We start from the raw sequence: 72,089 nt of genomic DNA, 5'->3' as shown, positions 1-72,089 counted from the left end.
GGCCTCCCTGGGAGCAAATGTTATTAATAGCCTAAAGATTATTTCGTCACTACCAGACCTCATCTGAGGACATGTGGTAATCCATGCTGACTCCTGTTTCCTGTTCTGGCATCTCACAAAAGGAGTTTGCTTATAACCATGACATTTTCAAAGTTTTTTGTTTCCAAAATAAGACTAAAGGGTACCCATATTTCCATTGCTTTCTAAAATGACTGCCAATTTTTTTGTCTGTTCCATGTTCAATGATGCACATATTACCTTTTTTTTAATTTTTAGAGTTTAGGACAAAAATGTCAGTAAAAAATATTTGGCATTGATTTGACTATAATATTCTTTTTCATAAAATAGCAACAATCAAAACCTCCAATTACACAAAGTAAAGCATGTGGATTTTTTTTTTACAATCCTTAGAACTATAAAGAATCAGTATAGACACTGGAAACTCGATCACATACTAAGCCCAAATATTTTGCTAAAAGGAGTGAACATCAACCTCATCGCTGGCTTGTCAACATGCCATTTTAATTTCAGTATTATCTATTTACCAAGAGATGGTTTAGGCACCATGTCTAGTTAACAAAGGGAGAGGAGGAATTCATTTATTATAACCAGCCTTCAAGTTTCAATACAAATTCTAAGACTCCCGAGTACTTAAATATAATTCATTCAAAAACCTCTGCTTACCAATAATTTGGGGCACCAGCTCTCAAACAGGCTTGCCAAGTAGCCTGATTGACTCAGTTGACATGAGAGAGAACAATTTGGTAAACAAAAACCAAGTTAATAAGAAAATCAGTATTACCACCATGTGCCATGTACATGCGAGTAATGGTCGGAAGCATAGAAATGAACAAGTATGCGAACCTGTCTTCAAAGTGTGGCATTTCCAGAAGCATCAGATAAGAACACTGATGTCCATAAATAGTATAACAGATAGAAATATATCAGTACTCTTGGGAAAGATAAGCCTGAAGGCCAAGGATAGGTAGAGGAAGGAGAGCTCCTGTCAAGACAGAGAAATCAAGGGAATATCATGGATTTTTGTATGTGTTTGTATGCATGTATTTGTGTATGTGCTTTTACGTGTGTGAACACACAAACATATATGTATGTATATATGTATACATCCATACAAATATATGTGCATATATATGTATATATGCGCATATATAAGTATATATGCGCATATATACACATATTTATACATATGTTGGGTAATAAAGAGAATGAAAGCAATTTGAAAATAATGGGTCAAGTCTCAAAAAAATTAGAGGTAAAGAAAGGAAGACTTATAGGCTGATACAACAGCATAACTAAAACCAAAATATTAAGAAATCTTGGGAGTAAAAGGTGCAAAAAGTAGAGAATAATCTAAAATTATTCTGACTAATATTTGATCAATATAAAAAATCTGCTGAAGCAGGTAATCATTCAATGGCATATATATCTGGAAACATTTTATTTTAATCTGAGGTATGGATCCACTAATCGGAATTTCAGGATCATCACTGTTGTGTAAAGCATTACTCAGAGCATCTAGTCCCAGTCTCTTTAACGAGAAGAATTCAAAGACTTCTGTGAGCGAGGCGCAGTGGTACATGCCTGAAATCCCAGTACTTGAGAGACTGAAGTAGGATGATCACAGATTGGAGGCCAGCCTCAGCAATTTAGGGAGAGCCTCAGCAACTTTGAGAGATCCTGTTTCAAAATAAAGAATGAAAAGAGTGTAGCTTGGAGGTAGAATGGCGAGGGAGTAAACAGAGGTCTGTGAAGGAAGCCTATGGGACAGTCCAGTGGCAGGAGGTACCCATGGGAAGCAGGGAACTTTGAGGCTGCAGAGGAAGGCTATGACCATGCTGAGGACAAGGGGCAGAAGTTGCCAAGTTTTGTCCTCAATACTCTCAACACTGGAATATTTTACATAGAAAATGATATGATCTGTAGTTCACTTTAGCCTTAGAAAGATCAATCTAGCAGCTGTGTTCAAAGATGGAATATAGAGTAAAAATTTAGATAGTGTAGGGAGTTTCTTTCTTCAGTAATATAGGTTTAGATCAGAAGTTCCAAACTAGTGGTCATCAGTTTAAATATGACTAGCGACTATATTTCCTTTGCACAGTGTTTTCTAAAATTTAAAATGTAGGTGCCAGTGTTTAGAATCTAGAAGCTCACATAAAAGCTAGTCTTAAAAAAAGAAAAACCAATGAAAACAATTCACCATAGCTGAGTAGCAGCTCACCTTCCTGCCATGCCCTCATCCACTTCCCACCATCTCAGCCCCGCCCTGCCGCCCCGACACTGAGGCTGATGTCCCTTATAAAGGTTCCGTCCTTCCTGGGCCCACAGCATGCTCTCCTGTGTACCCTCTCTAATCAGTGTAGTCATGGAGACAGCGATGTTTGTTCATTACAACTACAATGCAGCCTATGTAAATGGAGACTAAGAGTCTAGAGTAAAATTAGATATAAGGAAGTCTTGTTTGGGGAAGTCATTGACCTGTCTAGACAGACAGACAGGCAGGCAATATAGATAATAAATAGATATGTGTAAATATAAACAGTATTTAAGGCATGAGAAATTGTGACAAATTTTTCTAATTCTAGAAGTGGAGACCACCTGTTATCTTGGAGTGTGATTTGCTTTTAGGGGAGGAAACACTAAAGTGCCTGTTCAGTTAGCTAAATGTTGTACTAGTTGCATCCTACCACTTTAAGTAATAGGAACTGTGTGTGTGTGTGTGTGTGTGTGTGTGTGTGTGTGTGTGTGTCTGATATTCAGGATTAAACCTACAGGCATTCTAACACTGAGCTACACTCCAGCCCCAGTCCTATTTCATTTTTTAAATTGTGAAACAGGGTCTCAATAAATTACTGAGCAGTGGTCTTGAACCTGTTTCAACCTCCCAAGTACTGGGGTTACAGGCATGCATCGCCACATCCACCTGGCTTTAATAGGAGCTTTCACCAGCTAAGAAAGGATGCCTAGGGGAGTGTAAGAGACCAAGAAAGAAACACTGACCCCTTACTTTATTTATTAAAAAAAAATTTGCAATACTGGGAATGGAACCCAGGTGCATTTTCCCCCTGAGCTACACTCCCAACCCTATTTTGTGATGAAGAAATTAGAACACACCTCCATCTAGTTCAGCCACACCATCCTGGAAGGGGGCTTAGAGACAGAGGGCTGATCATGTGAATGAGAAGAGAAAGAGCTGCCATCCTGAATTCACATTCTCTTGACTGATTCAAATAACAAACAACCTGGATTGACTTAGTGCCAAGAAATACAAAGAGTTTGAAGCTTCTAAACCAGGAACAGTGACCGTGTCTTAAACATTTCAGGACAGGGTTGTAGTGATGACACTGTAGCAGCAACAGAGCAGTGAAAGCTGAACTTGGGCCGTGGGGGCTTCTCTATCTCCCTAAGTATCTCTTCAGGAAGTGTGAGAGTGTAACAAGCAAGGGACTAACATTCCTCAGAAGGAAACAGGATCAATGAATGCTAGTCTCCAGTTGGTAGGTAAGGGATTCTTAAGAGTAATTTAGATATTGAAGAGGCTGCATCTGTTCACTTTGGGCTTGCAAAGGTTTAGTGGCTAAATTCAAAATAGGGGAAAGTGGAAAACATCTATAAGCCTGAGGCAAGATTGTGGGTGCATAAAGATGTGTGAGTTTGGGCAACATTTATTTCAGTCCATTCTTTTCCTCAGAAATTGTGCAAAGGGGTAAGTGTATTAAAAGGACTCCTTTCAGATTGGTTCCACTTCAGTGGACTAGGAGTCTCTCATTTGGAAAAAAGAAAAAAAAGAAATGTATGGTCGAGATTAGAAAGAGTGGAGAATGCGCAAATTCACGTTGGGAATTCTAACAAAAGTTGTCGGGTGGTAGGTAGCCTGTCTCTACAGACACTTCTACTATTTCTTACATCTTCATCATTTTTCTTAAACTCCTTTTATGATTAGTCATAGTTTCCAAGCTTTTATCAATACCAGAGAAAGTCAAAGCTTTTAAAACACTCGATTCCCAAACCATGGTTTCTTGGTTATTCATACAAGAATCCTTTGGGGAATTTGTTGAAAACCAAGATTCTTGACCCTCTCTGTCCCTCTCCCCAATTATTCAACAGAATCTCTGGGCCTAATGCCTAGAAGTTTTCATTTTTAGCCATGAGTTTAATTTTATTTTACTGCAACTTGTGCTGAAACACAATGTTTACTTAGGAGTTTTTCTCATTTAGTTATATCAGCCACCTGAAAAAAAAAATCAGTTCATTTTTACTTGTTTTGAGGAAATAGTTTTATTAGTTCATATTACTTATACAGAATAATGGGTTCATTATGGCATATGTCTACATGCATGTAGCACACTTGCATCTTTCCTCCTCTCTATCATTCCCTTGTTCTCTCTTCCCACTTCCTCCATCCATTCTTCTCTAATAAGCTCCTTTCTACCTTAATCTTGCCTTATCTTCCCTAGATTTCACAAATGAGATAAATTATGTGATACTTGTTTTATAAGTCTGGCTTACTTTACTTGACATAATACCTCCAGTTCCATTCATTTTAATGCAAACTATTATTATTAGGCCATTCTTCTTTATGGCCTAATAATACTTCGTTGGGTAGAAAATCATATTTTCTTTATCCATTCGCTATTGAGGGGCACCTAGGCTGACTATGATGTTGTTATTGTGAATTGTGAGTTGTGCTGTGATAAACATAAATAACTACAGTATGCTAAATTTAATATTGGGAAGGTATAACCAGGAGTGGCATAGCTGGATCACATGATAGATCTATTTTTAGTTTGTGAGGAACCTCCAATATAAATCCTTCATATTATTTACATGGTGGTTGTACTAATTTCCATCCCCACCAACAATGTAAAAGGGTTTCTTTTTTCTACATCTTTGCCAGCATTTATTGTTTTTTGTATTCTTGATGATTGACATTCTGACAGGGATAAAATGGATTCTCAACTTAATTTTTACTTGCATTCCCCCAATAGATAATATTGAATTTTTTCCATGCAGTTATTTGTCATTTGTACTTCCTTTGAGAAGTATCTAGTCAGTTCATTTGCCCATTTACTGATTGAGCTATTTGGGCTTTTGTTTTTTGTTTTTTTGTTTGTTTGTTTGTTTGTTTGTTTTAGTTTTCTGTGTATTCTGGATATTAATCATCTATCAGAAGAGTAGCTGGCAAAGATTTTCTCCTCTTTGGTAGGCTTTCTCTTCATTCTACTAATTTTTCTTCTACTGTGTAGAAGCTTTTTAATTTGATGCAATCCCATTTATTGATCCTTGCTATTAGTTTTTGAGGTATTAGAATCCTATTCAAAAAGTACCTGTATCTTGAAGTGTTTCCCCTACATTTCTTCTAGCAATGTCAAAGCATCAGGTCTTATATTTAGGTCTTTGATCTACTTTTTAATGTACAGTTTGTTTTTTCTTTTTTTTTTCTTTTTTTAAATTTTTTGTGGTACCAGGGATTAAACCCAGGGGCATTCTACCTCCAGGTTATACCCCCATCCCTGTTTAAAAACAGGGTATCACTGTGTTGTTGATGGTCTTGCTACATTGCTGAGGCTGACATCGAGTCTGAAATCTTCCTGTCTCAGCCTCGCAAGTCCTAGATTTGAGGCATGTACCATCATGCACGGTGACATTAATGGTTTAGAACTTATCCATGTACATTGTAGAGCTGCCAGTATTCCTTTACAAAGAGTTACATTTTTAAATGTGGATCATATTAAAAATGGCATACATTCAGACTGTGCTTGGTGCCCTCCCTCCTTTTCCCTTGTCCCACTCCCAACAATGAGTGTCCAGGTTAACCATGCTGCATTCATACTTTTACACATATATGAATGTAGCTCCTCCATTAATCAACCTCAGCCTTCTTCCTCTCCTACTTTTCCTTTCTAGCTTTGCTGAGGTTTCCCCCTCCATTATCTGGAGTCCCTCTGGTATCCCTAATACTCCCTAGTTTGGGGCATATTAGAAAAAACATAAGTCCCTTCTCTTTCTGTGCTTGGCTGATCTCACTTAACATAATGTTCTCCAGGTCTTTCCATCTTCTTGCGAATGACATGATTTTGTTCTTCTTTATTGTTGAGTAGAATTACATTTGTGTATTGCCCATAACTTTGCAATCCATTCATCTGTTGATGGAGACCTAGGTTGGTTCCATATTTTGGCTATTACAAATTGTGCTGCTATGAACATGGATATGCATATGTTACTGTAGTTCTCTGATTTCTGCCTTTGTTAAGACACCCCAGGATGGTAGAGCTGGATCATATGGTGGATCCATTCCCAGTTTTCTAAATAATCTCCACACTGATCTCCATAGTGACAAAATAGTTTGCACTCCCACCAACAGTGTAAAAGATTTCCTCTTTCCCCACATCCTCACCAGCATTTGTTGCTATTTGACTTCTTTATGTTTGCCACTTTGATTGGAGTTAAATGGAATCTCAGCATAGTTTTGATTTGCATCTTCTTGATGGCTAATGATGTTGAGCATCTTTTCATGTATCTATTGGCCATTTGTAACTTTTTTTGTGAAGTGTCTACTCAATTCAGTTGCCCATTTATTGATTGGGCTATTTGGGGTTGTTTTTGCTAGTGTAGTCTATTGAGCTTGTTGTATATTCTGGATATTAGCCCTCTATCAGAGTGATGGCTGGTAAAGATCTTCTTCCATTCTGTAGGCTTTATCTTTAGGTTCTTGGTGGTTTCTTTTGATGACAAGAAACTTTTTAATTTGATGCCATTTCACTTGTGAATTCTTACTTTAATTTTGTGCACTTTGGAGGTCTTGTTGAGAAAGTTACTGCCTGTGCAGTGTTGAGCCTATGTGTGGAGCCTATGTGTGAGCCTATGTGTGAACCTATGTGTGTGAGCCTATGTGTGGAGTGTTGAGCCTATGTCCTCCTTTAAAACTTCACAGCCTATGGTCTAATTTCCAAGTGTTTTATCCATCTCAAGTTGATTCCTATGCATGGGGAGAGGTAAGGATTTAGTTCCATCTTTCTACAAATGGATAGCCCGTTCTCCCAGCACCATTTGTTGAAAAGGTTGTCTTTTCTCCAGTGTATGAGTTTGGTCCCTTTGTCAAAGATCAATTGACTAAAAGTGTGTGGGATTGTTTCTGTATCTTCTCCTCTGTTTCATTCATCTGTATTCCTGTTGTTTTCCTAATACCATTCTGTTTTTACTACTATAGCTTTGTAGTATAATTTGAAATCAGGGATTGTGATGCTTCCTGCATGGTTCTTAATGCTGAGAATTGCTTTGGCTATTCTGGGTCTTTTCTTTCTCCATACAAAATTCGTGACTGATTTTTATAGGTCTATGAAGAATATCATTGGTATTTTGATAGGAATTGCATTGAATCTGTAGATCACTTTTGGAAGAATGGCCATTTTGATGATACTTATTCTGCCTATCCAGGAGCAAGGGAGATCTTTTCATTTTCCAATGTCTTCTTCAATTTCTTTCCTTAATGTTTTATAGTATTTATTGTAGAGGTCTTTTATATCTTTGGTTAGGTTTATTCCTAGGTATTGTATTGGTTTTGAATTTATAGTGATTGTAATTGCTTTCTTCATATCTTTAATTGTGGATTCATTGTTGGCTTATAGAAAAGCAACTGATTTCTTTAGATTGATTTTGTATCCTGCAACTTTGCTGATTTCAACTCCAGTAGTTTTTTGGTTGAATTCTTTGGGTCTTTTAGATAAAGGATTGGGTCATCCTTATGAAAAGGATAGTTTTAATTCCTTTCTTCCTATTTGAATTAATTTGATATCCTCTTGTCTTATTGCTCTGGTAAGAATCTCGAGGACTATATTGAAATGGAGGTGTGATAGTGAGCATCCTTGTCTTCTTCTTGATTTTAGAGGAAATTCTTGCAGTTTTTTTTTCCCATTCAGTATGATGCTAGCTTTGGGTTTATCGTATATTGCCTTAATGATATTGAAATACATTTCTTCTATTCCAATATTCTGCAGTGTTTGTAACATGAATAGGTGTTGGATTTTGTCAAATGCTTTTTCAGCATCTATTGATATGATCATGTGGTTTTTGTTCTCAGTTCTATTTATGTGGTAAATAACAGATATTTATTTGCATATGCTCAACCTGCCTTGCTTTTCTGGAATGAAACCAACTTGGTCATGGTGGAAAATTCTTTTGATATGGTTTTGAATATGTATAACTAGTATTTTGTTTAGAATTTTTACATCTATGTTCATCAAGGATATTGGGCTATAATTTTCTTTTCTTGAGCTACCTTTATTTGGTTTTGTTATTAATTTGATACTGGCCTTGTAGAAGGAATCTGGGAGAATTTCATCTCTTTCAACTTCCAAAAACAAGTTGTGAAGTATTGGTATTAGTTCTTCACTGAAGGTTTTGTAGAATTCAGCTGGAAAGCAATCAGGGCCTGAGCTTTTCATTGATAGCAGAATTTTTATTGCTGTTTCTATTTCTTTTCTTGCCATTGGTTGGTTTAGGCTTGCTATATCATCTTGGTTCAATTTAGGTATATTATATGTGCTTAGAAATCTACCAATTTCTTCCATGTTTTCCAGTCTATTGGAGTATAAATTTTCAGAATAGTTTTTGATAATCCTTTCAATTTTCCCACTGTCTCTGGTGATGTCTCCTTTTTCCTTTCCGATTTTAATAATTTGAGTTGATTCTCTCTTTCTTTTGGTTAAGTTGGCCAGGTTTGTCAACCTCATTAATCTTTTCAAAGAACCAGCTTTTTGTTTTGTTGATTCTTTAAATTGTTTTCTTATTCTCTATTTCACTTATTTCTGCTCTGATTTTAATAATTCCATGCCTTCCACTGGCTCTGGGATTAGACTGTTGCAGTTTTTCTAGGTCCTTGAGATATGTTTGTTGTTTACTCGGTGATTCTCTGTTCTTCTTATGTGGGCATTCGATGCTATAAACTTTCCTCTTAACATCGCCTTCAAAGTGTCCCATAGATTTTGATAAGTTGTGTCTCTATTTTCATTTAATTCCAGAAATTTCTTTATTTCTCCCCTTATTTCTGATCTTGTTCACTCATTATTCAATAGTGTATCATCCAATCTCCATGTATTTAAATAGTTTCTTTTTATCTTCCTGTTGTTGATTTCTACTTTCATTCCATTGTGGTCTGAAAAGATGCAGGAAATTATATTGCATCTTTTTAATATTATACTGCTTGCTTTGTGGCCCAGGATGTGATCTATTTTGTAGAAGGTTTCATAGGCTGCTGAGAATAATGTATATTTGCTGTTCCTGGCTGAAATATTCTGTATATGTTTATTAGGTCCACTTGGTTTATAGTTTTCTTTAGTTCTGAAGAGTCTTTAGTTACCCTTTGCCTTGAAGATTGATCTAGTGGTGTGAGAGGTGTGTTGAAGTCTCCTAATATTATTGTATTTGGGTCTACTTGAGATCTGATGTCCAGGAGAATTTGTCTAACAAATGTGGGTGCACCCACTTTTAGGGCATAAACATTTACTATCTTCTTGGTGAATTTTTCCTTTTAATAAAAGGAAGTGCCCTGTTTTGTCTCTTCTGATGTGTTTTAGCTTAAAGTCTGTTTTGTTGGATATCAGCATTGTTAACCCCTAACCATTTTTTATCTCCATTAGCATAATATATCTTTTTCCATCGTTTCACTTTCAGTCTATGAATGTCATTGGCTGTAAGGTGAGTTTTCTGCAAGCAGCATATATTTGGATTAGGTTTTTTAATCCACATTTCAGACTATTTCTTTTGATTGGTGAGTTAAGTCCTTTGACATTCAGAGTTATTATTGAAATATAATTTTTGTTTCCTGTCATTTTGTGTTCTATCTTCTGTTTGGTATAATATTATTTTTTCTTTATTTAGTTGTCCTGCTGATCAACTTCATCTCTTCTCTGGTTCTGAAATTTGCTTCTTTTTTTCTTCTTTATGGTTTATTTCTTTAAGTATTTTCTCTAGTGTTGGCTTTGTATTTATGAGTTTGTTTGTTTGTTTGTTTGTTTTTGAGATTCTGCTTATCCTGAAACACTGTTGTTTCTCCATAAATTTTGAATAATAACCTTGCTGGATATAGCAGTTTGGGTTGGATGTTGTTTTCTTTCAGGATCTGGATTACATCATACCAATCTCTCCAGGCATTCATGCCTCGGGTTGTAAAATCCGGGGTAAATTTATTGTTTTGCCCTTATATGTCACCCATTATTTTGTTCTCACTGCTTTTAAGATTCTTTCCTTAGCCTCTATGTTGGTCATTTTGATTATTACATGGTATGGGGAGGTTTTTCTTTGATATTGTCTTAACAGTGTTCTGTATGTCTTCTGAACATTTATGTCCAAGTCTCCTTCATGCTTGGAAAATTCTCTGAAATTATTTCTCTAAAAAGATTACGATACCCTTGGTCTGTACCTCTATTCCTTCTTCACTGCCTTTTATCTATAAGTTAGGACATTTCATGTTGTCCCATAGTTGTTGGATGTTTAGGTTTTGTTGCTGTAATGCTGTATGCTTTTTACTGTGCTTTTGGTTTTGAATGAACTGTCTTCTAAAAGTGATATTCTATTTTCCATTCATCTAATCTTCCAGAATTTCTTTCTGTTGCTGTCTTCACTTAATTTATTGACTCTTTCATTTCATCCTAGGCCTCTTTCTTATTCTTTCTTAATGTCTCCATTTCCTCTTTCACTTTTGTACACTTGCTGTGAAGCTTTTCACCTTGCTGAAGACCAGGATTTGGAATTCTTCTTGCATTTCTTGAAGGTCAGTATGCGTGATTTCCCTTATTTCCTCACTGTTCCTAGTTCTCATATTTTCAGGGTTCTCAGGCTTGTTTTTCTCATGTCTTGGCATCTTCTCTTTTGTGTGTAATTCTGTGGGTATTCTGTCTAATCCAATCTTAGTAGTAGGAATTTAGAGCTATCAGCAGGTAAGCAGTGCTTTTCTCAATGGTGAAGGTTGGGTAAGGGGGGAGGAGTTGGAGTGATGGATACAGGAGTCAGGTAAAGTAGAGGATATGATTAGGTTGAGTAAGAATTTAAGTATAATAAGGTAGTATATGATTGAGAATGAGAGAAGGTTAGATAGTAGGACTCTTGTAGTTAGTAGAGTATTTAGGTATGGAGATATGAAATAGCTTTAATATAGAACAAGGAGATACAATAAGGGACAAAATAAAAGTTTTGAGAGAACAGAGTAGATAGGCTAGAGCGAGGAAGTTTGTAAAAGGAATGGGGGAAAGCAAACAAACATGAATAAGGTAACAAAACAGGTTACAAAAAGTAATGATTATATATCAAAGACAAAAACAATCAAAAGAAAAAAGGAATAAGAAAAAGAAAAAAGGGATAAAAATAAAATAAAAAGGAACTAGCAACAGTGTGTGAGAAAAAAACAAACAGCAACAACATAAAGTCCTGCTAATTTACATATTATAGGGCTGGGGCTTGTATAATATCTGTATGTCTGTTCACTGTGGTAGACTCTGCTGTATATTTCAATGCCTCTCATTTGCTCCGTAACCTATTGTCAACTTTTGAACCCACTCTATGAGTGTTTGCACCCCTCTTTCGCCTCTGACAACTTTGTGTTTAGGTGTCAGGACATTGAGTATCACTGTTAATGAGTTTTGTGTAAGTTCAGGATTCTGTTTTCCCACCCTGTGCTTCATGCAACCTCCAGCCTTGGCTCCATGCTCTCTGCCCTAGGTTCAGGTTCTCTGCTCTGCACCTTCCCACCCTAGGCATGTGCCTTCCTAACCACACCAGCAAAGGGTGTCCAGTGTAGTCTTGGAGCAACTCCCTGTGACCCTGTGCAGGTAGCGTGCCTTGAGCACCTTTTCTATGTCTCTGGAGGTCCTTACTGGATTACCTCCAGGATGGGCCACCTGGTCTTAGCCTGCCAGGGTTCCATGGCTGCTCTAGGTGTCGTCCGTCAAGTAACAAGTAATGCAAGCAGTTACCTGGATGTCCTGCTGCCAGGTTTCTGGAAGGCATGGTGCACTGCTGTAGGTGCCACCTCTGGTGAGCATAAGGGATTTTGTATCTTTCTACATCCCTGAAGCATGGTGTTGGTCACTTAAGATGTTGGAGTTCTGATGCTTCTTTCTGCACTTCAAGTTCTTGGATTATTTGGGGAGATTTCTTGGGGCTACAGCACTGAAGTCAGCAGCACTGGAGCCAGCATTCATGGTTCAGGCCAGGGGCCCTAAATAGCACTTGTGGCTAGGCTGGCAGACACACCAGGTCAATCATGTGCTCTGCCTTTTTACAGTGGATCTTGCAGTTCAGAGTACTGGATTCCTTCCACTGTGGTTTGTGTTTCTGTTTTGGTTCATGAACTTTGTTTATTTGTCAAGACACTTCTTTCTCAGTAGTTGAACTTTATTTGTTCCAGCTACTGAGATATGCTGTATCCTGTAGTCACCATTTTGAATCTCTCCTTTGATCTATTTTGAATAAATTTTTATACAGTGTGAGAGATAGGGATCTAGTCTAAAGCTTCTTCTTCTTCTTCTTCTTCTTCTTCTTCTTCTTCTTCTTCTTCTTCTTCTTCTTCTTCTTCTTCTTCTTCTTCTTCTTCTTCTTCTTCTTTTTGCTGTACTGGAGATGGAACCCAGGGGTATTCTACCTTCAAGCTATACCAACAACCCTCTTTTTTTTATTCTTTATTTTGAAATATGGTCTCACTGAGTTGCAAAGGATCTCACTAAGTAACTAAGGCTGTCTACAAACCACAATTCTTCTGTCTCTGTCTCCCAAATGCTGGAGTTACAAGCATGTGCCACCATGCCAGGCACAAGTTTCTACTTCTGATTATCTAGAAGGTTCCTATTTCCTGAAACTATTTGTTAAAGTGGCTGTCTTTTCTTCAACACATGTTTTTGATATCTTTGTAAAACTCACATGGCTATAGCTGCATGGGTTTCTGTTGTATTTTATTCTGTTCAGTTGGTCTCTGTGTCTTTTTTATGCCACTACCATGCTTTTTTTAAAATTGTAATGGCTTTGTGATATTTTTGAATTCTGGCATTATGATACTTCCAGCATTGATCTTTTTCCTCAGATTTATCTTTGGCTATTCTGGGTCTTTTGTGCTTCCATATAAACATTAGAATTGTTATTTTCTAATTCTCCAAAGAGTGCTGCTACAGTTTTGATGAGGATTGCATTGAATCTGTAGTTGGCTTTTGGTAATATGACCATTATGACAATATTAATTCATGAACATGGGAGGTCTTTTCATCTTCTAGTTTCTTCTTAAATTCCTTTCTTCAGAGTTCTGTCATTTATGTGATAGAGATCTTTACTTCCTTGGCTAGATTTATTCCTAGGATTTTTTGTTTTGTTTTGAGGTTCTTGTAAATCATATTGTTTTGTGGAAAATATGCATTTTAACAAGCAGCAAGGCAGCTTTTGTCTAAAATCTGTTGCTCCAGAACCACTAGTTTAGCTCATGTCTAGTCCTGTAAATCTCATGCATGACTACTTGCCCACATCCTGTTTTAACCAGTGGCTGTGCTTCTAGTTTCGAAACTAAGAAAAATGTGTCACACATTTTAGTGAGAAAATAAGAAAGCTAGGTCTTCAAATACAGCTAGTTAGGATCAGAATCTTATCCATTATCATCTTCTGTGCTATTTTTATTTAAAATGTTCAAAAATTTATTTCCATTATTTACCAATGATGAAAATGACAGTTCTACAATACATCAGTTTTTATCATAGTAGACTGTACTGTCAAATCAGTTCAATTTTTTTCTCATTTTCTCTACCTGAATCAGTGATAAGGCTTGGAAATCTATTGATCCATTAATTCTACATATTTTAAGACAAATTAATTACAGGATTTCATCCTCCAAACAGTGCAAATGCTACTATATTTCTTAATTTCAACTTTTGGGCATTGTTGTTTGGAGAGTCAGGTAAAAAATAAGTGTGGCAAAAAGGGAAGACTTGTCTTCCAACAGCCACTGAAGAAAAAAATAGCACCATCCAGTCTTCTCTGCTTTTCAGTCTGAGCACATACACTGTCATGAGTAATGAATCTGTAACATGACCAGAATGCTCTCAGACCACTATCACCAAATCAGCACTCTTGCAAAGAAAAGGAAGCTTAACTCAAATCCAGGTGATCTGCTTAGATTAATAATTTTGCAATCTTCTTTATTTTATGTCTGATTTAATGTCATAAAGTTCTCTCCACTCTTCAACATTTGGTCAGAACCCTTAACATGAAATCTACACTCTTAACAAAGTTTTAAAATACATTATTGTTGGTCATAGATACAATATCATCCACCTCATCTCCAGTACTTATTCATTTCTTCTGGCTAAAATTTTATGTGCATTTATTGGTAACTTTCATGTCCTCATTTCTGAAGAACATGGCAACCATCATTCCATTCTTTGAGTCTATGAGTTTGACTATTTTTAAAATGTCATTGGAATCATACAATGTTTATCTTTCTGTGAATTACTTATTTTATTTAGCATAATGTCCCCCAGATTCATTCATGTCACATATTGCAGCATTTCCTTATTTTTAAGGTGGCATAATATTCCATTGTGTGTATGCAGCACATATTTTTATCCAGTCATCTGTCAATGGACATGTAGGTTGTCTCAGCATTCTGACTATTTTGAATAATTATGCAATAAACACAGGACTGCTAAAATCCCTTCAAGATTTTGATTTCAATTCTTTTGTATAAATACCCAGAAATGGAACTACCTTTGTGAAGAATCTCCATATTGCTTTTCATGGTGACTGTACTTTGCCTTTTTATCAACCATGTGCAAGAGTTCCAGTGTCTCCACATTCTTGACAACACCTTTTGTTGTTGGGTTTAGATAATCGCTATTATTATAGATGTTAGGTAATATCTCATTATGATTTCAATTTTAATTTGCATTTCCCTGAGGTTAGTGAAGTTGAGCATTTTTTTCATATATCTTTTTATAGTTTGTATGATGTCTTTTGACTGGTGCCTATTAAAGATTTAAGCCCATTTTTTTAAAATCAGGGATTATTTTTATATTGATTGATTGATTGATTTTTGAGACTACATTGTAGGAATTCCTTGTGCATTTTGTAGATTAACTTCCATATCAGATATATGGTTTGCAAATATTTTCTCCCAGTATATATGTTGCTTTTCTTTCTGATTGTTTCCTTTAATGTGCAGAAGCTCTTTAATTGGATGTAGATTGCTTATTCTTTTCTTGTTATTTACACTTTTGGTGTCATCACATCCGTGAAATCATTGCCATAGTAAATGTCATGATGCCTTTTTTCTGTTATTTTGCAGGAGTTTTATAGCGTCTCATCTCATAGTAAAGTCTATAATCCATTTTGAGTTTACTTTTGTGTGTGATATAAGATAAGGGTCCAATTCCTTTTTTTTTTTTTTTGCATGTTGTTTTCCAGTTTTTCTGACACCATTTGTTTAAAGGATTATTCTCTTTTCAATGTGTATTCTTGGCATCTTTGTTGAAGTTCACTTGGCCAGATATTTGTAAATGTATTTCTGGGCTATCTATTCTGTTCCATTGATCTGTATGTCTGTCTTTATGCCAGTGCCACATTGTTTGAATGACTCTAGGTCTGTAATATATATTTAATATGCATTTCCTGAGGTTAGAGAAGTTGAGCATTTTTTCCATATACATATATATATATATATATATATATATATATATATATATATATATGGAGAAAGACACTAAAAGCAGAATACGTGATACCTCTAGCTTTGTTTTTCTTTCTCAAGGTTTAACTATTCTTTTATTTAACTAGTCTTTTGTGGCTCCATTCAAGTTTTAAAATATTTTTCTTTTTCCTTACAAGATCTCATTAGGTTTTGATAAAAATTGCATTAAATCTATAACCTGCTTTGAGTAATATGGACATTTTTTTTTTTTTTTTTTTTTTTTTTTTGCGGGTCTGGGGATGGAACCCAGGGGCATTCGACCTCCGAGCTACACCCCCTGCCCTATTTTTTATTCTTTATTTTGAAACCGGGTCTCACTGAGTTGCAGAGGGCCTCACTAAGTAGCTGAGGCTGTCTGTGAACCGCAATCCTCCAGATCTCAGCCTCCCGAATACTGGGATTACAAGCGTGCGCCACCACGCCCGGCAATATGGACATTTTAAGAATATGAAGTCTTCTTGACCTTGAATATGACGTGCTTCCCTATTTGTGTCTTTTTTACTTTATGTATTTTGTGGGTTTTAGTATACATGTCTTCCATTTCCATTGTTAAGTTTATTTCTGGGTATTTCATTCTTATTGGTGCTATTACAAATGGGATTGTTTTCCTAAATTGTCATTAGTGTATAGAAACACAACTGATTTTCATGCTAATTTCATATCCTGCAACTTTACTGAATATTTATTAGTGATAACAATTTTTATGGTCTGTGTGTGTGTGTGTATGTGTGTGTGTGTGTGTGTCTGAATGAAATCATGTAATCTGAAAACATTTCTCTTTCCAAATTGAATAAATTTTCTTTTTTTTTCTTTTTTTTTTATTGGTGCACTGTATTCATACATCATAGTGGGATACAAACTTTTGTAGACATACATGCACACATTGCCCAGTCAGCCCCCACCCGATCCCCACCCCATTCTCTCCCCATCCCTCCCTCCCATGCTTGGCTTAGTGGTTGACATCTAGTATTATAGCAATTTATCCAAAATTAAAAATGATAATCTCATAACAGTTTCATTTGTCTGATACCAAGCTTTTGATGACTTAAAGATAACATTTCAATATTTCTTTTTACTTTCTTTCTTACCAGAGAATATTTTTTTCTATTTTTTAGGTGAAACTATCATATATTTATATACTTATTTTTCAGAAAAAAATCTATCCTAATATGGAATATGAACTCTAGATACCCAAAACGATCTTGAAAAAGAACAAAGCTAGAAGATATATATTTTCTGATTTCAAACCATATAAAGGTACAATAATTGAAACAGTGTAGTACTATTCTAAAGGCAGATATATAAACCATTGGAGTTAAATAAAAGCCTAGAGCTAAATTCTTCCCTATATTGTCAAGTTATTTTTGACAAGGTTTCCACGAACATTTGGTGGTGGAAATAATAATCTTTTAACTAAATATTGTTGAAAAATAATAATTACATGGAAAAGAATAAAATTGGACCCTTACCTAATCACATATACAAATATTAACTCAAAATAGATAAAAGACCTAAATATAAATCTTAAGACTATAAACTTTTAGGAGAAAATCTGGGTCATAAAACCTCACAACATTGATATTGGCAGTGATTTCTTGGATATGATTTCAAAGGCACAGACAACAGAAGAGTATACAAACTCCCTAAAAAATATTGTATATCCAAAGACAATGTAAACAGAGTTAACAGTTACTAATAGAATGGGATAAAATATTTCCAAATGCTATATCTGAAGGTATATTAATATTCCAACTAGAAATCCTAAAAATTAACAACAATAAAGGCAAACAATACCCTTTAGAGATAGGTAAAAGACTAACATAAATAATGAATCTCCACAGATAACCAATCTTAGTTGTCTGTTGGATGGAAAATCTTGTTTCTCTAGTTCTGGAGTGTGTTACCTATTTCTTCTTTGTAGTTAATCTCTTTGAGTATTTTCTCTAGTGCTGGTTTTGAAGACATAAATTCCTTCAGTTTCTGTTTGTCATGGAAGCTTCTTATTTCTCCATCTAATTTGATAGAAAGTTTTGCTGGGTAGGAAATTTGGGGCTGGAAGTTGTTTTCTTTCAGAAATGGGAAATTGTTACTCCAAGCTCTTCTGGCTCTCATAACTTGATTTGGGAAGTCTGGAGTGATTCTAATTGGTTTGCCTCTGAATGTCACTTGGCCCTTTGCTTTAGTTGCCTTTAAGATTCTCTGCTTGGCTTCCACATTGGTCATTTTGACAATTATGTGGCGTGGGGATCCTCTTCTCCGATCCTGTCTAAAGGGAGTTCTATAAGTTTCCTGGACCTGTGTATCAACCTCTTGCTTTATGTCTGGAAAATTTTCTGCTATTACTTCCTTGAAGAGATTGTTGATCCCTTTGGTTTCACTTTCTTTTCCCTCCTCTATTCCAATTATTCTTAGGTTAGCTCTCTTAAAATGGGCCCATATTTCTTCAATGTCAGATTCCTGCTGTCGGATATTTTCTTCTAGATTAGAAACTATGCGTTCATTTTTGGAATGATCATCTTCTAAGAGCGAGATTCTGTTCTCCATGTGGTCTAATCGGTTGTTTGTGCTTTGAATTGAGGCCTTTACTTCATTAATTGCATCCTTTATCTCTTTTTGGCTCTCTCTGAGTTCTTTTCGAAGCACCTCTATTATTTCTACAGTTATTTTCCTGATTTGATCTTCTAGAAATCTCTGATTTTCTGTTTTATCGGGTTCTGATGTTGTGGGCATTCATTGCTCCAGTGTTATTCCTCTTTCCCATGATTTTGGAAGTTTGTGCCTTCTCTGGGTTCTTCCCTTGGGTAACTATGACTTCACTTAAGGTGTTCTGGATCTCGAGTCAGTAGTATCTCAGATCCCACTACTCCTTTACTGGGTTGTATCACAGAGTCTCCGACCCAGAGTCGATAGAGGCTGCTTTAGACTGTGGGGGGTGCCAGGTTGCACGTTCTCCTATGGTGTGATATCTCTGCCACCGCCACTCCCCCACTGGGTCAAGTCCCAGGGAGTACAGTACTGGGATTTCTCCTCTGTGGCCCGCAATTTGACTCACTGTTCTTGAGTACGCAGATGTAGCTGTACTGGCTTCACTGAATTCGGTGCTGCTGCCACCGGTGGCAATATGGCGCCGCTGCTACACTCTCGGCCGTGGGACTGGTGTTTTTCTTCTTGGTTTTGATTTCCACTCTGAATCCCTGCAGCGTGTGCTGAGCTCAGCCACTGGGAGCTTTAGATGTTCCTTCGCCGAGAAATCCCGCCTGGCTGTTCCGCAGTGGCTCACCTCGGCTTGCTGTAGCCGTCCGGTGAACTCCCCGCTGCCTCCAGCAGTAAAGCGCTGCTGCCGTGTCTGTGGCTCTGTTCTCAGTCCGCTTTCTCTCTGGAGCCTGGTGATTTTTTTGTTTCTCTGGTGATGGTGTTTTCTGGCTATGAAAGGCGCTGATTTTGTGGTAATGGAGATTGGTTGTTAGCGGGGCTCTTAAGCCCCGCTTTTCTCGGTCGCCATCTTCCCGGAAGTCCTCTTTTTTTCTTATGAGAATAGTGTTAGCTATGGTTTTTTTATATATGACTTTTATTATTTTGGAGGAAATTTAATACAACTTCTTATTACTTTGTTAGGAAGGGTATTTTTTTTTTACCATAAAATGTACTGAAACACTTTTTTTCTGCATCTTTGTGGGGGGCAGGTGAGTACTGGGGATTGAACCCAAGGTCATTCTACCATTAAGCTACACTCTCAGATCTTTGTATTTATTTATTTGTTTGTTTGTTTGCTTGTTAGTTTGTTTGTTTTTAGGAACAGGATATCACTAAATTACCATGCAGTGGCCTCCTGCTACAGCCTCCCAAGTATTAGTATTACAGACATGTTAAAAAGAACATAATGCTCCAATGTATTTAAATAGTTATGCTTCACCAGGTGTGATGACATGCACCATAATTCCAGTATTTAAGAGGCTGAGACAGGAGGATAGCAGGTTTGAGAACAGACTCAACAACTTAACAAGGCCCTCAGTCAATTAGTGAAACCCTGTTTCAAAATTTAAAAAATAAAATAAAATACGGCTGATGTTGTAGCTCAGAGGTAAAATGCCCCTCAGTTCAAGTCTTCAGTACCACACACACACAAAAATAATAATAATAATAAATAACAATTGTATTTCCCCTCTTCTGAAAGCATGATAAATTTTTCTCCTGTTATTTACTCTGAGAATCTGGGGGTAAAATTCACAAAGTATGGGGACCCCCCCCCATGACTGTTATTTCTGAAGTTTTTAACTCTCAGATGTGTCCACTGTGAATCTCCAGCAATTTGTGGATTACAGTTCAGGACTTCCTACCTTGGCATTTGTTTTCGCAGAGGTGTCTGCTATGACCTCTGCTCTAGTAACTTGGGATTCTCTCCATTTGCCTATCTCTCTCCAAGTAGACACAGTGTTTGCCCTGAACCTCACTTCTCTGATGGATCTTGGAATAGTTGTTGATCTCCATTTGTTCAGTTTTCCACTTGTGAGGACAGAATGTTGACTTCTAAATTCCTTATGTGCCTGACCAGAAACTATAAGTCCTCCAATGTTTTCAAAATAAAAACCACTTGTATTTATTAAGATCTTCCCAATTAACTTTAATATTTTGTCAGTTTACTACAGTTTCCGTGCCTTCTTTTTTATTGTTTTTGGTCAATTTAAGTGTATTTATTTTTAGTATACCTCATTTTAGAACAGTTTTATGTTTACAGAAAAATTGCAAAGATAGCATATTGCTCCAATACTTTGCACCCAGTTTCTTCTATTATTAACATTTTATATTATTACAGTACATTTGTCACAGTAATGAACCAACATCAACTCATTAACTGAAGTCCACACTTCATTCAGAACTCTTTTTTACCTAATTCCCTTTTCTGTTCCAGGATGTGATCCAGAAAACCACATTATATCCAGTCGTCTTGTCTCAGGTTGGTCATGACTGACAGATTTTCAGACTACTTATTTTTATGATTTTGATGGTTTAGGGAAGTACTAGTTGATTTTATAGAATGTCTCCTAATTGGGATTTATCTGATGTTTTACTTATAATTAGACTTAGGACATAGGCTTGGGGAAAGAGGATAGACCAAGTAAAGTGTCATTCTTTCTACACACTATGAAGCATACATATTATCAACATGACCTTTCTCTATGGATGTTGAGCTTGACCACCTGGCTGAGGTAGTACTTGTCAGGAAACTACTGTAAAGCTAGTCTCCCCACCTCAACCCTTTTCAGTACTATGCTTTTTGGAAAGACATTACCATGCTCAGCCTACACTTAAGGTATGTGGAGTTAAGCTCTGCCTCCTTACAGGTAACATAGCTATATAGATTACTTGGAAGTCATCTTCACAAGAGATTTGTCTCAACTCACACTTATTATTTATTAAATCATTTATTTCTATAAGTACAGACTCATGAATGGATGTTTATTTTGTATTTTGGGTTGTAATTATTTTATTTATTGCTCAAACTGTTCCATCTTTGGCCATTGAGGTCTTTCAGGTGTCTTCTGCATCCCTATGACATATCCCCATCTTTATAATTTTTTAAATACATACTTATATTCTGGAATTATAAAATGCTGTTAGTTCTTCTACAGTTCCCACTCCAGTCTTAGAATTAGCCATTTCTCAAGAAACTTTGGCTTCTTTTATTGGAGAGGTATCATAAACCAAGATCTAGGCGTTAAGTCTTCTTATCGTTACTAGGTGTCATTGGCCCTTTCAGCTGACAGAGTGGGGGAATGTATGTGTGTATACTAAAGTATGTATATATACATGTCAATAAATATTACTGTATATAATCATTTGTATCATTATGGAGCTAACATGGAGCACATACTGATGTCTTTAATTGATCCATTATCTCATTGATGCCTCTTCCTAAACCAACAGTGAGAAATTTTACTACTATCAATAGCCATTTATTTATTAACTCTTCAAATCCAGTATAAATGCACAGAAGCAGTGAATTTATTGACCAATATTCCCATAGGAAACAAATATTTCAACTAAAATAGAATTATTATGTATGATTTACTTTCCTTTAATTCTAAAATTTCTAATATTACTTAAATCAGCCATCCTGTTAAGTAGGTTTCTTCATATACTTGTACAACAGTTAGATTGTTTTATTTTATTCTGCATTCCATCCTGGGATTCCCAACCCCCTACATAGGCATTTGTTAATTTTCAGGCATTAAGGAAAACTCTTTGTGCTTTAAAATTCTATGTATTTGATAAATACTTGATGTCATGTATTCAAAATTATGATAGCATGCAGAATAGTTAATCATGGTATAAAATTCACCAATATGTCCCCTGTTCAGCTCTCTCTGGCCTCTCCCCACTCCCTAATCCTAGAAAATCATTAATGTCTCTACTAATGCCATAGGATTGGTCCTTCATACAGAGAGAATTATGCAGTATATAGCCTTTTCATTTCAGCTTCTTTCACTTAGCAACATGCATTTAAGATCTGTCATGGCTTTTATGTCTTGATAACAAAATAAAATATTTTATTCCTATTTTAGCTATTTGTGGCATATCTTTTGATTGTCTTAGTACCTTCCACAAAACAAAAGTTTTTCATTTTAATAAACTCCAATATTTCAACTTATTCTTTCATGAATTTTCCTTTTGATGTAACTAAAAATGCACCATCAAACCGTAGAAAATCTAGACTGTCTCCTATGTTTTATACTTCTGTGTTTTACATTTATGCTTGTGATTCATTTTAAAACATGTATATGTTGAATTACCTGTTTAAAAAAAAAACTATTCTTTCTTTTTATTAGCATTACTTCTTTGTCAAAGATTAATGCACTATATTTGTGTGTTCTGTTTCTGGGTTCCCCATTTCATTCTGCTGATTCATATGTCTACTCTTTCACCAGTACCGTTTTGCATTGATTTTAGCTTTATAGTAACTCTTAAAAGACGGTGTTGAGATTTTTTCTGAAAGAGGGTGTTGTGATGTTTTCCAACTTTGTTTTTTTCTCAGTATTTTGTCGCCTATTTTAACCAATATTCCCATGGGAAACAAATATTTCAACTAAAATAGAATTATTATGCATGAAATACTTTCCTTTGATTCTAAAATTTTTAGAATTAAAAATTTTTACTTTTTATATAAATTTTAGAATCACTTTTTTGATGTCTATAAAGTAGCTTGCTGGCATTTGACTGGATTGTACTGACTATAGATTAAGTTGGGAATAAATGGCATTTTAAAACTATTGAGTCTTCCAATCTCTAAAAATAATTTAGACTTTTCTTGGTTTCTTTTATCAGCATTATCTAGTTTCCCATATAGATATCTCTCACACACACACTATGTATATATATATATATATATATATATATATATATATATATATATATAGTGTGTGTGTGTGTGTGTGTGTGTGTGGCAGTAGTGGGGATTGAACTGGAGGGGGGGGGGCTTCTACCTCTGAGCTACATCCCCAGCCCTTTTAGTTTAAAAAAGGTCTTATTTTTATTTTTTAAAAAGGTTAAATTTATTTTTAAAAAGGTCTTGCTAAATTACTCTGTGCTGGTTTCAAACCTTCAATCGCTCTTAATTCTATTTTTATATAAAAATTAAGAATGTAATATTCCCCATGTATTTTTATTCAAGGGGTTTAAAGAAAACTCAATGTATTTATAGTGTTCAGTTTGTGAACTTCTTGAATGGTGTTACAGACTTCAGTGCAGTTCACTATCCTCACCTTGGTGTTCATATATTTGTCCAATTCCTGCTTCTTGAGTGCAGGGCCTATGACTTCCAGCAAACAGAATATGGCACATTTGATAGTCTGTGCCTCCCACCATCATGTTCTGCTGCACAGCAGAATTGATGGGATGCCACACACATGATTGTGTTATATTATATGCCGAATGTGATGGGAATCCACTTCAGTGATCACATTCTTTTAAATGGCAAAGAGTTTGGGACATCACCTCTATGATTACATTGCTTTAAGACTCTGTCTTAGCATACCTGTATTCCCAGTATTTAGGAGGCTGAGACAAGAGGATTCCAGGCTCAAGGCCAGCCCAAGCAACTTAGTGAGATCCTCGGCAACGCAGGAAGACGTGTCAAGATAAAAAATTAAAAAGGGGTAAGGATGTATCTCAGAGGTAGAAATCCCCTGGATTCAATCCCTAGTATCACACAAACACACACACCCACACACACACACACACACACAGTAAACTGTCATGAATTGTATGACCATAAGAAGTCATTCTGAGAACAGAATAACTTAAATGTGGATCTTTCCCCAGCCAAACTTTCAGGTGACTCGGGGTAAGAGTTCAATCTGGGAAACCCCTTGATTGTAACTCCGTGAGACCCAAGCAGACCTGGATAACCTGTGTCTAGATTCCATACTCTCAGAAACTTGGAAGAAAACAAACACCAGTTAGGCCTCTAAGTTTGAGTAATTTGTTAAACAACAATAGAGAGTGAATTCATGCTTCAAAGTTTCAATTAATTAGATAATGCCTTTAAGTGGCTTCAATGAAATATCAAGAGGTTATCCGATTTAAAAAACTAAAATCTGCTTCTAAAACAGTCATCTCATTGAGAAAATTTCCCTTTTGCTGAAGGATAGAATTACTTCAGAAAAGTATTAAATTTTGATTTTTATAGTCTATACTTTTGTGAGGAAATAGATATAAAGTAGCAATCCTCTGAAAGGCTTAATATAGATATGGATTATTTACTATACTTAGTTGATATACGTTCATAAATACTTACAACTTGTGATCAGTATACATAAACTGTGTTCATTTTTATTTCTTCATTTCAAACTGGGATTTTAATACTTTTTTATCATGTACCAAAAATGTAAAAGTATTGTCATGTAGAAAATGATGGATAAAAATTAATTTCAAATAATAAATTTTCCACCTGTTTGACAGGGTACTGTTTCTCCAGCCACACGATAAAGTAATTCCCAAATACTTGACTCATATTTGGTTTATCATATGCCATTCTGTAAAACACATTTTCATGACGAAGTCATATAATTCACCATTATTACATGACAACTTTGGGATAAAAACATACGAATTGTTTTTCAATTCTTTCCCTCATAAATGATATCCTTGTGAATCACTTTACGGCAGAGGATTCTTCTAGAACCCACTTAGATCAGGTGAGGCTGAAGAGCTGTGCTATGAGTAACTTACCCACATTTCCGCAAAGCAGCCTGTGAACACACAAAACAGAACACACCCTTACTTCCTGTACCTTGGTTAACCAGTTTTGCTTTGTTCTCAGAACCTAGACCTAACTCTACTCTGACTCTTAATAGCGCGGACTAGACTGCTACTTGCTCTGGCCCTCCCCTGTCCCTCTTTTTCTTGTGACATTTACTGTCTTACAGAAGCATCACACTTCTGGATCACAGCCACAGGCAAGGCAAATGACGCATTTTCCTGGGTGACTTCAGTATTTCCCTCAGTATTTCTTGTAAACAATCTTAAAGTCATCTTTCCTAAAATAAGTATATTTCTTTCTCCTGAAATTTGTGAAATAGGGTTAATAGGACATGTTGCATTCATGTAAGCTGATTTTGACATGATAATTCTAGAGTATGATGAGATATAGCAATTCAAGCTGTACTGTTACTGGTTTTTAAGCTCTTGCTAAAAATTAGTACTTTGTTAACCATGTAGGCTAGGTCTTAATGTGCCCTATCTCCGAATTTGCTAACAGTCTCCAGGAGTATCACCCCAATGTTTGTTTTTCTATGTACCAAAGACAATGTGCTTATTTATGAGTACCTATTATTTGAATTTATTTGTATTTTTAGTTTTCCTGTCAGAAGAATAAAAAGTACTGTGGTGGTAACTACAAAGAAACAACAACAAAAAAAGCAAGTGATGTCTAGAGAGACTAAGAGGATAGGCTAGAGTTAGGAAAACCTGGATGGCAGTTTCGGCCCTGCCACTGAGTAGTCCTATGATGATGAGAATGTCTCTGAATTGCTGCCTTCTTCTCTGTATCCCAAGATCATGTGTAAAATGTCTCAGGGCCTCTAGGCACTCAGTAAAGAGCAGGCAAGGTTGAGATCACACCTGTGGAAGGTGCCTTCCATCTGAGCGACTTGCATGCAGATTTCACTGGATGTCAGGGAGATCAAAGAGTCAACAGAAAGCAGGGCCCACCTACAAACCTTTTTGTACTTTGTTATTTATTTCTTAATCTACATGCTTTCTTAGCCCACACTTTTATCTCAAATGACTCATTCTGCGGATAAATCTGAAGTTTATGTAATTGTAGCAGGTCCACTTAAAATCACCTATCTGTATTTATCCCAAACGTAACACACACACACACACACACACACACACACACACACACACACACACACCACAGCTTAAAATCAGTAAGTACTATTTAGCACATAGTCCGGATTATTTACTTAATAATATAGGTAACAAGCAACTATATAACCAGAACAAAGGAACCATGGCCTTTAATGAAGAATGAATAAAGTAAAACATGATTAAAAAGCTAAAAGTAATGCAATACACATAGATGAGTAGTGCAGTGATAACTATACAGTGATAGATAATGTAGAAAAATATATACAGGAAGAAAATTTTTCCCAACTCTCACTCTTTGGATTTCAGTCATTTACAACAAATAATAATAATAATCACAAAGCTGCAGGATCCTAAGAATTCTAGATTTTGTCATCAATGTTGAGACAAAATGAGAATTCAATTGGGCAAGAAGAATGAGATTCCCACCTACTTGGTTAGACTTCCTATAAAAAAGACCTTTTTATAATCTTCCACATTACCCATCTCAGACCCTAGCTTTCAAGGGTTATTACAAAGCTTAACTTTCTAATTATTACATTTTAGACTCCCTGCTTTATTTTTACAATGTATGTGAGGAAAGGCTGATGATCATCTTTGCTTTTAACAACCTTTTAAAAACTTGAGGGAAAAAAAAACATTCAGAATTGCTCATTACTAAGGTTCCCAGAGGATATTGAACAAATATATGGTTTTAAAATTTATCCATGGAAGGCAGCCCAGATAATTATATTCTGCCACAACCTGTTCACACTTGACTCTTCCAAAAAGTTCTTAATTTCTCATGTGCATAATCTGGTAAGTAAATATTATCCATGTTTTCATAGGCAGCATTAGAATGATGAGACACTTGTATTCATTTGTCAGATTACTTATTACTTAATTTTTCTAATGTCTGCTTAGAACTTGAGTTTCTCTGGTTAGAAAATGATTTGGGAAGCAAAAATAATAATTGAATAATTTAAATACTTGGAACAGGGTGGTACACACCTGTAATCCCAGAGACAGGAGGACTGCAGGTTTGAGGTTCGCCTCAGCAACTCAGCAAGACCTTGTTTCAAAATAAAAATTAAAAAGAGCCAGAGGTGTAGCTCAAAGGTAGAATATCCTCAGATTCAATCTCTAGTACCACACACAAAAATAAAGGTCACCATTGCTGTGAAATTTGGGTGGGGGGGGGGGGGTCTGGAGATGGAACCCAGGAGCATTGACCTCCCTGCCCTATTTTTTATTCTTTATTTTGAAACAAGGTCTCACTAAGTTGCAGAGGGCCTCACTAAGTAGCTGAGGCTGTCCGTGAACTGCGATCCTCTGGTCTCAGCCTCCTGAATGCTGGGATTACAAGCGTGTGCCACCATGCCCAGCCATTGCTGTGAAATTTGACTTCGGTTTTGCAGTCCATCTGTACTTTCCCATTAAGTTGGGTGGAGTTGATCTAGGAGCATCTAAAAATGATTGTTAAATAATAAACTAGCAAGAAAGGGCGCTATAGCCCATCAAAAGCGACTCTCTTCCTCTTCCACAGCTCGGTGAAGGCCAGGGATGAATTTCAAGAGTTGCTTCCGCACACTTCCCCTTCTGCTTTTCCGAGGAAGAGTCCCAAACATGCTTGAGTAATTGCTGTCCCACAAGGGGGACATGGAGCCGCTGCTGGTGGCGCTGATGCTCCGGTTCCTCCTTGAAGCCTTCCCCAGGAAGTCGTCCCCATCCCTGGAGAGGAAGCACTCGTCGTCGGTGCTGGTCTGCCGGCTGAAGGCGCCCCTGCTGGAGTCCTCCGACAAGCTGGTGTGGTAGCCGTCCTCGCTGTCCACGGTCATGGAGCTCAGCCAGCTCTTACAGCTGCTCTCGCTGGACAATCGATTCCGGTCGGCGAGGGCTGCACCTAGCCCCGGCAGGGTTCCAAACAAAGACAAGTCATCCATGTCCATGTTTTCTAAACTTGGGCAGTTACCTGCGTCACCTGGAACACAGAAAACAAAGTCAGTTATGGATTGGACCTGATCATTAGTCATTGCAAATACACCAAAATTTCTCTTTCAGAAACACACGACTGTTTTCCCTGAACTTTGACGAACACGAATAAGTGACTGGACCTGGTGGGAGATTTTAGGTAAGCGGGCCAGGTTCTCCAATTGGACTATGAGATCCTGGTCTCTTCCTCTTCTCTTGCACTTCCCAGTTGTGAGGAGAAGGGTTTTGTTCCACCATAATGCGCCACCACAGGACCAGATAACTCATGATAGACTCAAACTTCCACAACTGTGAGCCAACATAAAACTTTTCTCCTTACAAGTTGATTATTTCAGTTTATAGTGACAGAAAGTTTACATTCTTCATGAAAGAACAGTTCGTCCCTACTGACAGTATGTCGATGTTACTTGTGAATCTCTGAAAGAATATTTTTTAAGCTGAAGTGGCTCGGGACCCTTTCTTTAAAATTCTCACAGAAATGGGGTTAGGACAAACAGATACTTGAAGAATTGCTATCTTAAGGATTTTCTTCATTTAGTTCCTCTGATTCTTAGTTATTCTCTTTTTAAAATAATTGTAAAATCATTATAAAACCATTTATTTTTTTAAAGTCTGCTATTTTTATTTTTTAATTTAATTTTTATTTTTTATAAGTGAAACATATTGAGAGTGGTGTACATTTACATTGTGTTTCATGCCCTTCCCCCTCCACTACCCTCCCCACCAATAGAGTGTCCAGGTTAGTCATGTTGTATTTATGCTATTACACATATTCGTATGTAGCTCTTCCATTGAACAACCTCAGCTTTCTTCGTCTCCTATCCTTCTATTCAAGCTATAAAATCATTTAAAGCAGCTGTGAACATACAGTTATAAATCAGAGAAATCTAAGTTGCTTAGAGCAGAAAGGATTTATAAAATAAAATATGTCTTCTATCTTTAATAGTCCAAGTTTTATTGTGGGATACTAAAATGCCCTTAGTATATAGAATTATACTTAGCATCTTTGACAACAAATACATAATAATTTTCTTGAAGAAACTGAATTTTGTTTGTTTAGATAATTTTTTTTATTCACCCTTCATAACCTGTATCTGGGCTCTTAAAACTCAAATGTTAACCGGGCATGGCGGCACATGCTTGTAATCCCAGCATTTGGGAGGCTGAGACCGAGGATCGTGGTTCGCAGACAGCCTCATCTACTTAGCGAGGCCCTCCATAACTTAGTATAAAAAATAAAAAATAGGGCAGGGGGCGAAGCTTGGAGGTCAAATGCCTCTGGGTTCCATCCCAAGACCCTCAAAAAAAAAAATCAGATGTTAATCACCTGCCAACTTCCTGTCCATACACCACCTGTTTCTGAACTATTTGAGCTAGTTGGTATGCTGCTAAAAGAAGAAAGGACTTATAATACTGGCCTCAGAAAAGCATGATGAAAATGTAACTCTGTTTCCAGAAAAGTACTAGAACACTGGGCATTCAAAACTGGTGTGTGTGTGTGTGTGTGTGTGTGTGTGTGTGTGTGCTAATTTTTTTCTTCCTGCCACCTTTGTGCTCGTGTGATGATGTAAACAATCTTTTTTTTTTTGCTAATACAACCTACACTATTTCATCATACAATAAGCTGATAAATTTCCTTTGATTCTATAAGCAATCGCCTTGTAGAATGCCATGCTCTGAATGCTTACAATAGTTCTAAAAAAGAAAAAAAAATTAAAAACTCCTTCAACCTTTTGAAAAATGTACAAAAATTACTTTATGCAGACCCTGACCTCAGGATAGTGTCTGTAGAAAGTGATTCTTGTAGAACTCGAGGACTGCCAGCATTCACCTAACATTCCAGATACTATAGAAGTTGGGGTGAAGGCTTCACAAACACCCTCCTGTCTATGAAAGCCAAAAAGTGGCTAAAATAATATGACTGAAAAGAAGTTTCTGTATCTCTGTCTCCCAAACAAAACGTAGACTAGCCAAAATCATTTATAATTTTTGAAAATATTAACTAAAACATAAAAAGAAATAACTTGTACATGTTTCAAACATCTACTTTTTAAAAGAACTTCAATCCAAACTTCTAAGCTATAAATTAGTGCCTAAAATTTGAGCTGTATCTTTTTAAATTAAAGACCAACTAAAACTCAATGGCAAACAAATAAATAACCTGAATTTAAACAATGGGCAGTGAGCCAGACATGGTCATGCACAACTGGACACCCAATACTTGAGAGGCTGAGACTCGAAAGGATGGCAGATTCAAAGCCAGCCTCAACATCTTAGTAAGGCTTTTCCAAATTACAAAAGAAAAAACAGCTGGAATGTAGCTTGGAGGTAGAATACTCCTGGTTTCAACCCTCAGCACTACAAAAAATAAGTAAAAATAAGTAATGGGCAATATATCTAAATAGACATTCTCAAAAGAAGACATAAAAATGGTCAACAGGAATATGGAAAAAAAATGAATGCTCAATATCTTTAGTCATCAGGGAAATGCAAGTCAAAACCTCAGTGAGATATAGCCAAAGAGAAAAAGATAACAATGGTAAAGATGTGAAGAAAAGGAACCCTTGTATACCAATGATGGGAATGCAAATTAGTACAAAATTTATGAAAGACAGTATGAAGGTTCTTCAAAAAATCAGTAACAAAATATCATATCCTATAATCTCATTACTCCACAACTATGAATGTATCCAAAGGAAATCAGTAAGTAAAAAAGACATCCGTGGCCCAATGTTTATTGCAATCACCAGGAAATGGAAACAACCCAAGTGTCCATCAACAGATGAATGGAGGAGGAAAAAATGTAATGCATCAATACAATGGAATATTATCCAGTCCTAGAAAAGAATGAAATTCTGCCATTTATGACAACTTGGGTGGAACTAGAGATCATTATGTTAAGCAAAATATACTAGGCACAGAAAGATAAGTACAACATGATCTCATTCACATAGGAATATAAAAAGTTGCTCATTTGAGACTAGAATGGTAAAGCCGGGCGTGGTGCCTCACACTTATAATCCCAGCATTTGGGAGGCTGAGACAAGAGGATCAGGGTTCGGGACCAACCTCAGCTACTTAATGAGGCCTTTTGCAACTCAGTGAGACTCTGTTTCAAAATAAAAAGAATTTAAAAAATAGGGCTGGGGATATAGCTCAGAGGTAGAATGGGTTCCATCCCCAGTACCACAAGAGAAAGAAAGAACGAAAGAAAGAAAGAAAAAGAGTAGAAGGGTAGAGGTTGTAAAGAATAAGGAGAAGAAAAAGACAGTGGGGGAAGGGTAATCAACGGGCAGTAAGTAATAGTTATATGAGAACAAGCTGCTCTGGTGTGCTACCTCATAGTAGGGTGACAGGAGATGACAATAATGTGCTGTGTATTCCCAAAAGCTAGGAGAAAAGATTTTGAATACTTTTACAACAAAGAAACACTAAATGTTTGAGAAGGGAGAAATAGCCTGATTTAAACAGTATACAATGCAAACATGTATAAAAACATTTTTATATATCAATTAAAATTTTTAAAAATTGTATTTTTTTCTGCAAAGTAACGATCACTTTTAACCTATTCTGGGTTATGGAGATGTGAGTTTAGTGTTATCTAAAGAAGAAACAATGTGTATTTCCCACCCACACAGCTAGTGGTTTCGGTGAACTGTATATAAAAGTTCATTCTTCAGGCTACATCAGTAGCACAGCAGAGAGGAGAGCTCAGCTGCCCTTCAGAACGCACAGGATGGCAACCGCTGTGCGCTCACTCTACTGATAACCTTCCACATGTCTGTCTTGGTCCAGGGACCCATGAAAAAGGACATCTCTGCATAAATGTAGCTTAGCAGTCTGAACAGATGGTAGGAACCCTACCTAACAAGTGTGTACGCATGCAGCTTCACCCGCTTCTGAGAGCTACACACCCCCTAAGCCAGGATCACCTTCAGGGATTTAGGTGATTTGCTGAAGTAGTCAAAGAGTAGGAAAATTTTCCCTTCTGCTCTGCTAAAATTTCCAGACACTTCTTGCAAGTGCATGCATATGTGTGCTTGTGTATGTGTGAGTTATGTATATAAAGAAGCAGGTGTGACTCCACTCACTCTCCTCCAAGTACAAAGGTCGCTCCAGTGTTGGCCAAGAAACAGACTAGCATTCCTGATTGGTGCTTGAAAAAACTTATAATGACAATAATTTTAAGATAATATAGAGGCTGAAATATTGAAGTGATGAAATGTTAATGCAGTTTCTGAGCAGGAAATTGTATTTACCATGAAGCAGGCGCTGTTCCTGTAACTGCAGAGACCTAAACTCCACCCATTTCTTCTTCAAGGTTTGCTGTGAGAAAGAAGAGAAAAAAAAAAAGAAGAGGTGCAAGTATTAGGAAACCTCAATGGAGAAAAGCAATTGAATTCTAAGTGTTTCAATTTGCTATTAAAATGTTCCCCTATCTTTCAAGTATGAACAACCTCTCCCATTCACTTAAAAGATCTTTGCTGCCTTAAAGGAGGATGTTGGAATATTAATTTCTCAAGATATAATCAGTAACACCAAGTCTTTTAAAAACAAGAGATAATGGAGGAACTATATTCGAATATGTGTAAAAGTATGAAGGTAGCATGGTAAACCTGGTCACTCACTGATGGGAGGGGGGAAGGGGAAGTTGGGTGTGGGAGAGGGCACCAAGCACAGTCTGAATGTATGCCATTTTCAATATGATTCACATAAAAATAAAAAATAAAAATAAAACAAAAATGTGCTCATATCATCAAAAATATAAACCAAGAGAAACAATGAAATTTATACATTTGTATGTTTAAATATTATAGAACCAGATTGTGTAGGCTTATAAGAACTTATTAGTTGTTTATACAAAGACTTGTATTCTAAGACTACACCAAATCCACGATGAGGACAGTAATAAAAACTAAATCCAGCCAGGTGTGGTAGTGCTTGACTATAATGACAGTACTTGGGAGGCCAAGGCAGGAGGATCTCAGGTTCATAGCCAGCCTCATCAACTCAGTGAGACCCTCAGCAACTTAGTAAGACCCTGTTTCAAAATAAAAATAAAATATGGCCAGGATGTAGCTCAGAGGTAGAACAATCCTGAGTTGAATTCCCAGTAACACACACACAAAGGAAAGAGAAAGAAAAATAACTAAATCCTAGAAGCCTCCTGAAAATTAAATGAGCTAACAGATATAAATATTTAGAACAGTTACTAGAACTTAGTAAATGCTTAGTAAACAACACAAATAGTAATCCTAGGGCAGCAAGGCAGCCTACTGTGCTGGACATCTATTTATTCTTTCTGCCAAAAAGTAGGACAGACAAGTTTGCAAAAGCTTCTAGGAAGGCTATACCTAGAACACTGCCGAATGCCCAACTCCTTCCTTGTTTGCTTTCTTGGCTGCTGCAACACTGGATTGACCACCGTGACCATGGTGGGAGCAGACCGGCCCCTGTAATGGTCAACACAGCACGCAAGGCCTAGTCACCAGCACAGGGGAGCTGAGGCAGTGGAAATCCGAAGCTAGCCTGGAAGCAGGCCCCTGCGCAGGCGGCGCCACGGCTCGCTCTTCCTGCTGGTCCTCTTCTTCTACTCCACCCTCCCTTTGCCATTTGGTGAGGTCCCCATAGCAAGCCCAGGAGGTGGGCACAGCTCAGATTTGTCATGGACACTCATCCCCAAGGAAAGAGAGCTCCTTGGGAACAAGCAGCCTTTGGGACAAAGTCACCCAGAAAGAGCAGATGACAGCTAAAAAAGAAGAGGAAAAAACTACATTTGAGAAGAAAGGGCTTTCAGCAAAGAAAATAAAACTAGAAAAACATTGTTAAATGCATAAGGGGAATATGGATCATTCCTCAGTCTTCAAGGCTGAAGAATAAGTGGACAGCATTTTCCAAGACTTCAGAATGATATCATTTAAAAGCAATCCTATGGTTTCCCATTATAATATGTAAGAAATAAATAAAAAATAACATGCTTGGCTCAGTTAATTTCTTAATCTTTCTGAAATGCAATAGGGTTTATAATGGGCATAAGGTTGGTTGGCTGCTTTAATCACAGTTGTGTTACCTTTGTTAACCTATGGTTTTGTGAAGGTTGGAATCAGGGACCCAGTGAGTACAGGACTAGTGAGAGCTAGCATATAGGTTCACCACCACCATCTTCTCCTCTTCCTGCTCCTCCTCCTCCTCTTCCTCCTCCTTCTTCCTCTCCTTTGTTTTGCATGTGTGGTACTAGGATTGAACCCAGGGACATGTTACCTCTGAGCCAAACCCCTAGGCTTATTTTGTTTTCTATATTTGAAACAAGGTCCCACAAAGTTGCTGAGGGCCTTGTCAAGTTGTTGTGGCTGGTCTTAAACCTGTAATCTTCCTGTCTCAGCCTCCCAAGTACTAGGATTAAAGGCATGCACCACCATGCCCAGCTACTTTCTCCTTTCTTAAAGAGATTTACCTCCAACAAGAGAATAGAGTGCAGTAGAAAAGCAGTGTAGGTTGAGAGTCAAAACTAAATATAGAAAGAAAAGGAAGAGCCGGACATGGTAGCTCACACTTGTAATCCCAGCATTTGGGAGGCAGAGACTGGAGAATCGTGGTTCTCGGACAGCCTCAGTAGCAGGGCCCTTCACAACTCAGTGAGACCTTGTTTCAAAAAATATAAAGACTAAAAACAGAACCAGGGGTGTAGCTCCGATGTAGAATGCTCCAGGGTTCCATCCCCAGTACCACAAAAAAGGAAGGAAGGAAGGAAAGAAAGAAGGAAGGAAAGAAGGTTTTATTTCCGCACTTACTATCCAAATCTACAAAGTAATAATTTGCCAAATAGATCATTTTTGTGACCATAAAGGTTTTAACAAAGCCTATTAGTTGATCTAGCCTAGTCATCTAAGTATGTCATCACTTATACCAAGAAAATAACCAGAGTAAAGGGCAGATGTGTCGAAGTGATGAAGAGTTTTGAAGTTTGTAACTAAGTTTCCTTATTTTCTTCAGAGTCTATTACTTCTTGATACTGATATCACTATTTGGGTAAATCAAAACACTCATCACCACAAGAGAAATCAAGCCATATATGAATTCTAACCATACTGGGCCATATAACTTGCCTGGGCTTAGCGCAGTACCTGGTACACAGCACCTGAAATAATGTTTGAATATTGGTTGAAAGAAAACACAAATTAATGGATTCCTGAATACCTCTCAGCTAGCACACATAGGATTAGTTCCAAATACTTTTCTAGTATTTTCCATCCACATGAGACATACAACCAAACATTTCCCTGGCACCTCAATACTTTTATTGTGCTTGTGCAGATGATATGCAATTTAATTTTCATAATTTCCTAAAAAGTTGTGGATTCGAACAAGGTTTCAGTGTGGAAAATGTCTTGTAAGGCTACACACCTAGTCAGTAGCAGATCTAGATTCAAAACTAGCCTCAAAACTAGCCCATCAGACAGGCTGTTTCAGATTAAACATTTCAATCCTAGGTTAGGAAAAAGGGGATTCCTGAAAGATAGTGTGACTCAGAAGGGACTGCTGTATCTAAAGAAAAGCTTGTGGCCCCAGAAAGAGATTCTGTGGAACTGAATGCTCACTTACGTAGTAGGTACAAAGTAAATGTCATTGTGCAGCTGTGCGTGGTGGCGCACGCTTGTAATCCCGGCACTTGGGAGGCGGAGACAGGAGGATCATGCAGGTTCAAAGCCAGTCTCACTGGCTTAAGAGACCCTGTTTCCAAATAAAAATATAAAATAGGTCTGAGAGTGTAGCCCGGAGGTAGAAGGGTTTCCAAAAACCCCAGTACCACACACAAAAAAATGTAAATGTCATTGTGCAGATGGGAAGTCAACCTGACCTTGGTTATAGGTCAGACCCAGACATTTCTGGCTCAAGAAATGAACTGGAAATTTCATAATTTCAAATTCAGAAGTGGGACATAAGCTGGAATGAACCTCGATGTCTGATGAACCTAGAAGAAGCAGCAGAAAGAGGTAGCTAGGAATATATGGATCCTACAGCAATACATGGTTTAAGTACACCTATTTGAGGCAGGGGACTGAGCCAAGTTTCCTGCATTTGAAATGAGCCTTGGATGAAGGTCTCATGAGAAGGAAAGGAGGCTGAAGGAAGCTGCTGTTGCTGGTACCTAAAGAGGTACCAAGCCTCATAGAAGACATGCAAGCTGCCAGGCTTGGCTCTGTATTGGGCACCTTGGAGTGTTTTATGGAGGCAACTATTCAACTGTCACACTAAACTGAAGGAGAGGCTACCACTCAAGGGAGATAACCTGTAGGCATCCTAAATGCCAAAAACTCTCAGATATGTAAAAGTAACAAAGACTATTAAGTTGATAATCAATACCTAGATTATCTCCAGTAAAGTGAAAGTAGCAAATTATATAAAGAAGACTTTAAAATAAGCACAATGGCCCATCCCTGTAATCCCAGCTACTCAGGAGGCTGAGATAAGAAGATCACAAGTTTAAGGCCAGCCTCAGCAACCCAAGGAGACCATATCTCAAAATGACACACACACACACACACACACACACACACACACACACACACACATGAAAAACCCAGGCATGGTCATGCACATTTGTACTCTCAGGATTTGGGAGGCTGAGACAGGAGGATTACAGTTCGTGGACAGCCTCAGCTACTTAGTGAAGCCCTTTGTAACTCAGTGAGACCCTATTTCAAAATAACAAAATTTAAAAAGAAAAAACAGGGCTGGAGGTATAGCTCAGAGGTATAATGCCCCTAGATTCCATCCCCAGTACCACACAAAAAAAAGTTACAAAAATTAAAAAAAAATGCCTAGGAGTATGGCTCACTGGAGAAGTGTCCCTGGATTCGATCCCCTGTACCACACACATGTAAAAGGAATGGTTAAAATACTGAGAGAGACAAGAGTTCAGTGTTCCTAAAAACAGAAAGTTTGAAAAAAGAAATGAAACAAGAGCAGGTAAACATGAAAAAATATAAATTAATTTAAAAATTGTATACAAAGTACACATAGGACACAGATAAGAATAAACTTAGTAAAGATATTACTAAGGAAGGTAAATTTGGAGACTCTAACATATGTCTAACAGGAATTTCAGAAAATAACAGAGAGCATGGTGAAGAAGGCATATTCACAGAGATTAACCTGATAGTTGTCCAAATCTGAAGATAGTCACATGCCTTAGACCAAAAGAACACTGCGATTTCTAAGCTGTATTAATTTAGAAAAGTGAAACTATAGGTCAATAAAAAAGAACATCTTAAAAGTAGCCAAAAAAAAGATGATTGCCACAAATACAAATACTGGTATGTTTAATAAAAATTAAAAATATAAATTCTACTAGAGAAGATTACAATAAAACAAAGAGAAGGCATAAAAACTAATACAAATAAGCATGAGGACATGGTCGCATTTATGACATATTAAAAGGACAAGAATAGAATGTTTATTATCAACTTATTACATCATACTTGAAAATTTGGAAACTTTATTGAGAGAACATAACTCAGAAAACTGTTTTTAAAAAATGAAAAGAAAGAAAATTTGAGTAGTCTTGTAAATAATACAGAAATTAAAATAGTGGTTCAAAGGTATTTCCACCAGAAAGGAACCCTAAGCCCAGATGATTCAGATGGCACTTTAAGAATCCTACCATAGAATACAAAGAGGAAGAAAGTCCCCACATCATGTTAAAAATCCAGTAAACCTGATACCAAAACGTAAAAAGAATTCTGAGAAAATAAATTATAGGTCAGCCTACCTGTAAAATGAAGCTATTTAAGAATGATTATAAAGTTCAAAAATAAATCAACATAAATAAACTCATCTTGATTTATGCTTATCATTGGAAAATCTTTAAATATAATTTACCACCTTGACAGAATTTATTTTTATTTTCTTTATTTTGTTGTACTGAGGATTAAACCCCAGAGGCATACTACCTCTGAGCTACACCTCTAGCTCTAGCTCTATTTATTTTTTAATTTTTTTGTTGGGGGGTGGTGGTACTAGGGTTCCTGGAAGCCTTTCTACCTCCAGGATATACTCCCAGACCTATTTTATACATTTTTTATTTTTGGAAACAGGGTCTCTTAAGCCAGCACTGCTGGCTTGGAACCTGCACGATCCTCCTGTCTCCGCCTCCCAAGCTCAGGGATTACAAGCGTGCGCCACCGTGCCCGGCTTTTTTTTTTTTTTTTTTTAATTTTTAAACAGGGTCTTGTTAAGTTGGTGAGGGCCTACCTATGTTGCTGAGGCTACCCTCATATTTGCATCCTCATGTCTTAGCCTCCCACATAGTAAGATTATGGCATATACTACCATGACTAGCTGCATTGACAAATTTCTAAATGAATAACTGAGAAGATGATTTTAAAGGTGAGGAAAAATATTGATAGAAATCAATACATGAACATTTTGAAAACCACCAGAAAATGTAGTAAAGAAAGGAGCCTCCTTAACCTGAAAAGCATATTTTGTAGGAAGCTTATTTGTAGTGGGAAGGAATTGAAGAATTCTTCTCAAGATCAAGAACAAAGCAAGGATGCCTGCTATAAATATTTTTTTCATCTTATAGCATAAGTCCTAGTCAGTAAAGGAAAGTAAGAAATGTTATTTTTGGCAAATGTTATATTATTATAGAAAAAATAATCTACAGATAATTTATTTGAAATTGCATAGTTTAATAAGGTATTTAAATATAGCAACAGCACAGAAAATTGATTTCACATATTTGTATGTTTTCCATAATTAAAACATTTATTTTTATTAAAAAAAAACTATATCAATAAAATTATAAGGTATAAAAGACTAAATCTAACAAAAAATGTATAAATTTATCAAATTGTTGAAAGACATTAAAGGTAAAAGTACAAATGGTAAGATAAATTACTTGTCAATAAGAAAATACAATGTCATTCTGATGTTTTATCTCCTTGAATTAATCTCTTTCTATAAACTGTGATATTTGCCTGGCATAGTGATACAGGACTATAATCCCAGCTACTCAGGAGTCTGAGGCAGGAAGATCACAAGTTCAAGGCCAACATAGGCAACTTAGTGAGACCTTGCCTTGAAAATAAAAAATAAAAACAGTGTGGGATGTAACTCACTGATAGAACGCTCCAGGGTTCAATCCCTGGTAATAGAAAAAAGAAATAAATTAAAAAGTGGTATCCATCAAAACTTTTAGCATTTATATATTTACCTTGAAATTTTGATTCTTAAACTGGTATAGATGATCAAAAAGACCATGAATAACATTGCTCACCTTGATATCAAAATTTATTATAAACTGAGTTTGATATGAACAAATTGATGCATACAATAAGGACCCTTGTAAGCAAATCCATGAATTCATAAAATTTGCTTAAAAACAAACATTTTACTGCAGGTCATTCAGGGAAAAAAGTCTAAAATAAAACAAACTGTACAAAATAAATAAATCTGGGTAATCATATAAAAGAAATAAAACAGAAAATTTCTCATACCTCATTATATATAAAAGTAATTTTTGATGAATTAAGGACTCAAATGTGAGAAGGAAAAACTTGAAAACTTTTAAAAGAAAATATATATTACCTGCAAGACACCAATAATTAGGAGCTCTCTCATAAACAAAAATATCAAAGAAGTAATATAGTTAAAGTGTTAAGGAAACAACATCAATTAGAATAATTCAATTACCTTGCATGCCCTCTTTGAAAAGTATAAGAGGGATGGAGAAAAGTAAACCCAGAAACAAAAAGTAGAATGAAAAAGGCAATAGCAAGTACATTAACTGAACACACTGATATATTTGTTCATTACTAACTATTTAGAATAAAAGTCCATATTTTGTAACTTTTAAAGTTTATTAAATTCTCTAAAGTCAGCAACGATAAGGAATATGGGTGCTTAAATGGACATTTAAAGCACTTAAAGGTCCTCATGATGTTCTAGAAGAAGAGGAAAATATTTCAGAAGCCATACAGTTTTTATGAAATAAAATGGCTATGCAAATTAAAACTTCAGAAGATGCTGAAAGGGTAGACATTGCTTAGGAACATGAAATTATGTTTTGTGAAAGAGAGTACTTTATTCCATGAGATACAAACACATAAAATCACTAGTTTATTTTCTATATTTCTTTCTTTTTCTGATAAAAGACTGAAAAAGTTAAGCATTTTTAAAAAGAATCACCAATGATATCTCCCTTTTATGAATAAAGTTAATTTTGAATATTTCAAACCTAAATATAAAATAAAGTATTTTTTACTCCTTGTAAAAATGTAATGACAAAAGATTTAAAGCATTCCCTTTAAAGTCAAGAATAATGCTACCTTTATTTATTATATACTGAAGATCCTATCCAATGCTATAAGAGAAGAAAAATAAATAAATTGAATAATTAAACTAAGGCTGAGAACTTAGCTCAGTAGTAGAGTGCTTTCCTAGCATGTGTGAGGCCCTAGGTTTGATCCCCCACACCAAAAATAATAATGATACTGATAAAAATAAGAATTGAACTAAGGGTATGAAACTTTAATTATTTAAGGTGATATGTTGTTATATAGAAAACCTAAGGGAATCTATAAAATTATTGTTAAAGTGAATTCACCAAGACTACTGAATTTAAAAATTTATACAAAAACCCATAGCCATATTTTTCATAGTAGTTGAACAATAAAAAGTTATCTTTATTACAGTGAAAAATTAAAGCATATATAAGAGTAAATACAATTAAATTATGTTAAATTAATGAAGAAAACTATGAAATATTTGAAGAACATAAAATACCTGAATATAAAGGTTAAAATCTTCTGTTCAAAGTAAAGAAAAATTAATCCATAAAGATTTTAATTTATCTTATTTATAAAGTCAATTAAATTCCTATAAAAGCTGAGGAATGTTAAAGGAATTAAAAATGTATTTAAAAAATCACAGGGATGAGCAAAATGACAAGAGTATCAACATCATTATTGATAAAGAAGAAAACAGGGCGTGTTAATGAAATGAACATGAAGGAAGAGAAGATACATGGTAAAATATAAATTCAGTGAATCCACCCTCTTGGACTCAGTAACTACCAAGTTTCATAAGGAAAACTAACAAATGGCAGGTATTTAAAATGAAGTCCAAGCAAGTACCCTGCCTGTTGTAAGCATGCAACCTCTGTTCATCTGTTCACACTGGTGAGGTCACTGCCATGCAGGGGGAGGTCCGGATAAAGTCACTTGGGGTCAGGAGAAGGGTCTACAGAACTATGACTCATATACAAATAAGGGTCTCGACATCATGGCTTGGGAGACCCTCACCAGCTGAAAAACTAAGGCCTTTAAGCCTCCTGTAGAGCCATCTTAGGGAATTTTCACTTAATATTCTGCATTGTGCACTGTCTTTTGGAAACTTTCTTCCCCTTCAAAGTTGAAAGTTGGTTTGCCAATGAAAGCAGACTCGAGGACAGCCACAGGATTAAAGAGAGATCACCTGTCTTAATAATTAGGCAAGAGGAAAGAAGGATGCTGTAAAGCAAATGTCCCAGGCCCACAGCACACTTATGCAACACTCGGGAGATGATGGAAATGCTATCTCCTCCTCTTTCCTTTCTTTCCCCTCAAACAAAATGTAAATCAAGAGAGGTCACAGGTGCATTAATGGATAGTTCTTCAAGTGATGTGAGTCTCGTAGACACACTAAAGGAGGAAGGAAGAAAGTGATTTATACCTGTTTGCAGAATTTGATATTCCTGCAAAGGTAATTGTGTGCCTCTTGACAATTCTGCAGTTAGATTCATCATCACATCTCATCTTCAAGGGCTATCGCAGTTCCTTAAATAGATCTTTATTCTACCACTCACACATTCAAGGATGAAAAATGTGCCCTACTATATTAAATCAAATTACCTTTAAATCCTGAAGCTTTGCTTCAAGCTCGGTTCTTCTGAGAATCATTGTTCCATTAAGAGTCTCTATCCTGTTTCAGAGGGAAAGAAAGGGGGTAAATAACGTGAATGATTCATTTAAACAAGTACCATCTTTATGGAAGTACTACACTTGGAGCACAGACTACGTTAAAAAATGCAACGTAAATGTTATATTTCTGAGCATCTGGACCTAAGCCAGATCATCTGACAACATTCAAAGAAAAACAAGGTGGGGTGGGGATGGAAGGTCTCTTGAAAAAGCGGATGAAAAGAACCTAGCTAGTTTTTATTTATTTTTTTTGTATTTTATTTTATTTTTTATTTTTATTTTTTTAACAATTTTTTATTGAACATAAGTAGTATACATTTATACTATATTTGGTGCCTTCTCCCCCCCGCCCCCTTCCCCCCCCCACCAATGGTTGTCCAGAACCTATCTAGTTTTTAAACTGTTGTTCATTTTATAGAGGCCACTACATGATGACAGTGGTTGTTCTCTACTAGAAGCTGTTCCTGTGGACACCGGCAGAATCACCTCCTTCATTTGGTAAAAATCTACTGCGCATCTAGTAGGTACAAAAGCCGAGACACCGTGGTATACACAAGGGTTACAACAAGAACGAGCACCAGGTACTTTCACTGCATTGGAATCGACATGCTATTTCTTGTCATGGGAGCAATCCTTTCCTCCCTAAGATTCTGGAAGGCTTTACTTCTGTAAACTGCCTTATAATTTTACAACAAGAATGAACAGAACTGGAATGACTATAAGATGATAACCTCTGTATGACTATTTCATCTCCAATCATTAGTGTACAAACTTTTAAACTAAAACGATCAACTTAACAGTGTTCTTTTCTCCCTACACCAAATGTTCTTCTAAAAATAAAAGGCTTGTTCCATCTTGAGTGATTTCCTTTGTTTTGTGCATGCATTACCTTTATTTTGACTACTAAACCATCAATCTGAACATGATAGAAAATTTCATTTGTGAATCACATCTGAGCATTTTTTGAATATTGGCTCAGATTTCTCAGATAACTATAACTCTATAAAGATGCAAGCTGGGTATTGTTGCACACATTGGTAATTCCAGTACTTAGGAAACTGAAATAGGAGGATCACAGGTTCAAGGCCAGCCTCAGCAAATTCAGTTAGGTTCTCAGAAACTTAGTGATACCCTGTTTCAAAATAAAAATAAAATAAAAATGCTAAAGGTGTAGCTCAGAAGTATAATGCTTCAGGGTTCAATCCCTAGTATCACAAAAAAAAGAAAGAAAAAGAAGATGTAAGAAATTTTTGAGACATGCTAAATGCATAAAATGCGGAGACCAAATTTCTTCTATTTTCAATAGCATTATACCTGAGATAATGAGCTGACAACAAGCCCAAATGCTGTCTGCTTTCTCATTAAGGCAGTCTTGATTCTCTGAGCAATAGCAGGATCACTGTAAATCTGTGTTACTGCGACTCAGTGTGGATCTGTCTGACCTGTCTGCAACACTGCAGGTCTCAATGGGCCATTCTCTTCAGTTTTCATACAGATTGTCTCACATTTTCCAATCTGCAGATTTTCAGGAATTCTCTCCCTGTTATCCCTTATTCACCTGTGACATGCCTACTTCATCCATGCACAGCATAACTTTCTGACTCTAACCACCAGAACTTTCTCTTGACTCTGGTTCTTACCCCCTGGAGCCAAAGTGCTCTCATCCTTTAGCCTGACTAATGGGGCCCACAGAGCTGGTCTTAATCTTTGACACCCACCAGACAGCCTTCAAACCTACTCACATTCACAATATCCTTGAAGTATCATTGAAGAGCATCTTGCAGATTCTATTGGTACATTAAAGTATCTGTGAAGAATTAATGGGATAATATAGAAGCCACCTAGCTGGGCACGGTGGCTCACACCTCAATCCCATTACTTGAGAGGCTGAGATAGGAGGCTCAAAGTTTCAAGATTAGCCTCAGCAATTTTCTAGACTCTCAGCAAATTAGTGAGATTTATCCCTGTTTCAAAATTTTTAGGGGCGGGGGTATAGCTTGGAGGTAGAATGTCCCATGTCCCCGGGTTTAATCCCTAGTATCTAAAATTAAAAAAAAAAAAAAAACTGAAGCTCTTTGGCACAGCTACTGTGATCTGGGATCATTCCCTGGCCAACTCTCCATCTTCATTTCTCATTATTCTCCCCAGTTCATCAGCTGCCAATTACACTGGATTTCCCTCTTTCACTTGGGTGTGACAACCTCATCTGCAGGACACAGAAGCCTCTTTTAACCAGGAATTCACATGACCACACACATCCCCCCTCCCCGCCATTTAGTCTCGGCTCCAATTTACCTGCTAAGAGGAAGCCCTTTAAGCATCTACACTGAATCTGCAGGCTTCTTTCTCACTATCTTCCTCCATTGCCCTATTTTTACTTTTCTCATAGCAGTTATCAATAGCTGAAACATCAGAATTACTTACTTTTCAGGCTTTTCTTATCTATTTCCTTCTTTGGGTATTGGGGATTGAGCCCAGAGGCATTCTATCTCCAAGCAATACCTTCTATCCCTTTCTCTGATTTTTTGTTTCAAAACAGGGTCTTGTTAGGTTGCTGAGTTTTACAAAGTTGCTGAGATTGTCCTTGAAGCTGTGATCTTCCTGTTTCAGCCTCTCAAGTATTTGGATTACAGGTGTCTACCACCATGCCTAGCTTATCTATCTCCTTTTATAATTATTAGATCCCTAAGAGAGTCTTCATCTTTGAACTTCCAAAACGCATCACAAAACTAGAATTGGTATTTGCTCACTAAACATAATTTTGATGACTGAGTGAATCTCACTACTTATTATGGCCTTATGGGTTCTCAGCAGGTCACGGCAGCGAACCAGATGTTGTCTGTTTCTCCTAAAGGAAGCCTGTCTCTGGGAAATAGTGGGGACCCTGTGGATCTGTTTTATTGAGACTTGTGATGTCAATCTGGGAAAGTCAGTTAAATCTCTGGTTGAGAAGATCAGTATCTTATTAATAAGTTTGGAATCTACATGCATTTCAGAGTGAAGAAGGTTTGGTACACTTGCTTTTTTCTTCCAAATGAACGAGTCAAAGAAAATAATGAGTAGCTCATGGCATAAAATGAAAAAATTCAGTCCTTTGATTTTTAATTTATTGTAGCCACAAAATTATATCAACCATGAAAACTGGAGCAATTTTTCTCAGTCCAAAGGGAATGTGTACCAGCTTAATTGAATTTGACATTAGAATAAATGCTTTCCCTCTCACAAAGACACTTATGCCACTGATAGCCACTGACTCCAGACACTTACAATATATCTGACAATCTAATCAAGCTTAGAAAACCTTGAGAAATAAAAGGAACCAATAAAAATGTCTGTAACCAATCCCAAGGCTGCAGTGGACTGCCTCCCTTCTTGAGATCCCCAAACAAAAGCCTATTCATTCTCCGAGCAGGCATTATGAGAGACCACAACATCCTTGAAACTCCAGAAAAACAAAATGGATAGTTACCTCAGCTGGTTTCCTGAGGATCTGATGAGGTCAACCACTTGTTTGTGGGTAAAGCCTTCTGTGCTTACACCATTGATATTTGCAAGGACATCACCTGGGAGATGCCAAGACAAATGAATGTTATATCGTTCACTTCAATAATCCATTCTGACACATAAATAAATAAAACAAAACAAACTCCAAACCTTAGAAACATTCAAGAAAATCCAAAGCAACTGTCATAACCTGACCTTCACTATCAGAAAGTTTTTTGTCTTGCTATGTAAATGATTCCTAACTTAAGCGAAGTTGTGTTACCAGCTTGCAGGCCGGCGCAGTGAGCTGGACTGTCCTCCTGAACTTTGCAGATCATCGTGCATATTTCCGAGGAGCAGACATTCTGATTCTGGAGCCTGTATGTCTGAAATTTTAAGGGAGTACAGAGTTACTATTTGAAACAATCAAAGGATATTTGTCAAAACATAAAATAGTGTGTCAGCAGCTATCATTAAGCAGTATAACAGGTAAGTGCAAAGGACAACTTGAAAAGGATTTCCTAACTGCAAGTTAAATCGAAGGTACCCATTTTTCAGTTCTACCAGATGCTCTGCAGCCAACTCCATTCATAAAAAAACATCTGGCATGAGAAAGAAAGCAGGATGAGAGTGGCTCAAGATTTTCTGTTTTCAAGCTTACGAGGCTGCCTGATGCTACCATCATTACATAGTTATTAAGAAATTTTAAGTTCATTTCCCCATGGGATAAATCAGTGGTGGCCAAGAGCACAGAGAAAACTCCTTCTGTGGTGTGCGAGTTAAAACACACATTACAGGAGACCAGGAAACAGTACACATCCAGCAATGGAGATATGCCAACAATGATTATATTAAATCAGACTTCTGCAAACAGTGACAATCTGCCCTGCATTTATTCAAAAGTACTATAATTGACTCAATTGCTTTCATTTCTAAGCACTCTCTGCTATGCCAGCCATGAATCTTCACCAGTTCATCAGCTACCCAATTAAATTAGAAAAAGTGACACTTTGCCTCTTTTCTCAATTTGGCACAAGTAGTTTAATGTGTGTGTGTGTGTGTGTGTGTGTGTGTGTGTGTGTGTGTAGCAAACACTGAATTAATATTTGATAGATACAGCTTCCCAGTGACCCAAAGCAGACATATTTTTTTTCTTTTTAATACATTTAAGTTAGGTCTAGCTCCATTTAGAATCAGAATCAGTGTTCTGAGTTGAGTAAGTCTTTTAAATGCTTGCTTCCAAAAACTAGGTCACATTATAGTATTGTTTTCTTGTGGATAAATTAGTGTCTGATGTTCATTCCTTCTTATTTGATAATCCCCAAAGAATCACATGACAGTCATGTGCAAACAAGTAATGTCTAAAAACTTTGATCTCTTAACCTCCAAAAGATTTCTACTCCATCTACAAGGCATTTAGAATTCGTGTGTGTGTTTGCATGTGTGTGTGTGTGTGTGTGTGTGTGTGTGTGTGTGTGTGTGTGTGTTACAGGGGATTGAACTCAGGTGCCTTCTACCTCTACACTACACCCCAGGCCCTTTTTATTTATTTATTTTGTTTTGTTTATTTTTTTGTTGTTGTTGTTGGTTTTTGGTGGTAGTGGGGTTTCTGGAAGCCCTTCTACCTCCGGGCTACACTCCCAGACCTATTTTTACACTTTTTTTTGGAAACAGGGTCTCCTAAGCCAGCTCACGCAGCTGGCTTTGAACCTGCGTGATCCTCCTGTCTGCCTCCCAAGCACGGGGATTACAAGCGTGCGCCACCATGCCCGGCTATTTATTTTGAAACACGATCTTGCTAAGTTACTAGGCTGGCCTGGAACCTGTAATTCTCCCAATAAATACCAGAATTACAGGCATGAGCCACCATTCCTGGCTAGAATCCCCATATCTTAAAGATAGAAGAAATTTTAAAAGATCATGTGATAACTTTCTTATCTTTATCAGAAAGCGTATGCACAGTTTACCTGCCTAAAAGGTCTAACAATAGCTCAAAACCTTCCAGAGATGGAAGGTAGTTCTGATTCATGTGGTCCATGAACTGAGGATATAACTGCCACTTCTTTTGAAAACCTAACTGAATCTAAGAGTTGTAATTAATAGTGAAGATCCACATTCTGTCCTCAGTGAGAAGAGTACGGGGGAAACATGTTGATATATGTAGTCAGACCCTAAAAGTATTCATAATAGGAGTAAATTTGGAGATTTAAAATAAAAAGGGAAAAACAGTTATAGACTTGGTAGGATATCCCCCCACATCCCCAGTCTTCTGTATCCTATTAGAGATCAGTGATAGAATGAATACCTGCAATTCTTAGAGACATAAAGATCACAATGCCCTTCCTCATGCAAACACCTGACATGTGTTAATCATGTACCAACACCAGGATCATTAGTAGTACTTTATATGTGTTATTTTGTTTAAAACTTTTAAGGACCCAGTAAGGCAAAAGCTAAGAGAATGTAAACATAGGCATGCATGACTCTAAAGTTTGTGCTCCTATCGGGCTGCATGATTCTCATAAGCAGTGTATAACTAGCACCTGTGGGGAACCATGGAGGAGGCTGGGGGTCTGGTCTCTTCCAAAGTGTCTCTCATGTTGAGAGCCAGCATCCAGACACTTCTTCATGGATGGTGCACATGAGGGGACATGAGCTGGTGCTCAGAGGTGAAGTCTCCAGCTCTTGTTGATCTAGAGGTTCAATGTTCTGTGGCTGCTGCCTACTAATGATTATCTGGACTCTTGCTCCATGTAGAGAAAGTGTTTATGGTATGGGAGGGAAGCACAAGGTACTTATTTATAGCACAATGAGAGAAATTAGGTCTGTGAGTAATCACTTGTCCTGTTTCACTAGCAACTACTGCACATCACGGAGAGTGTCACCGCACACACAGTAGCACTATATGAGAATAGGGAGAGTTTCATGTGAACAGCCGATAAGAGAGTAATATTCTTCTAAAATCTGCTGTATTCCATTGATGGCTGTGGGCAAATTATAGATTTCTCTAGATTTTAAGGTGCAAGGGTTCAGAAAGTAGAAGGTATCTTCTTTTTTCTTCTTTCTTCTTGTTCATTTCATTGTTTCTTTACTCATAAACCATATTTTACTTAGCAGCTTCCTGTTCCTGATCTTAAAATACACACTGAGTTTCCAATTGTGGGGCTGATATCACACCACAGTTTTCTGAAAGCAGCCGCAATGCTAAAATTTAAAATGTGAAGTAGAGTATGAGAATATGATTATGCAAAACATATTGAAAAGAAATGCATAAGTGCTGTGGAAAAAACAGTAATATTTCAGCTATCACTGTTGCACTTAATTGGACTAAATTTCATTTGAAATAACTTACCATCTTTACAAATGCAGTCATTAAAAACAAACAGCAAGTCAGAAACAAAAATTTTAAGCATTTACATTGAAACATACAAAGACTTAAAATTTTCTAAAATCATGAAATAATCTGCAAATAGCCAAAGCTCCTAAGTCAAATAATAATTCAAAAAAGTGTTGTCATTAGAAAAAAAATTGATTTTTTTTTTTTGGGAAGATGGAGGCCGCAGCAACAATAGCTGGCAGCGGCCAAATAGGATAGATATTCCCCTGAGAAACCCCGGACATCAGATTTTGGTTTAATATCTGATTGGGACAATATATAGAGACATTTATAGCCATGACTTCCTAACTAAAATATAAGAAAGAAGAGATGGACCAAGATGGTGGAGATGGGGGCGGCAGTGGTGGCCAAGGAGAGGTAGATAAAACCAATCCAACCTGCCTTGAACTATTGGAGAAATCTCCCCAAAAAAAGACTGCTCCTGCCTCACATGCTCAGGAATTCTGGACAACATGCTATGTAAAAAAAATGCTTGGGTGGAGGGCCAAGATGGCAATGTTGGCAACAAACAGTATCAGAGAGAGACAGGTTCATTCTAATCCACCCTAAACTTTTGAGAAAATCTCCCCAAAAGTAGACTGCACCTGCCCCCACATGCTCAGGAACTCTGGACAGCAGACTATGTAAGAAAAATATTTGAGGTGCATCAGATGAAGCCCCACATAGTTGGGTTGGCCAGTGCCGCACATCCCAGGAGCCAAGGGGCGCTCCTGCCCGCTGCGCTCATCTGCACAGCACTGGGGCCGGGTGAGCTCTGAGCAGCAGAACCCACTCTCCGTGATGAAGCTGTGGGCCTCTGCTCTTGGCAGGGAGATAAAACACATTACTACTAAGTACTTGGGCTCCCAACTCCTGCAAAAGACACATTGGAGGAAGATGGTGGTGGCTGCAGTTGCAGCTGCAGCGGCGACCACAACCACAGCAGTGATGGTTAGTAGCAGCCGAATAGGATATGCATCCCCCTAAGAAACCCTGGACAACAGATTTTGATTAAATAGCTGAATGGGACAACACAGAAACATTTCCAGTTATCACATCCTATCTGAAATATAGGAGAGAGAGTGAAAAATGGCGGAATTAGAGGCAAGATTGCAGCGCGGTACCCTCCACTGCAAGAAAAATGATTTTTGGAAGGATATCCCAGAAGAGATCAGAAAGCAGACTGCTCCTGCCACACATGCACAGGAATACTTAACAACAACATACTCTAGGAGAGACCAAGAAGGCAGCAGTGGCGGCCAGTATTCAGGAGAGGCAGAGATCCAACCAAATCCACCTTGAATTTTTGAAGAAATCTCTCCAAAAGTAGACTGTTCCTGCCCCACATGCTCAGAAACTCTGAACAACATACTATGTAAGAAAAAGTTTTGTGGAGATGGACCAAAATGGCGGTAGCTCCGGTTGCCAGTATTCAGAGGTGGCAGACAGATCCAATCCAATCCACCTTGGATTTTTGAAAATATCTCCCCAAAAGTAGACTGCTCTTGCCGCACATGTGCAGGAATTCTGGACAACATACTATGTAAGAAAAATGTCCGGGGCAAGTTGGAGGGAGCCCCACCCATATTGCTGGGCTGATTTGCTGCACTGGAGGTCCCAGGAGACTTCAGCTCATGGCCACTGCACCCCTCTGCACTGCGCTGGGGTCAGGGTATGCTTGGAGCAGCAGATCCCGCTCTCCATGGTGAGGCTGTGAGCCTCCACTTTCAGTGGGAAGATAAAATCCACTGCAGCTAGGGAATTGGGCTCTCAGCTTTTGCAAATGACACATGCTGTTTTCTCCTAATTTATGTGTGTGTGTGTGTGTGTGTGTGTGTGTGTGTGTGTGTGTAGGAAAATAGGAACCTCTGTAAACATCATGCCCACAGTGACAGTAACCAGAGCCTGCTGCGTGGCGAGGCTGGATCTGGAACCAGTGGGCCGGGCCCGGAGCCTGCCTGGCAGCAAGGCCAGGTCCAGAGCCTGTTGTGTGGCAGGCCTGGAACTGGGGCCTGCTTCACAGCACAGGGCTAGCGGATTTCTTCAACTGTGTGGCCAGGAAACAATAGAAGTTTTCACTGCCTCACCTAATCTCTCAGCTGATTTCCAGACCCAAGTGACTTCTATTTTTAAAAAATTGGTTGTGAGTGGATCATCCTGTCAAAGTTACTCACCTTCTGGCTTTCAGGTTTTCCATAAGTGGGAATAAGTGTGGAGAAATAGGAAATCTAATACATTGTTGGTGGAACTGCAAGTTGGTGCAACCACTTTGGAGAACAGTATAGAAGATCCTCAGAAGAAGGAAAATGAACTTACCATATGATCCATCAATACCACCTCTGGGTATCTACCAAAAAGAATAAAAACCAAAATACCAAACTAATGCATGAACAACCATGTTCATAGCTGCACCGTTCATCATTGCCAAACTGTGGAATCAGCCAAGATGTCCTTCAATGAATGAGTGGATTTCAACTATGGGATATGTACACAATGTAATCTTGCCCAGCCATAAGGGAGAACAAAATCATGGCTTTTACAGTGAAATGTCACAAAAAAATAAAAAATCAGATGCTTTTCTTAATGTGCAAAATATTAGGGAGAACTGGATAACAGGAGGAACTCTAGATGAAGAAGGGCCCCTGTAGAGGAGCAATGAAGGTGACAAATCTGAGGGGATAAGAAGGAGGACAAGGGAAACTCTTTAAAGCACATGATGTACTTAAACATATCAAAGTCAATCAGGAAGCCAAGCATGGGTAGGTGGGAGGGGGAAGGAAGGGATTAGAGATTGGGTAGGGGCTAAGTGGGTGATGTGTGTATGTATATCTCCACAAGTTTTATTTCCCATTGAGATGTATAACTACAATGCACCAATAAAAATTTATTAAGAAAAAGAAAAAGAAAAAAAGAAGCAAATCTCTCATTAGAATAGAAATATTTAGTATCAAAAGTAACAGTAAGTTTGATATGAATGCATGCATTTCACTTTTATCAATAGTTTATCAAGTGTTTTTAAATACTAAAGATTTAGAACCTGAGATACCACAGAATATGATTATTCAAAACATATACAAACATAAATATGTCAAATGCACATCTATAAAAACAATTTCACTCTCTTATCTGAGACCTGGCTAATATTAAATATTTCTGATCAGTCTTACACTTAAAGAAAGAAGGAACTCAGCACAAGTAGCTGAGCATATCGCAGTGAGAATATTTTATCAGCTTCATTTTTTTCTTTCTTTAAAGTGTCAAGACAATGAAAACTACCCAAAACAACCAAATACTGAATAAAATTCACAGGCCCCATCATTCTCTAATCCTAACTAACTTCATGAATCTTATCAAATTATCATGACACTACCAGTGTCTCTTTCTTGAAGTTCAGAAAATTTGAAAACAGCCCACCTGAATTTCAAATCCAAATGTTCCATTGTCCTGCTTTTCCACAGTAACAAGTTTTCTGTAGTAAAAAAAAATTTAAACTATGAATATCAGAGTACCACATTTGGCATTTACTTTTCATTAAAAATAACTGTCAAATTAAAAATAGCTAACATTTGTGTAAAGTTGTAATATGTGTTACTCCATGTGTGTGTATTAGCAGCAGCGAGGAGAGGTAGGTTTCTAAATATCTTGTTGAAAGACCAAAATTGAATAAATAAACAAATGAGTCTCTTTACCTTTGAGACCAGGAAAAGTCACCCAAAGAACTTGATCTGGTCAAAGCAAGCTGAAAAATATAAAAAAATAAGATACAGTTATCTCCAGGTTCTTAAGATACAGATATCAACTGCTCTAAATTATGAAGGACTTTGATGATGATATTTATTCTGCCTATCCATGAGCATGGGATATCTTTCCATCTTCCAAGGTCTTCTTCCTGGGTATCTTTCCAAAGGGGTTGAATTCAGAGAAATACAGCAACATATGCATACCTATGTTCATAGCAGCACAATATGTAATAACCAAAATATGGAACCAACCCAGATCTCCATCAACAGATGAATGGATAGCAAAACTTTGGGAAATATACACAATGGAATTCTATTCAGCCATAAAGAAGAACACAATTATATCATTTGCAAGAATATGGAAAGCCCTGGAGAACATTATGTTAAGTGAGATCAGCCAAGCACAGAAGGAGAAGGTACATATGTTTCCTCTAATATGCCCAAACTAGGAAACACAGAGGATACCAATGGGACTCAAAATAATGGAGGGGAAATATCAGCAAAGTTTGAATGGAAAGATAGGAGAGGAGGAAGGCTGATCTTGATTAATGAGGGTCTACATCTGAATATGTGTAAAATTATGAATATGACATGGCTAACCTGGACAACCATTGGTGAGAGGGGAGAAGGGAAAACGGGGGTGGGGGGAGAGGGCACCAAATATAGTTTAAATGTATACTATTTATGTTCAATAAAAAAATTGCTAAAAAAAATTATGAAGGACTTTGTTCTTTATCACTTTCCTTGGGCCATCTCCTGGGAAATTGCTACATAGGTCCATCAATTTCATTCTCAAGTGAGAGCAAAGAAGAGTTGGGAAGGCAGAGGACATGTGGGCATCCTATTTTAAAGATGACAGGAAGAAGTTGGGTGTGGTAATGCACACTTGTAATTCACACATTTGGGATGCTGAGACAGGAGGATCACGGTTCATGGACAGCCTCAGCTACTTAGTGAGGTCCTTTGCAACTCAATGAGACCCTGCTTCAAAATAAGGAAAGAAATGGGGCTGGGGGTATAGCTCAGAGGTAGAATGCCCCTGGGTTCAATCCCCAGTACCACAAAAAATAAAAAATAAGAAAATAAAAGATGACAGGAAGCCGGGCATGGTGGTGCACACTTGTAATGCCAGTACTTGAGAGGCTGAAACAAGGACCGCAGGTTCGAGGACAGCTTCAGGAAGTAGTGAGACTCTAATCAACCTAGCAAGACCTTTATTCAAAATTTAAAAAAATAAATAAATAGATCTGAGGGTGTAGTGCGGAGGTAGAATGCCTCTGAGTTCAATCCATGGTACCAAGAAAAGAAAAGATAAAAAGATGACAGGAGGCTCAGATAGTTAAGACACTGTGGCAAAAGAATTCACGTGATGTGACAGGACTTCAAAGCTTCCAAAGCTTACTTCACTTTGTTTTTGAAAGGGCCTCTAAAAAATGAACACTAGCAATTTATAATCATACTGAAATCTAAAAAAATGTAGTGCCTATAGAGTGGTATAGTATGTAAATCCTTGATAGTTTTTAGAGGATTTGAAATGGTGAAATGATTGTGCTTACTGGAATAGTTTGATATATTACTGTTTTAGCAAAATATAATAATCTACAGAATGATCTCATATATAGAAACAGGATTCAGGTGAAACTAGGGACTCAAAACTTCAATGCTGTTTATGATTTATTTTGCAATAGTTTTGGAAGACTGTATTAAGATTTTCAGACACAAGGGAAAAAATTCTCACGATGGTACTTGTAAATGGCAGAAACAATATTACCTTTATGCCTCTGCACATTTTTGAAAAAAAAGTCATATAAACAAAAGCTTTCAAGATACATTCCATCACTGTAAAGAGAAAAAAAACTTCAACAAAAGGTAGCACCTTATTTTTAGGAGATTGCAGTGGATTTTCCTTTTTTCTTTCTTTTTTTTTTTTTTCTGTACTGAGGATGGAACCCAGGGGCATTCTACCTCCAAGCTATACCACCAGCGCTATTTTTATCTCACTAAGTTGCAAAGGAAGGGCCTCACTAAGTAGCATCTGAGGCTGTCCATGAACCACTATCCTCCCATCTCAGCCTCCCGGATTCTGGGATTACAAGTGTGTGCCACCACACCTTGCTGCAGTAGATTCTTCAATTGTTTCTATATTTTGATTGTTTTTTGCTTTTTTTAGTAAATGCTAATTAGCTCTTGCTTAAATGTTGGTCTACAGGCCCTAAACATAAGTTCATACTACTAAGTAAACCATAGTATTTAATCACTAACTTAATATGGTTATATATAAGCAAATGCATAAAGCATCAGATCAACACATGCTCCAGTTAAATATAAAAAAATAAGTAGAGAATAAAAACCAGAAGGGGAATTATATACTTAAGAAATTAATGCAAGTTATACAGAAATTGATGCAAGTTATATATAGAAACCCATATTACTATAAAGAATTCAAATTACCAGGTACCAGATGCTAGAAATCTCATAAATTTTCTAGAGTTAAGGAGTCAATAAACAAACAGTAAAATTAAAATAATAGGAAGATGACCTTATATCACAAATTTGATGTAAATTAGTTATATCTTCTTCTTCTGTCATTTACAAACATCACTGAAATAGGAAGGCTCAAACCCAAAAAGATTCCCTAGATTGGCCAAAATAAAGGATTAGCTGTGGGATGGCTATGGAAATTTGTATGGTTTGTTATAACCTAATTTTGTATCTAATATGTATTACTAATAAGGATGGAGACTATTAATTTATGTTAGAGGGCTGCCTTTTTGTGAATGAGAGCAATAAACTTGGCATTTACAAGAAATCTCATCTTGTGCTCCCATATTCTTAATCTATTTTCACTCTTTCCATCTGTATGTCTTCTACCTTTAATTCAGTTTGTAGGTAAGTTGGCCATATTTAATTATATCAGCTATCATCATGACTAGGGCTTGTTTTTTAAATATTACTCTTTCTCTCATTGTCATCCTATTATTCATATATTCACGTGTAGCAGTTTGTATGTATACAAACATATATATTTCTATAAAGGGCCTATTTGATCAAGTATGTTCCACTTCTGTAGATAATCACCTGTGTGCTTTGGGCCTCTTAGAAAAAAATTTTTTTTTTTTTTTTGGCAGTACTGGGGATGAAACCCAGGGCATTCTACCTCCGAGCTACACCCCCAGTTCTATTTTTTATTCTTTATTTGTAAACAGGGTCTCACTGAGTTGCAGAGGGCCTCACTAAGTCGTTGAGGCTGTCCGTGAACCATGATCCTCCAGTCTCAGCCTCCCAAATGCTGGGATTATAAGCGTGCGCCACCACACCCGGCTATGGGGAATGTTTTTGTTTAACTTTCTACCCCAGTGCTTAGCACAGGCCTTAGCATAAAATGGGAACATAAAAATAGCAAAGAGACAAGAAGTAAACTACTAGACAACACAAGTTGAGGGGAGACCCAAGTCAAAGTTTCAGAGTTTAGGAACAATGTTCATGCTTTAACTTTTTCCTTCATTAAATAAATATTTATGGGTAAAGCTCAAAGGTAATCACAAAAATTGTGAGATAAAATCTTAAAATCTCAAAGCAATACTTTTTAAATGAAAAAAAAAAAAACAAGTAGAAGTGGGGGGAAAATATCCCCAAACACCAAGAAGTATAGAAAAAGACATCAAAGTAAGAAAGTAATGTCCTAATATATAATCACTGAATGAGTGAGTGATGGTAAAAATTAATAGATTATTGTTAAAATTTTTAAACCATGTGAGGTGGTACACATTTGTCATCCCAGTGTTTGGGAAGCTGACACAGAAGGATCATAGGTTTGAGGCCAGCCTTGGCAACTTAGTGAGGTCTTCAGCAACCTAGTGAGACCCTGTTTCAAAATAAAAAATAAAATTGGGCCTGGCAGTATATATCAAAGGTGGAATGCACCTGGGTCCAATCTCTAGTACTGGTACTAAAAAAAAAAAAAAAAAAAAGAAAAAAAAACAGCCTTTCTAATTTCAAATGCCCTTTCTCTAATAAGCCTATATAATCATAAAATTGATAGGACTCTTCAAGACTTCCTTCAACCTGATTTTTAAATCAAATATCACCTTGGTTGTTATCCAAATCTAAATCTTTTAGGTCCACAAAACAGATCCAAGTCCTTTATAGAGAAGGAATTTCCCTACTTCCCACCTTCTAATCTATTTAGCTAATTAATTAAAGATTAAAAATATTTGCCAAATAAAGTGTAAGAAGCATAGCAGATGTTTAGTTCCTGTGAACTGGCTCATACACACACATACCAAAAAAAAATCAGACTGTCAAATTATAAATTAGTTTCCATTTTGGAATAACAACACACCTCACATATAAATTCGAAAAAACAATTTCAATAAGTTAGGTGCTAACAAATTCTCTGACTTGGGCCACATCTTGACACAGAGCCTCCTTGTTCTTGATCTGGGCTGTCAGACTAAAGTGATATAGAAAGAAACTTTCTCAGGGTTCAACCAATCTCACCCACCCATCTGCCTAAGTGACATGAAGCATGTCTAAGGTCTTACCAAGGGTGTTCTGGTTTGGAAAAAGTTTCTTCTGTGTCTCCCCTTTCCCTGAGGTAAGCAACCCCATTTGAAGATGTGATTAATGGAGTTGATGTTCCCCAGGCTACCCTCCCAGCCAGTGCCTTGTCTCAGTGTTAAATGAAGGCACCAAATTCATGAATGAGGAACTGGTGTGCAATTCACAGCATATGCTGGCAACAGCTGTCTTTTATTACACATTATCTAATATGAGAAATCTAGGTTTAGCAATTTGGCAGGCGTACAAACTACACATTCAGTTATGACTGATGAATACACAAAGCTCCTTAACTCCTCGCTGGCCACTAAGACAATCATGCCTGGCCTTTAACTTAGGATTGCTCTTCTGCTTTTCGTCAGATGAGTTAAAAGATCAGGCATTAGTATTCAAAATGTGATTTCTTCTGCTACATAGTGATTCACAGGTCTCTTTTTAGTAGGAAACCGAGACCAAACACTTCAGTTATCAGTTTACAAAAGATAGGGGAAATCTGCTGCTCAGCCAGATAGCTGGCTGGTCTCCGAGAAACTCAAAGTTCAACCCTGTGGCCATTTCTGCTGCTCAGTAACACCCTGTTACTTCCTCCTCCTGCTTTGACTACTCACTTCCTGAGAGAGTAGGGGAGGGGGATGAGGGACGACACTGTTTCACAGGTGGGATTTTGTTTTTACTGCTTCAAATATCTCAAAGTTATCTGTCGTGATTTACTTCCAGCCGTGCCTCAACCCTCCCTCTCCAGTTGGTCCATGAATACAGCACACCCCTCCATTTTTGAATCAGCACCATTAGGATTGTAAGCCTCCTCCAGACTTTTCAAAGAAATGGCAGCAGAAAAATGGAGCGCAACTCATTTTCCTAACATGTAAGTGCCCTTAAAGAAGCTGACCAGAATGTTGTTGCTTCTCAAAAAAGCCTGGGCCATTTTTACCAAAAAAAAAAAAAAAATGGCTATTAGGCTATTGATCCACCTATGCCAAAATATAAATATAGATGAAAGAATATTCTGTAAATTTTTTTTTAGTGAAATGAATAGTTTTCTACCTAAGTATCAGGAGTTGGTAAAAAGTCTTTGGTGCAGTTAGAAACCCTGGAGAGATATGGTACTGGATAGGTAAACAGCCAGAACTACCCTAAACGATCCTAAAGGGCAGAACCCAACCCAGAAACAGACGGTTGCAGAGTTTGGCACAAATTCCTTCTCCGAACTTATATGTAAAATCAGCCTTCCAGAAGTATCTATTTAGTAACAATTTCATAATTAAAAGAAAATTAGGCAAAGAGTCAGTTTGTGGTCCACTAATGTGCAGTTGCTCTTGCCTGTGTATGAAGTTCCCGCTTCTCACTTCAGCATTCCCGAAAACTGCTTTCCCTAAAGCAGCTTACCACCCTGTGAGGGCGGGAACTCACTCACAAGAGCCACTACTTAGGCCACAGTGAGTGTTATTTCCCTCTCTCGCCTTCCTACAGAGCTCTCCACTGCAGGAATTCCCCCCCCATAAAAATATATATTCAAAATTAGAAGCTTTACTGGAGTGTCTGGCACTTTGTATAAAATACAGGTATTGAAATAATATGCACACATCGAGATCTAATTTTAAACATTTCCCAGAATAAACACGTTGATTCTGAAGATTAATCTGAAACTAGAGGCTAACCAGAAACAGCTTGGCAGAAACCAAAGCCAACAATAACAAGAAGTATGAATTGTTGACGTCAACCCTCCAAGTGCTGAAAGTAGCAGTAGGCTGAGAAACACCTGCTCATGTGATCGCCTCACAGAGAACTTGTTGCCTGCAATTCAGTCAGTGCCAAAAGGGTGATTCGTCTCCAAAACTAGTGTCTACTCATCAGCCCACCATGTTTCTAGAATAACGTTGCTAGGTCCTCTACTGCTTGGCCACACATGTTCCGAGGCTCTCCACAGACTGGTTAAACTTCAGTTAGCTCTCTGTATCTCCAAGTTCTTCATTTGTAAATTCAACCAACCACAGATTGAAAAAAATTACATATATATATTGGTATATGTATAAAATAGTAAATGTCTACTTGGAAAACTCAGAAATTTTGTTTTTTTGACAAAAAATTGCTGAGACGAACTTGCCTCAAGTGTCATTGATGGTAATTGTATTGAATTGGTTTCGTGTTCAAGAGGTTTTGTTTCGCTTTTGTGATTTGAAAAAAATAAAGCTGGGTGTGGTAGCACACACTTGTAACCCCAGTACTTGGGAGGCTGAGACAGGAGGATCACAGCTTCACAGCCATCCTTAGCTACTTAGGTCCTCTTCAACTTAGTGAGACCCTGTTTTAAAATAAAGAGTAAAAAAAAAAAAAAAAAAATAGGGCTGGGAGTGTAATTCAGAGATATAATGCCCCTGAGTTCAATCCCCAGTACCACACAAAAAAAGCAATTTCCAAGCCTAGCATGGTGGCACATGCCTGTATTGCCAGAGCTTGGGAGGCTGAGACAGAAGGATTGCAGGTTCAAGGTCAATCTCAGCAATTTAGTGAGGTCCTTAGCAACTTAGCAAAACCCTATTTCAAAATAAAAAAAATAAACTAGGGCTAGGAGTATAGGACAGAGGTATAATGCCCCTGGGTTTGTGTCTAGTACCACACACACAAGAATAATTTCCACAATAGTTTAAAAAAAAAGCTATTTTGGAAAGGGAAGGCTACCATATAAATAACTGAGAGAAGTGGGAAGAGAAGACAAGTAGAAAAACTAAGAACATGTGCATAAAGTAATTGGTGTGGTGGTGTATGTTCATGTATAAATATGAATAAACATAGATACATCACACAGCTATATATGCATACACACATGCACATATTCTGAAACACGTGTGTTTTAGATTCCTACATGTCTCTTATTATCTTCTTGCAGTAATCAGTCTCTCCTACTCATTGCCATTTTTTCAAATTCATGCTCTCTGCACTCAGGCTTAAAACCAGATGGGCTTCCTCCATCTTTGCCACTGATACTCAAATCTGTTTCTTCTCCATTGTCTCGTTTCCTCTTTCTCCCACTACAGCAGAAGTTTCTCTCTAGCCACTAGTTTCTTCTCAGCAACCCACCATGTTTCTAGAATAAGGTTCCTAAATCCTTTATTGTTCAAACTTGTTGAGTGGCTCTGTGTTGGTCAAATAACAATCAGCTCTCCTTATCCTTATCCCCAGCTTCTGTTTCCATAATTCGACCAACCACAGGTTGAAACTATTCAAAAAACCAAAAAACATATAATCTGTCCTAAACACACACACACACACACACACACACACACACACACACACACACTTTCTTCTTGTCATTATTCTCCAAACAGTACAGTACAACTACTTACGTACCATTTACATTGTGTTAGGCACTATTTGTAATTAAAATATAATTGGAAGTATAAGGGAGGATGTCTATAGTTTATATGCAAATACTACACTTTATAGCAGGGACATGAGCATCCATGGCTTTTGGTATCATCCTTGAATGCATCCCCTGTGGATACCAAGGGCCAACTGCACTGCTTTCTCAGAGTACATTGTCCAAGTGTTCTGCAAAACATGCCAGTTCTTGGTCCTCCTGACACACTGAATATTGTGTTCTAATACAAGCCAGTCCTCAAGGAACCAGAACCCTCAGCAATAATTATTCTCTGGCTCAAAATACCAAATATCTTTCAAGGTTGTATTCAAGGGTGTGTTACTTAGATGAGAGTACTTATGTTACTTTAAACATAAACAGAATTGAGAAGAAAAAAAAACCAACTTTGCTAACACCTACTCATTCTGCCTCCTGAATTGCAAACCCTCCCTAGGCAGGAAATGTGCTTTTCTAATCTTTGTACCCGCTGTGTAGCATGATGTCTATCTCCTTGTAGGTGCTCAAAAACAATCTGTTGTTGCATTGCAATGTCTGAGCTGAAAGTAGATAAAATGAGCAAAGCTGCAGGTGCAGATGATATAAAAGGTAGAAAGCCCCCACCCTGGTTGAAAAATTATCAGCTTTCTTTAGCAATAAGAATTTACCAGCACTGCAACACATAGGCCCAGATAAACACTTTCTCAACAAGAACCCAAAGGCACAACAAATTAAAAGGCAAATCAATACGTGGGATTGCATGAAACTGAAGAGCTTCTGTTCAGCAAAGGAAACTGTCAAAAACCTCAACCGAGAGCCAACAGAATGGGAGAAGATTTTTGACACCTACCCCTCTGATAGAGGACTAATATCTAGAATATACAGAGAACTCAAGAAACACAACACTAAAAAAAACAAATCATCCAATAACAAAATGGGCAAGTGAACTAAATAGACACCATGAAAGAAGAAATTCAAATGGCATGAAAATGCATGAAAAAATACTCAACATCATTGACAATCAGAGAGATGCAAATCAAAACTACCCTGAGATTTCACCTAACTCCAACTAGAATGGCAATCATTCAAAATACAAACAACAACAAATGCTGGTGAGGATGTGGAGAAGTGGGAACTCTAAAACATTGTTGGTGGGATTGCAAATTAGTGCAACCACTTTGGAAAACAGTATGGAGAATCCTTAGAAGAATGAGAAGAAATCTACCATTTGATCCAGCAATACCACTTCTGGGTATCTACCGAAAAGAAAGGGAACCAAACAACCAAACTAATGCATGTGTATATATGTTCATAGCTGAGTAATTCACCATTGCCAAACTATTGAACCAGCCAAGATGTCCATCAACAGATGAATGGATTACAAAACTGTGGGTTATGTACACAAAGGAATTTTACTCAGTTATTAAAAAAAAACTCAATTACATCATTTTCAGGGAAATGGATGGAACTAGAGGTCATTATGCTAGTGAGATTAGTCAATCACAAAAAATAAAAAATCAGATGCTTTCCCTAATATGTGAAAGCTAAGGAGAAATGGGTCATAGGAGGAACTCTAGATGAAAAAGGAAATCCTATAGAGGAGTAAACAAGACAACCTAAATGAGGGGATGGGAGGGGGGAAGAAGAAAATTCTCTAAAACATGCAATGTACTTAAACATATTGAAGTCAACCACTAAGCCAAGCAAAGGAGGGAGGGATGGGGAGGAAATGAAGTGGGAATTGGTAGGGGCTAAATCGGTGATGTGTACATGTAAAACACAAGTTTTTTACCCCAATAGGATGTATAAATATAATGCACCAATAAAAAATTTGAAAAAAAGAATTTACCAAAATGATAAAAGGATAAGCTAATAAATCCCATATTTAGCCTGATATCTTCATGCAAATAAAAAACAAATTTGTTGTATCTGAAAACTGAATTAATATGCTGGTATGGCCAATATTGCTTTATTTTCAGGCTGGCTGTAAATTGATAGACATTTTTATCTTTATATTAAACTTTGTATCATAAAAGTACTTTGGACTGAGGAAGATCAATAATCCAAATGATGGCAATTTATGTTCATGTGAAAAATAGCAAGGAATCTATACATCTTTGAAAAAGATCATGATTCTCCCACTATGCTATACTTCTCTAATCCTGAAACCAGAAGAATTCAGAGGAGCACATGATATACATACAAGACTTAAGGAAAAGAATCTGTGCTCTAAAGCCATTCTAAATATTTCCTAAATTAGTGTTATCTTTAAATTCAAATATGCACTTGGGGGTCTGATAAAAGTTACACATGCAAATCTTAAAGATGTGTTCTTGTTCATTATTTTATGTATTAGTAATTGAAGAACAAAATAAGCAGAATTCAGTTGAACATCATAGTTTAGCCCGTAGTGAATACATTCCACATGTCAGTCACTGTGCTAAGCACTGCACATTTCCTTACTTAAATGGCATAAGAGCCCCCAAAAGGGGCTCTTATTCCATATTAACTTAATTTTAGAAAACATAAAAATGCATCTTAGGAAGTCCAGTAACTTGCTCAAGATCCTACAGCTACTAAGAGGCCGAACTCATGTCCCATTTGGTACTCACCTAACTAAAAATGTCTAATGTCCATCCCAAGAACATGAGGCGTGTGCCAGTGCCCCAGAGTTGAGAGATTTAACTTAGTTTGTCCTACAGAAAAAGAATTCTCTTCTGATAATGAACTGAAATAACTGTCAAGGCCTGGGAGCAAGGATGGAGGGAAAGGATCAACAGAGACATAAAGGGGGAGAGATCAATAACTCTCATGCTGGTTGTTTCTGTAGAAACTATCTTCAAGTTTGCTATGCTCAATAATTTTAATTTCACCCGGGCACTTCTTCTAATGAGAAAAACAGTCATTTAAATTTTGCCTTAAAAAAAAGTTTTGATTGTGGTCTCCGACCTCTGGATCGGTCCGCTAGTTTTCTGGGCATCTTATCTGTTTTCCTCTTCCATACTCTAAGGTCCTCCTTCCCAAACTTCTATCTAATAACACATCTGTAGTAAGAAGTCAAACAAATATACCATCCTGCTAGCAAGAGAAAACAAACACTCTAAACGGCACAAAATATCTGTCATACCTGCTTCCGACCCCGAGGCAAAGTAGCCACAGTGTCTGCCAGCATCTGGATCCTCCTGTTATCATCCATGGAGAAACTGCCAGTGAGCGCCGAGTAAGAGCTACACGCTGGACCAGCACCGTAGTCCACCAAATTGCCATTGCTGCTCTGTTGCATAAGCCTTTGTAAAGACATTGTGAATAAAGATTACTCCAGCTTGCACATGGTCGAGTGGCCTTGCAGGATGGGGGAAGCTAAATGCATGAACCTCTGACAAGTAATCAGAAGTAGCAAAGCCGAAAGAACCATGTGACTTTTGTGGTTTGAGGTGCTTGTTACACAAAGCCTATCTTGCAGTTTGCTCCCATTACTCAATGCCTTTTTTTCTTTAAGCTCCTGGGAGGGAAAAAAATCAAGCTAATTTTTTTACAATTAAAAAAAAATCAGCTTATTTTCTCCCTCAAACAGCCAGAACTCCTGCTTCCATGCGCCATAGCTAGCTGTGTTCAAAACACCATCTGCCTTTTTTTTAAGAAGAAAGAAAAACTTCCTCAAGTTCTGCCATTTGCTTCCCATTCATTCTCTTACTTAACATTAGCAGTGCAAAAATTAGGATGTGCCGACAGCCATTTCTTGTGAGTATAAGCAAGAATTACAGGTGCTGGCCATGATGTTCTCTCATAAAGTTCTTGCAAAGTACTTTTCTCCAAGTACACCTGCCTCATTAGTGTTCATCAAAAAGACATTGTACCTGTCACTTGGGCAGTAGCCATGCAGCATCCTCCTGGTTGCCCTTCTACCACTTTGTCCTTACTAAAACTATCCATCATCTTTATAAGGCATAATGGGAAGGAAAGCCAGCACATGTAGGTACAGTATTGGCCAAATCTTAGATCGGATTTTGCTGCAGCGTCAGTAAGTGGTCCTGGGGGAGGAATGGAGTGCGCAATGGCAAAGGATGCTCCATTTGGTCCCTGTAGATGCTAATGGATTTAAAATGCCAATCGCAAAATCACATATTCCCCCACCAGAGGTCAGGGTCAGGTGACTTAAAGAGAACTGCTTTGGGGGAGGAGCAGGGGGAAGCAAGTAGAAGTAAGAATCAAAACAAAAATCAAAACAAGAAGTTTTCTAGAATTTAAAAGAACTAGAAAAGCTTTGATCTAAAATGGAATGTGTTTACCAGATGTCAAGGTGAATTCAGCTCAAGCAGAACTTATCAAATGTAAATAGTAAAAGCTGAGTTAACAGGGCCTCACCTAGTCAACTCAGAAGTTGTGTGTGTGTGTGTGTGTGTGTGTGTGTGTGTGTGTGTGTGTGTTACTGGGAATTGAATCCTGAAGGTTTGTTGTACCTCTGAGCTGAACTCCCAGCCATATATATATGGCTCAATCCACCATCCCCTGGAAATTTTGCAAAGTTAGATAAATATTTTAATACTTCAAAATACAAAAAAATGGAAATTATACATTTGCCTTACATAAAGCCAAATAACTCAACCAACACACCAAATTTAATAGATGAATACTGAAATTTTATCAATTCAGTATGTTATACTGATCTTAAGATGTATATTATAATAACCAATCACATAATTAAAAAACTGGAAAAGTTTCTTATTACATAATTTGTATATATATATATATACATTTGTCTTACATATATATATATATATATATATATATATATATATATATATAATTTTGGAACAGTATTTCATTAATTTACAACACTCTGGCCTTGAACCTATGATTCTCCTGTTCTGCCTCACAAGTACTAACAGAAAAATTTTAAATCATATTACAGCATGACTCATTACTAATAGGACTGGATTATCATATTTGCAAAATAATGTCTTCAAAATCAAATAAAAGCATAAATAAGAGATTACAAATCCATCTATGTTTAGGGGCTAGGTAGGTGACATAAATGTATTAAACAAAATGAAGTGGCAGAAAATTTGATAGTTATTTATACATCACTTATAAAGATATTAAGATTATATATATATATGCCTGTATGTGTGTGATCAATCTCTCTCTCTATTATATATATATATAATATGACTATATATATGAATATATATATATATATATAGAGAGAGAGAGAGAGAGAGAGAATTTATCATTTTTAATTTTGGATAAATTGCTATAATACTAGATGTCAACCACTAAGCCAAGCATGGGAAGGAGGGATGGGGAAAGAATGGGGTGGGGATCGGGTGGGGGCTGACTGGATGATGTGTGCATGTATGTCTACAAAAGTTTGTATCCCACTATGATGTATGAATACAGTGCACCAATTTAAAAAAAAAAAAGTTACTCTAGCGCTGGGCGTGGTGGCACACGTTTGTAATCCCTGCGCTTGGGAGGCGGAGACAGGAGGATCGCGCAGGTTTGAAGCCAGCCACTCTGACTTAAGAGACCCTGTTTCCAAATAAAAATATAAAATAGGTCTGGGAGTGTAGCCTGGAGGAACCCCAGTACCACCAAAAAAAAAAAAAAAAAACCAAGTAACTCTAGACTATGAGGCATGTAACTAAAATGGTGTGTATGTGTGTGTGTGTGTGTGTGTGTGTGTGTGTGTGTGTGTGTGTGTTACTGAAGATAGAACCCAGGGCACTGAGCTATATCCCATCCCTTTTATCTTTTAAGGCAGGATCTTGCTAAATTGCACAGGCTGGGCTCCACCTTACAATCCCTTTAACACGGTGTACCTGGCCACTGAGATTACAGATGTGTGCCACTGAGCCTGGCTAAATCAACCCTGTTCATGGAGGTAACCAATCACATAATTTAAAAACTGGAAAAGTTTCTTATTACATAATTTGTGAAATGTGCTTTAAAGCAGAATCTTTCATGTCATGGGCTCTGTAGGTATAAAATCAGAGTCCAAGGCAGGCGAATCTGACATTTAGTCAGTGTGGTCACACCTGTGAATTATATATTTATGAATTTGTCACTTTTTATTGGTCATTTCCCTGTTCTCTTGGGGGTCTATGTTAGCAGTTATTAGAAACTTCATTTTGCTAATTTATTAATTTATTTACTTATTTATTCACTTAATAATACTGGAGATTGAACCCAGGGGCATTCTACCTCTGAGCTACATCTCCAGCACTTTTCATTTTTTGTTTTGAAACAAGGTCTTGCTAGGTTGCTGAGAGTCTTTGCTATGTTGCTGAGGCTGTCCTCTAGCCTGCTATCCTCCCGTATCAGCCTCCAAAGTACTGGGATTATACGTGTGCACAACCACACCTGGCCTAGATATTTTAAATAACATACTGATCAAATGTGTTCTTTGTGATAAAATGTAGGAAAATACTACCCTTTTAATGGGAATGTAGCTTATAAACATGAAGAAAAGTGTTCTACTTTTTAAAACTTCTCTTTTCCAATACTCTAATATTCTAATATTTCCAAACTTCTAATATTAGGACAATTAGAATTACTGAACTCTCTTCCCTTTCAGTCCCCACCCACCCCCTCTTTATGTTAGAGAGGTGATTCTGAAAATGCATGAGATCAAGCTGTCTTTCAACCCAAAAGGTTTCAAGAGTGTTCACTATCCACAAGAGAAAAAAAAAAGAAAAAAATTTGGGTTCTTATCCACAAGAAAAAAGAAAAACATTCAGGTTTTTATCTGACTTCATTCTCTGAAATGTCATATCATATTTTTCAGATCTTTCTTTTGAGACATATTATACATGGATAGCAGTTAATTGCACACAAGTCTATTTTCCTAATGCCTAATTTCCTCTAATTTCTCTAAGAGCAAGGGCATCTTTTATCTTTTAATTTACCTTTCATGTCTTAAAAATAAAAATGTCCTATAAATGTTTTTAATAAAATGTAAAAGCCATAGACATTGAATAAAGTGAGTTAAACAATATTTTCCTAAAGCATCAAAGAAGAAAAATCAAACTGGTAGAAAATAGAAGTTCTACAAATGTCCCTGAGAGTACCCTGAGCAAACAAAATCTCTTTTTAAAAATGTCTGTCACATCCCATAGCTGGGGTGGGGGAGAACAGTGCTCTTATTTGGTGGCATTTTATTTATACATAAGTAAATGCCTGTGGAAGGAATTAGTCTTTAGTACAAATGAGATGAACTCTGAGGGGTCGGAACACGGGGAAGATTTTGGTAGAGGCAGGTGGAGGGACATGCCAAGAGCATGGAACCTAAAGAAAGGTAGAAAGGTCATCAAGAAAATTGGAGCCCGCCTTCTCTAATCATCTCTGAGAATCTTAAGCAGCTATAAAAGGTTGGAATGGGATTTTGACACCAAAGTCCTACTTAGTTTCAAATCCTGGCTCGGCTCTTTCTTTAAAGGATAAGCACTGAAGCATGTCCTTCAACTGCACATGTTAAAACCCTAATCCCAGGTGTGACTACAGTTGGAGATAGGGCCTGTATGCTGGGAATGAAGGTTAGACAAGGTCATAGTGGAAGGCTCTAATTGGAAAAGACTAGTGCCCTTAGAAAAGAGTTCCCAAGGCTCTCTCTCTATCCCCTGAGGAGAGAGCAGGAGGACAGCCCTAGCCAGGCAGGAAGAGAGGTCTCACCCCAGCTCAGAGTGCACCTTCATCTCTCAGACTCCAGAACCCTGAGAAAGCAAACCCATGCTGCATACATCACCCAGCATGTGGTCTTTGTTGTGCTCTGGTGTTTATATGACAGCCTAAGCTGACTAGTACACTGTAAACCTCAGTTTTCTCCTTTTTAAACAAAGGCTTTTAGAGAGGAATAGATTAAAGCAGCCCCTGCACAGATCATGGAACTATAGGCATGTGAAACCATACTCAAGTATTTCTATTGATTTTAAGTCATATGAATTTGAAATGAAAACTTTCAATTACTTTCATTCTCTATGGACTGCCCCATTGCTTACACATACATGCAGCACCAATACCCTCATCCATCCTCAAGAACTCTAAGGGCTGGAATACATGTGAGGTCTTGTTCAGTAGTACACCAAAATGTTTTTGCAGCTAGGCATTGTGGTGCGTGACTCTAATCCCAGTACTTGCGAGGCTAAGACAGGAGGATCACAGGTTCAAGACCAGCCTCAGCAACTTACTGAGACTCTTAACAACCTAGAGAGAACGTGTTTCAAAACAAAAGAACTGGAGGTGTGGGAGGTGTAGCTTGGAGGTAGAATACTCTTGAATTCGATCCCCAGTACTTTAGAAAAAACAAACAAACATGTTTTTGCAAACCATCATCAGAGCCAATGTCTGAAAATTTGGGGTTATTGTTAGTTCAAGTATCTACTCATTAGGGCCCTGGGAGAGGAGTAATAGTTGCTTAAAAAGTGAATTTTTTTCTGTATCCTTATTATTTTAATATAGTTTTTGAGTTTTGTTGTTGTTCTTTATTTGATCTTGGCTATTTGCCTTTACACAAACAAGAAATTTTTACTGGGCTTCCTAGAATATCAGGGAATTTTGTTTTGTTTTGCTCTGTTTATTTGTTTATTTTAGTCTTTTGCCTTCATTTGGACAGAAATTTTTTTACAGTTCATAATTTTCTTTATTTTATACTTTTATTGGTCCACTGTACTATACGTCATAGTGTGATTCAAAGTGATACAAACACATATGCACACAGCACTGGGTGTGTTTCCTTCTGCATATCATCCAGCTGCCTCTCCGACTTCTCCATACACGTTATTGAGATTGGTAATAACATCTTGTACTACATCTTCTAACATCTTGTACTACATTAAGATGTATGACTACAGTGCACTCATAAAAATAAAAAACAATTACTAAGCATAAAAATAAAGAATGAAAAAAGATTGGTAGTGATTTCTTTATACATGAACATAACATTATTTGAACGGTTTCTTCATCATTTCTACTTTCCCCTCCTCACCCTTCTCCACCAATTACCTTCTACTCTTTTATTAATCTCTCTCTTCATTGATCTGAAGTTCCTTTTGTTTTCTTTTTTCTCTTTAACTTCTACATACAAGAGAAAACATTCAACCTCTGATTTTGAGAGACTGCCTGATCTGACTTAGCATAATATTCTCTAGATCCATCTATTTTGGGCAGAATTTTTATTTGGCTCCGCGGACTCATTTAGGAAGTAGTTAACATTATAGAGATAATATCAGAATATTACACGTTTGAATTTATATAAGGTAAGTTTAATTTTGTAAGGTTATTCTCATATAGGAGGATCCACTAACTCTAACAACTACTACGTCCTATTTATGGCCTGATTTGAATGATTGAGCTGAGTAGATGATTGTCCCCCCATTGTCCAAGATACTCAATGGGAATCAATGGGAATATAAACACCATTCCCAAAAAATGATTAGGAAAAAGATAAAGTAATACTCAATGTGAATCAATGGAATTATAAACACCATTCCCAAAAAATGATTAGGAAAAAAGATAAAATAAAACTCTAAATAAGGAGTGGCTCTGAAAAACAGGCAGCTGAAGAAAGAGAAATGACAGAAACAGAGGATGTGAGGGCCCTATATTAGAAATCCTAGTGTGGATACAAACAAAATGCAAGCTTGCAGTTGTAGCATACATATTTAACATAGCACAAAGAAAAACTTTAAGCCTAACGTAAATAAATTAAAAATAGATTATATCTCTCATGGTTTTAACACAAGTACAAGGAAACAGTTTTCTGAACTATTTAAATTAATGTAATCATGATGCTATCATTAGATTAGTATTTCATCCAAAAGGCTGAGCCACTAAATTCTTCTGGCGCTTTTATCAGAATATCTAGATGAGTTTTTCCTGAAACAACTCAGAGAGATCATTGCAAGCCTTCTTTTGGGTGTAAGAAGAGATGTCTTTATACCTTCGTTTGGTACACTAATCACATAGAAGCAGACTTGACTATGTGTGTGTGTGCCTGTGCATGTGTTTGTGTCTGTTTTTGTGTTTTGCTGAATATTAAACCCAGGGACATTCTACAAGCTACATCCCCAACCCTATTTTATTTTTTATTTGGAAACAGGGTCTCACTAAATTGCTGAAGTTCTTGCTAAATTTCTGAGGCTGTCTTTGAACCTGTAATCTTTCTGTCTCAGCCTCCCAAGTCCTGGAATCACAGGCATGTAACACCAGCCCTGGCAACTGACTGCATTTTAAGAGTTCTATTTGCAGGCTTCCCTATTTCAAGTTTATGGAGCATGCTTTGAATACGGCAGTCATAGGACAGAGACTAGTCTCTAAAGAGTCCAGATCTGAGAGTATGAAGTAATATTTGGGCCACTTAGAGACAAGACGGATACATCCTGGTTTTAAAAGGCACCTTTGCCTGTGGACATATCCACACTATATACAAAATGCACTGTAAATGAATCAGAGTTTTTTTATTCTTTAAGAGGCAATGTATGTAATAATTTTTAAAACTGTGCTTGTCAGAATGAAGAAAAAATCTTTTGTATTACGTAGGGAAAACAGAGAAGAAGAGATGAGAGAGGAAAGTGTGAAAGGAGGGTTTTGAGACTTGGTTTCCACCACAGGAGTCCTGCTTTAATGCTTTTTACATTGTGCTCCTCTCCGTGCCGCCGATTTTGTCAGATTATAAAAATGAAAACCAAGCGAAAACAACAGACCTATAGAGAAAGAAAAAAAGTCTATACATACTGTGTAAAGAATAATATCCTATTGAATTCTTCTAAAAGAAACCACTAATGAGTTCCCCAGTTTCCATAGACATGGTTCCCTTTTTGAGGAATAAAATTCTAATGGTAACAAACTTAAGTATAAACACAAAGCAACCAGTAAAACCAGTAGTTAAAGAAACGTAACTTTAGATTTGTCCAAAACTTTTTTAAACAACCCTTTTTCACAACCCTATTAAGACAAAATTATAGAACTCTGAACTCAACTGAACTACATTGCATCTGAAGACAATTGTCATATAAAGTGAAGATGTCTTTCTGAGGAAGGCTTAGGTTCTAAATAAAATCTATTTGGTTGACCACTTATAACCAGAGTTTTCTCTTTGCTTGACTTTCTATAATAAATTTTTAATGTAACTTGCTTAATGAAATATTTAGAAATACATCCAATCAAATATAAACAGAAAGATCATTATACATACACAGTTAGCACAATAAAAATCATTAAATTAATATATTATATTGGGCTCACCTAGTAAAAATATTAGCAAAGTGATCTGTTTTCATCTGAATGTAGGCAAAATTTATTGAAATGAGTTTATTGCCGGGCGTGGTGGCGCATGTTTGTAATCCCCGTGCTTGGGAGGTGTAGACAGGAGGATCGCACAGGTTCGAAGACAGCCACGCTGGCTTAAGAGACCCTGTTTCCAAACAAAATATAAAAATTATGTCTGGAAGTGTAGCCCGGAGGTAGAAGAGTTCCATCCCCAGTAACACCAAAAAAAAAAGAAATGAGTTTATTCAAATACATATTAGTTGAAGATCAC

The 72,089-nt window shown here is 37.1% G+C and overlaps 1 protein-coding gene across 1 annotated transcript; it reads right to left on the bottom strand.

Annotated features, from left to right (window-relative positions):
• Nucleotides 1-27,600: 27,600 nt before the first annotated feature.
• CYTIP (cytohesin 1 interacting protein) lies at nucleotides 27,601-63,854 on the bottom strand (the record flags this gene model as incomplete). Its single annotated transcript, XM_080688996.1, has 8 exons — nucleotides 27,601-28,064; nucleotides 32,335-32,401; nucleotides 41,971-42,040; nucleotides 45,509-45,602; nucleotides 45,806-45,908; nucleotides 52,313-52,367; nucleotides 52,588-52,637; nucleotides 63,681-63,854. 8 exons carry the CDS (start codon nucleotides 63,852-63,854, stop codon nucleotides 27,601-27,603), a joined length of 1,077 nt encoding a protein of 358 aa, XP_080545122.1.
• Nucleotides 63,855-72,089: the final 8,235 nt, after the last annotated feature.

Source organism: Muscardinus avellanarius (assembly GCF_963383645.1).
Source record: "Muscardinus avellanarius genome assembly, chromosome: 2".
NCBI classification, from domain to species: domain Eukaryota; kingdom Metazoa; phylum Chordata; class Mammalia; order Rodentia; family Gliridae; genus Muscardinus; species Muscardinus avellanarius.
The sequence above is the reverse complement of the archived record's forward strand: the minus strand, read 5'-3'. Positions and strand labels throughout refer to the sequence as shown.